Source organism: Lathyrus oleraceus, chromosome 5 (genome assembly GCF_024323335.1).
Source record: "Lathyrus oleraceus cultivar Zhongwan6 chromosome 5, CAAS_Psat_ZW6_1.0, whole genome shotgun sequence".
In the NCBI taxonomy this organism is placed as follows: domain Eukaryota; kingdom Viridiplantae; phylum Streptophyta; class Magnoliopsida; order Fabales; family Fabaceae; genus Lathyrus; species Lathyrus oleraceus.
The window spans coordinates 505,834,305-505,906,393 of record NC_066583.1 but is presented as its reverse complement, the minus strand read 5'-3'; the positions used below and the strand labels follow the sequence as shown (position 1 = coordinate 505,906,393).

General features: G+C 33.6%; 3 protein-coding genes across 4 annotated transcripts; all 3 read right to left on the bottom strand.

Moving 5' to 3' along the window:
• Positions 1–16,918: 16,918 nt before the first annotated feature.
• Positions 16,919–24,448, bottom strand: LOC127081651 (GTP-binding protein At3g49725, chloroplastic). Its single transcript, XM_051021889.1, has 12 exons — positions 24,385–24,448; positions 22,273–22,416; positions 22,130–22,194; positions 21,968–22,030; positions 21,226–21,315; positions 20,979–21,091; positions 20,486–20,554; positions 19,790–19,934; positions 19,642–19,697; positions 19,497–19,547; positions 19,342–19,396; positions 16,919–16,993 (listed from the first exon to the last, which is right to left on the bottom strand). Exons 1-12 carry the CDS (start codon positions 24,446–24,448, stop codon positions 16,919–16,921), a joined length of 990 nt encoding a protein of 329 aa, XP_050877846.1.
• Positions 24,449–36,385: 11,937 nt separating this feature from the next.
• On the bottom strand, positions 36,386–40,442 carry LOC127085828 (putative disease resistance protein RGA4). 2 transcript variants are annotated; one of them, XM_051026373.1, is made up of 2 exons: positions 40,199–40,442; positions 36,386–39,467 (listed from the first exon to the last, which is right to left on the bottom strand). In XM_051026373.1, exon 2 carries the CDS (start codon positions 39,464–39,466, stop codon positions 36,932–36,934), a length of 2,535 nt encoding a protein of 844 aa, XP_050882330.1. In that variant the 5' UTR covers position 39,467; positions 40,199–40,442; the 3' UTR covers positions 36,386–36,931. The 2 variants fall into 2 exon arrangements, with proteins under 2 accessions (XP_050882330.1, XP_050882329.1); XM_051026372.1 differs by lacking the exon at positions 40,199–40,442 and adding an exon at positions 39,733–40,185.
• An 18,682-nt stretch (positions 40,443–59,124) lies between these two features.
• On the bottom strand, positions 59,125–61,008 carry LOC127082893 (two-component response regulator ORR9). Its single transcript, XM_051023119.1, has 5 exons — positions 60,748–61,008; positions 60,353–60,456; positions 60,151–60,228; positions 59,607–59,677; positions 59,125–59,502 (listed from the first exon to the last, which is right to left on the bottom strand). Exons 1-5 carry the CDS (start codon positions 60,833–60,835, stop codon positions 59,337–59,339), a joined length of 507 nt encoding a protein of 168 aa, XP_050879076.1. The 5' UTR covers positions 60,836–61,008; the 3' UTR covers positions 59,125–59,336.
• Between the last annotated feature and the right edge of the window lie 11,081 nt (positions 61,009–72,089).

Sequence of the window (72,089 nt, the reverse complement as noted above, 5' to 3'; positions counted from 1 at the left end):
AGGACCTTGGAGGGAGTGTTTGAATGTGTGATATGCAAAAGGATGGGTCCTGGATTGGTCATTTGGTTAGGTTTTGAATCTTGTCTTTGTACTAGGGTTTTGACCCAATTTTAGGGTTTGCTCTTGGTCCATTCTTTGACTTGGTTTGGGGTCTTCTTTGTAGTGTGAGCCTTTGCCTCTTTTGCATTGGTTTGATCCCTTATTTGTGAGTCTTGAGTCATTTGATTGGCGCATTCATTCAAGTCATACATTATTTGGTACTTATTTGAAGGTTGGGAACACAAGTGAATTCTCAAGGAGACTTATAAGGTATTGAGGGAGTGGAGGTTCTTATTGGTATGAGATGAATTGATGGGCTTATAAGTTGGATTTGTGACTCATTAGAGATGATTTTAGAAGCATGATCCTACTGACTTGTGAACTTTGGTATGGTTTGAGGCTTGTGGTGACTTGTTGAAGTGATTTAGGCCTATTGGGGAGCTCTTGAGGTAATGGAATGGTATTTGAAGTATGGTGGATCTTTGGCCTTGGTGATTGATGTTTAGAGGTTCATATGGTTCTGTTTGGGGCTTGTGATCATTGGTTGGAGTTTATTTGGGGTTCTCACATCTTTTGGAGGCTTTAAGAAGTGTTTAAAGAGGTATGAAGCCATTGTGAGAAGTTTTGATGCATGGTGTTCATGGATGAGGTTTGATGACTGTAAGAGGTTGAAAAAGGGATTTACAGGTCACATATGATGCTTTTTGGAGGATGGGATATTCGGATCAAATCCACTTAGGAGAGGATCATCATTTAGGAGTTTATGAGGCCATTTGAGGAGGTGTGAGCAAGTTTTGAGTGCAAACTTGTTCTACTTGAGTTTTTAAGGGGTTTATGGTTGATTTTGGATCATTGGAGTATGGATTATTGGGTGGTCATTTGAAGGACCCTACTTCTGACTTGGAGTGATCTTGATTCAATTCATCTCATGCCATTGTTTGTTTATGCTTTGTTGTGTTGATTGGATGTACATAAACTAACTTTGTCTCTTGTTTCAGGTTTGGATACTCATCATTGATGATTGGGTTTGCTCTCACCTTGTGAGATACAAAATGCATTGAGTTCTGACCTGTTTTTGTTTTGTAGGGTTTTAATTGATGTGGTGAGCTCATGAGCTCATTTGAGTGCTAGGGCACTTATGCATTAAATTGTGTAACTGTTAGAGGGTTTCACTGCTTGTCTTCTGGTTTTATGACTGAAGTACTAACTATTTAGTCTTTGTACAGGTACCTTAGTTGCTTACTTGCTTTAGCTCTTGCTTGAGCATTGGATTGTGGTTGACACACCACTCAGGTAGTTAGCTTCTTACTTCATGTAGTCTGGAGTCCTGTCACCTTTTTGGCAGGCATTTTGCTGGCAAGTCCTCCTTCAGAGGCTCTGTTTGTGTTTGTTTAAAATTGTGCTCAAAGACCTCCAAGAAGAGGCATGTGTTATATTTGATAAGACCTCCAAGAGAAGAGGCAATTGACGGAAGGTAGGGATCTGTAACCGATTCCCCGTTATTCAGTGTGTCGTTCTTTATGCTCGCACTACGTGCTGATGCTTCTGAACATGTGCCCCAGATCTTTTGTCCAGAGTCTGTCAAGTGGAAAAGGATCCCACTTTCTGGATCCCCACGCTTTTTGTGTCATGAGCTCACCCTGGCTAGGGTTAAGAGCATGAGGTCTCATCCTCATTTAAACTTTGATCAACTTCACCCTGACGTTCAATGTTAGTGGTTAAGAGCTACAAATTACCCCTTACAGTTTGGCTTGTTTGTCGAGGTTGAGCACTCCCTCTTGACTAAATCCCACCCATTGTTTGAGCCTCTTGTATGGATATAGTGTGTGATGTTTGTTTACTTGTGTTGGTGTGTTTATTTGCTTTCCTCTTCTCATCTCCATTTCTGTAAGAGTCGTACGATTAACTTCTGAGGAAGTTGAACGTACGTAGAGTTTAGACTTGAGTTGACTCACTTCCAGGATGAGTTAAGTTCTTGTTAGAGACCTCAACTTAGGGATATTGATTGCATGACAACTATTAGGCTCGAGTCTTAGTCTCCCTATTAGTTTGTTGTTTCCCCGGTCTCTGGTTAGGAGAGTGTTTTACCCCTGGTAAGGGGAACTACGTCGCCCTGATTCTCATACCAGATGAGATACGTAGGCAGGAGGTTGAGAGCAATCTCTCTAGGCACCCTTTTCTTTGTTTTCGCGTGTGTTCACCCTTTAGTTGTTTTCTTTTATATTTGTGTTGTTTCCTCTTTCCCTCTTCCATTGTTGAGTCTCTGTTTGTTCACCCTTATTCCCAACTTGTGTTTACCGTTTCGTGTCTTTGTTTCTGGCATTTGTTTTCTTTGGTGTGAGTACCCGCTTGTTCAGCGTGTGTGTGTGTTGTATGTTCATACCTTGGGGGATTTCTTCTGTTATTATTCGGGGTTCACTAGTTGGGGTTCACTTTGGTTACCTGTTATCCGTTCGGGGTTCACCTATATTGACTTGGGGGATTTCTTCTGTTATTACTTGGGGTTCATATTGGGGTTCATATTGGGGTTCATCTTCGGGGTTCATTTGTGATGATTGTTATTCACTTGGGGTTCATCTCGGGGCTCATTTATGACGATTGTTATTCACTTAGGGTTCATCTTTGGGGTTCATTTGTGGTGACTGGTTGTACATATCGGGAGTTTATTCTGGATATTTGGTTACTTTGTTAGGGTTCATTCTGATAACCTTTTTCTTTGGTGTTCGCTGGTTAGCGTTTGTTATTGTTGGGAGTCGGGTGTAAGTTCATGTATTGGCATTCTGTTTCCTTTTGGGTGTTTCTTTTGACGTCTCAGCGTCCCATTTTGGTGTCTTGTTTCAGCGTGCGTTAGCCGAGCTACGAGTGCTCTGATTCTCCTTTGTATAGAGAAGATACGTAGGCATAGGATGTGATGTCTTAGCGAGCATGTCTCCTTTTCCCGAACTACATTGACTCTGATGTTTGTTTCTGACAAACTACGTAGGCTCAGGATGCAACATCCTGCCGAGTCCACTTCCTCCGTCTTCTTTCTCTCCCCCACCTGTTTATCGTTCCAGTTTGTGCAGTTTCTTTGAGCAGTTTATTAGCAACCCTTTCCTTTTCTTTGAGCTATCTTTTGAGCGTGGATCCCGTCGAGTACGGCGGACGTGAGGGGGTGCTAATCCTTCTCCTTGCGTAACCGACTCCCGTACCTTGTAATCTCTGGTCGTAAGACCGTTCCTTTCCCTTTCTTAGGTTAGTCCTGCGCTCCCTTTCCGTCATAGGATGAATAACGTCGGTGGCGGCTCTGTATTTTCCCCGCCGGTTGTTTTTCGCGTTGTAACAATGATGAACTATTTTTTATCATCATAAGATTTCGACAACTAGCCAGAAGGAAGATCCGATTCTCTGGTAAGAAAGTTAGCTTCAAAGGACCAGGATCTAGGAGTAAAGATCAAGATGGTATTTCAACTGCAACAAGCTTGGTCACTTCATTATTGAATTCCCTTATCTCCACATAGACAAAAACAAGAAGGAAAACCTTCAGAAGAAAGTTTAAGAAGAGTCCCATGGCAACATGGGAATAACTTGACAATGAAGGAGAAGATGAAGAAACCAACCTCGCCCTGATGGATTCAATCCTTTTAGATTCAAAATCTGAAGCAGGTTCTGATTCTGAGTCAGAAAATACAAATCAGGTACTTTATAAACTCTCTATATCCGATTTGGGTGCTCTTTGTCATGATTTCATGGAAAGATGTCAGCAAAAAGCCTGACATGTGAAAATGATAACAAAGCAATGTGATCTTTTGAAAAGTAAGTTAAATTTTTTTAAAGAAAAATTAGAAAAACTTGAGAAAGATCAAATTTCTTTAGCACAACATATGTCTAACAAAACTCAAGATAAGAATGAATTAGCTCTTAAAAATTTCATTATATATGGGTTTGAAAGAACCGAAATTGCTTCCATGATCTATGGAGTAAGTAAGAGAAAAGGAGAAGGCCTTGGGTATTATCAAAAGCCTTATAATCCAAGGACTGGTGTGTTGGTAAAACTAATCCTTCTTCTTAAATCACTGCTAAAAATCGGCTATATGCTCACTTTATATCTATTGTTGAAAATGCTAAAATTTTGAATCAATCAGAACCCAAGGCAGGCGATTCTTTAGCTCTAAAGGAAACAAGATATCAAACTCAAGAATCAAAGGATCTAAGTAAATTAGAATCTAATACTCCCAAGTTTGAAGTCTCTAAGAACTTAGAACTGAAGGCTGACACATCTAAGGTTTTGAGAGATTCGAAAGTTAAGGTTAAAACATATCATAGACAAGGTGTCAGAAATGAGTCTAAACCTTACTATAAGACTAAGGCATGAAGCAAGAAGAAACCTTAAAAAAATAGTCTTAGTGGACCCATAAGAGTATGGGTACCAAATAGTGAAATTGTTTTTGATACATATGGGGTTAAAGGAAAGAACAAGACAACAACTGCTCCAAGACAGTGGTTGCTAATAAACTTCAAAAAGAAGAATGCATACATTCCTAATCCTAACTCTGAAAGAGGAAGGAGATGTGGAATCCTGAAGAAACCAGAAATACAAACTCACTGGTACTGGGAAGTCTGATGTCCTCCTATGTTGAACTAGTACTTCAGACTTGTGGCTCTATCTTTGAAGTTTATTCAGTTATCTTTAGAAGTCTGAAATGACTTCTAGTAGTGTCAAAATAGCATTGTTGGAACAAGAAAGTTCCTCTTCCACAATCTCAAAAGCTGATACTACTAATTATGAGGTAAGTTTATCTTTGTTTTTTCTAGATAGTTTCTAATCCTAACATTTGCTAAATGTTTGTATGAAGATGTTCATATTTATGAAAGAAGAATTACACTTTACAATGATAATTTTACTTCTATAAGTTGGGCATAAAATCCTACTCTATATCAGAATTTGATGTTGTTCAGAAGCTACCTTGATCAGAATGCTCTTAGTCAGCTTCTAATGTACAAATAGTCTTTGAAGCATCTAAGTCCCTAATACCATGAATAAGGTCGTCTGCCTCTGATGTACATACAAGTGGATATTCTTTAGCTCTAGCGTTTGTCCACTTACGTGTCATATATTTGAAACGTCCTCTAACATGTGGATTGCAACTATTGGGTAAAAACTCCTTTGTTCTATGAAATTCCCTTTTTACTCAAAAACACCTTTATATCAGAAACACACACTTCATTATTTTTTTAACCACCTCAGAAAAACCCTAGAAACCCTAAAAACTCCCTTCAGTAATGGCATCCTCATCCAATGCTCAACATGCACACATGAATGTCGCCTTTGACAAAAGTATGACCATCAAACCTAAGGCCACAAACTTGAATCAAGATGAATAGAACCTCTTAGTGGAACAAATTATTGATTTTGATTCATTCAATCAGAATGGGTATGATCTATGGAGTTTCTTCAAAATTCATGAGTGGGAGCATATCTTTAATATGTTGAATAGACCAACCTATCCTCAATTGGTGAAGGATTTCTGGGTCAGGGAAGAAGTGTTTGATGCATCTAAGGAACTTAGACTGTTGGTAATGAAGAACTTTTCCTTGAAAGGGAATAATAGAGAAGAAGTTGGCTTAAGGAAGTTTGAAGAAGTTGAAATCAGGTCTGTTGTGATGGGTGTTGATGTGGTCATCACTCAAAGGACTATTTCCAACCTTTTGAGAGCTCCCAACTCTGGTAGATTTGTTATGGATACCAAAGAAAATAATCCTGAAGCCAATGCAATCAAATGGTATTTTTTTTGAAGAGTATAGTAATTTTTGTTCCTCTAACTTTAGAAAAGTAGGAAAGATGAAGGATGAATTCAAGCTTTTGTTTAAAATTCTAATTAATTTCCCGATTCTAAGGGAAGGAAGCACTGATCAAATTTCATGGGATCATAAACACTTCATTTTCTACCAAGAATGAGGATAAGATTAATCTATCAGTTTACATTTTCAATCATCTCTTTGAAGCTAAAAAGGATAGCACAAAACTTTGTAAGAAGAATATTCCTTATGCTAGATTTTTATCAGAATTGTTCCTTCATGGTTGTCTAATTGATGCCCTTAAAAGCTTGTCTAATAATGAAGATCTAGAGGAGATTTATGGAAATATACTTTCAACTTCTGTTTTGGTTAACATGAATATAAATAAGAAATGTGAGGTTATTGCTTCAAAGATTCCTTTCTCTATCAAATGTACTAATTTTGTTTATATTGAGGATTACCCTATCATCGCTAAGATGGATAATCCTGAAGTGATCAAGAACTTCATTACTTAATTTTTCTAGGAAGGAAATGAAATCAGACTTAAGGATATTCTTGCCAAGACTATTGAAGTGTCTAAGACTTCTAACAAGATAAAGCCGATAGCTTCTATTGTTCGAATCCATTCAAGAAGAAATTTGTTCATCAGAAGGAGATTGAGAAGGAAGATGAGGACGTAGTTGTTGCTACTGAAATGATGCCTTCTAAGACTAGAAGTGGACGATTTTCTCAGAAACTTGCTTTTGTATCCATTGTATCAGAAAGGAATAAGAAACTGAGGAAATTGATAGAGTTGGAAGAGAAAGAAGAAGAGGATGCATGTGCATCCTTAACTAGAAAGAAGATGATTGTCGATGTCCCCATTCATAAATATTCATTTGGTCTTAGATTGAAGTGTGCTCAAATTTTGACATCTGAGACGTTGGATCAATCTTTAAAGCCTGAAGAACTCACTGTTGTTGAAAACCAAGAGGTTTCTACTGCTGGTGTTTTGGAATCTGCTGAAGTTCAAGCTACAAAGGTTATGGCTGGTTTGAAGTCTGGTCTGTCTGAAGCCCTTAGTGCTCCTGAAGAAACTATTTCAGAATCTCTAAATGCTAGTGGAACGGGTATAAATTTGAATTTATTGTCAGAAGATGTTTTTGATTGCTCCACCCTTAACATAGAATCACCAAGACCTTCACCAATAACCTCACCAGTTCAATCTCATATACAACCTTCACCACCCATTGAAAACCCATAGGAGATCAGAACCTGTTAGCTCTTCAAACTATGTCTGATCAACCTATTCCTACCATCCCCATCAGAACTCTTTGTCCCAATAAATAACCTTCTATCCAAACATGTTCTAATTTTGAAGTTGAACGTGTAACTTATGTCCCACCAGAAATTACCTCTCATACCATAACACCTCAACTGTCATCTATACACTCACCTCAGCCCTCATCACCTCAAAGAGAACCTAACCCAATTCATAGTCAATATGATAATGAAGTTATATCTGAAATTCAAAGTGGAACTGATTAAATTAATCAAGATCTATCTTTAGTTCATATTACTTCAAACTCTAATGTTGAGTCTGAATAGATTCCCTTTGATTATCATCATCCTGAAATAGCCACTAACCTACTTGTCCAGTTAAATCAGTCCTCTGAGCCCGAGCTCTCCCAAGTAACTCATCCATCAACCTCAAAGACTATCTAAACCAATCTTGTTGCAATCAAAAAGTCTTAGTGGATGTATTCAGAATTTGGTCCTTGAGAAGTCATTTATGTCTGATCCTATAACATACTCTACTAAATGGGATTCTATTCAAACTTCTCTTGCATCAGCCATTCCAAATCTGAAGGAAGTAACTTATGAGTCATCATGTTCTAGACAAAGTACTTTCGTAAAGAACTTGGTTTCAGCTGCTTCATATCAAAAAATCTTGACTGATAAGTAGAAGGAAATGGATGACATAATGAGGTCTATGGATGTCAGCCAAGATTCTATGTGTGCTGATCTTAGAGTCATCTTGGACTTATTGAACAAACCTTAGTTTTAGATCTGTAGAACCTTTGTTTCTTTTTATCATGTCCTCTAAACTTTTTTTGCTTATATATATATATATATATATATATATAATATATATATATATATATATATATATATATATATATATATATATATATATATATATATATATATATATATATATATATATATGTGTGTGTGTGTGTGTGTGTGTGTGTGTGTGTGTGTGTTATTTTATGTTCTTGTTAATTCATTTTATTCTTGGCTTATATTTCTTGTGGCTGATCGTGATTGCTTATGATTCTATCTTAAGAAATAATTACCTGGGAATTTTTTCTTTTTCTGATAAAAGTATGCTATACTCTTTGCATGACTATTCTTTGGATAAATTTATTTTTCTAGATACTTGTGATGATCAAATACATTCAGTGAAATATCAATGTCATAGTCAAAATCATTGAAAACTAAAAAGAAACTTTTTCATTAATTCATGAGGAAGATTACATTGTTCTAAAGATGACATGATCTTGTCAAGATCTTAAGTGTAACCCCTTGCGGCTACAAAATCTTCATAGTTAGGAACCCGGTCCTCACTTCCATCATCAGAATCATAATAATACATCCTATATGTCACTTTTATTTTCTTCTTCTTCTTCTGTTTCTTCTTGTTCTTCTTGCGTCTCTTCACTCATAATACTTCCCGTGTGATAACTGACTCAGTTGACTGGTTTTCTCTAACCGGTTGATGCGGTTGAGGTGCTGGAACTTTAGTAGGCATGGTGATTTTTGTTGTCTTGCTTGGAGAACCCATTATACTTGAAGAAGAGTATAGGTGGATGAAAAGATGAGAAATGTGGTTCTGATGGAATACTTTTATAAGAAATATGTGTGCCTCGAACATTGCAAATGGGAAAGTAAAACTTTCAAGCCTTTAATGCTTGCAATGATGACTTTTGATGGTTGATATTCTTGAATGTCGTGTGCATCTTGAGAAACGCAGAAAACAATTTAATCATTTTTAGTCGTTTCTCAATATTGGGAAGAATAAAGGTTGTTCATGCTATGTTTTACCAAATTTAATCCTTCCCATATATTATTTTGTATTGGTAAACGTCTTTTGTCATCCTCTTCACTAACATGTTTAATTTTTGTTGATGGCAAAAGGGGGAGAAAATTATGGGAATATTTAAGAAGGTTTAAAGTTTTTTTAATGCTTTTAATTAATTATGAACCTTATTCACTCAATATTATTCACTGGTCTTAAAAGATAAATTTAATTTACTAAGAAAGGACTTAAGAAGAGCTTACAAACCTCACCGTAATTGACTGTCTAACTAAGAGGGAGCTTACAAACCTCAGACTCTGATGTCATACTACAGTAATTAAATTTAAGATTAAATTAACATGGATAAGGAATTTAAAGGGAGCTTACAAACCTAACCTTAAAAATAATTATCAAACTTAGTGGGAGCATACAAACCTCACCTTAAGAACTTAGGGGGAGCTTACAAACCTCACATTTAGGTACTGTTTAACTCAAAGGGAGCTTACAAACTTCATACTCTATGTTAGACCGTGATAATTAAATCTTCAACTGTTGTTCTTAAATATATTTGGTTGTCATCCTAAAAAAGGGGAGATTTTTAGAACAAGATTTTTTCATCCCCTTAAAAGGTTTTGATGATAACAAAGTATTTGAAGAACAAAAGGGTTTGCTAACATTTTGTTTAAGTGTGCAGGATCACAAACATAAGAACTAATCCTGATTGTTAGCATATGTGGAGAAGTAATGTAAAGTCTGATTCTGGTTGATCAGAATCTGAACTAGTTTATCACCTCTGGAGGCATCACACTTTGGCCTCATGATCCAACTTTTGATGACAACTTAGACTCTGAGAGCAACGCTATTATTCAGTGGATAAATCTTTAGACCAGAAGAAACACTCAAATGTCTCTCTTGGCATACTTCTTCACTAAGGTTGTTATTGTTCAAACCTCTAACGACTCTTTTTATGATCTCTATAAAAGGAAGTTGAAGATTCAAAAGAAGGTTACAACATCACAACATATAGAAATATCTAAGCATAACTCTGAGCTGTTATTTGTAACTATTATAACATAAGGTCTTAAGATTTCTTATCTTAGATATATCTTAGAAATCTTAGAAATGTTGAAAACCTTTGTGGTTGTTGCACGACTGTTAACGTTTGATTGTGTGTCAAAGTATAATTGTTATCTTTTCTACTAAATAATTTGTTTAAAGTAGAAAAAGTATTTTTCCTGCGTGCTTGAGCAAGGAAGTCTTGAACCGAGGGTTTAAGTAGGAATTCTCACTCTAGGTAGATTGAGCAAGGAAGTCTTGAACTAGATGGTTTAAGTAGGAAGTCTTGAGTAGGGGCTTAAGAAAGGAAGTCTCACTCGGGGGTGTTTGAGCAGGAAGTTTTGAGAAGTGACTTGAGAATTTGCAATTAGTTTGGTTATAGTTGAAAACTCTTGTTGAGGCAAGGGAACTGGACTACTCTAAATTGAGGAGAGGAACCATGATATTTTTGTGTATGGTTTGCATTTACTTCTGAACTTTATTTTCTGCTGCTATTATATATATTATGTTAACAAACTCTGAACATAGTTCAGACTCTAAATCCTTGAGTTCAGAAGCGAAACAAATTTTTAGCATACACAATTCAATCCCCCATTTCTTGTGTATTTTTCCCGCATTCAAATTCTTCTAGATGTGGCTCAAGAGGATTATCTCCATCACCCTAATGGTTATTATTCTTCTCCAAACGCAAAACATCATAGGAATCTCTCACCGAATTCTTACCACTATTTTCCAAAAACACAATTATCACAATAAAAAGGCAAATCATCATATTCCAATTCATCATAACATTCTCATTCCAACATTATACGATCATGAAGAGTATTGGGCATGTTTTGGTATATGTGCACACACTCAAAATGCCACAAAGTTCTTTCTCTTGTAAGTTCATCAGTTGATAAAGGAGTGTCAATATTAGAAGCAATTGCAAATAAAGTAGTTGATTCTCAATACTCTAATAAAAAACCATGCATCATCAACCACACTTGAGCATGTGTAATCTTGAAATTTTTAGGTATAAACTCTGGTGTCTATGCTGACAAATGCAATATGGAGAACTTAATATTCCATGTTTCTACACTCCAAATTTCATTGAGACCCTCCCTTGATTTGAATGAAAATTCAAACTAGTCCTGCCTTAGAGGAGTTCAATTCGATTTTGGACACCATAATTTTAGGAGTGTCATGTATTTATGATGCCTTCAATGACATGTTACTTTTACTAGTAATCAATATCCCATGTAAATTATTCTTGTATCATTCGACTCCAGCTTTGTAAGCTTCTTCAGAAATTTTTATCTAAAAAAAGTTACATTTGAGGAAAAGCTTGACAAAATTAAAAATTGGTATGTCACACATATTTTAAAGACTTTGTACAATAGATTTCTTTTGTGCTAGGAATTGGTATGGAGATATAGGAGTCATTCGAGGAATAAGAGAAAACTGTGGAAGGTCTTCACGTTGATGGCTTGTTCTGGAGGAGTGAGTCCATGTCAATTAGGTTGTCTTTCAAACCCTAACAGAACATTCCAAAAATATGGTGTCGTGCAAATACAATATCTCCTTTTCTAGACTTTATTTCAACGACCCCGAAAAGTAAAGTTTAGTTATGTGTTTTAGGAGCATTGTCTTAAATTTATTATATATATTTATTTTATTTTATTTTAAATAAACCTCTAATGAATACACTAATGTATCTGAATAAAGAAAATCAAAATTAATTCTAATTATACAACAAATGATATTTTAGATACGGTTATACATAAAATAAACACATAAAAATAAAGTATACAATAGATGTTTATATATAGAAGAAAAAAAATGAAGCAATGGATTCCAATCAACCATGATTCTTAGGATCATGATAATTGTGGTTCCCCCCTGGTACATCATCAGTCACATAAAGGTAACGTCCATCTAAGTTCAAAACAAAAAAGGACATTGAAGTGGATTAGTAATACATAACTTTTGAAAGAAAATTAAAATGATAAAATACAAGACTAAAAATCCAATATAATAACTACTTCTTGGGAACCAAGATCACTTACATGCTTTGTGATGAAGGTTAGATATCCATAGGGGTACTCTTGCTGTTGCCGATTTGAATGAGAAGAGAAACATAACCAGCAATATCAGATTTATCAAGATAATTAACTTATTAAAATAAGCCATTATATACTAAAATTGTAAAAGCTAGCAAGATCACATATGTGTGTGTGTGAGGACTAAATGAAAATATATACCAGATGAACTTCCACCAAAGATACATTTAGTAAACTTAATAAGAAAATTAAAATATAGATAAAATCAATTCTGTTGTTTATTTAAACTATCAAAGACATCATGACACAACATATAGGACGCGTCTTTCAATGGAAATATTCTACGGCAATACTTTATATAGTGATAGTCATGGTCATTGTGATTTTGTCATTGAATATCTGTTTTAAAAATTAGAATGTGATTGTGAAGGACATTGTTTAACAAAGTCTTTAATATTCAATGGTTACCGACGATTTTGCTTCATCAATATAAGCTTCCACATTTCATTTTAAACTATGTTTCTTCGGTAAGCAGTTGATCAAGTCATGTAACACTATATATATAAAGAGATTAAATTTTTTTATTGATATATATATATATATATATATATATATATATATATATATATATATATATATATATATATATATATATATATATATATATATATATATATATATATATATATATATATATATATATATATATATATATATATATATATATAATATATATATATATATATATATATATATATATATATATATATATATATATATATATATTATATATATATATATATATATATATTATATATATATAATATATATATATATATATATATATATATATATATATATATATATATATGGGATCAACTTTTAATAGTAAATTTTTTTAACCTACTCTAAATTTTCTTTTTATTGATTTAAGTAACATAACACCATTTAGAAAAAAAAATCAACTTATTTATTTTTATTCCACAATATTCCTTTGCTCGTTTGTTTGAAGGACAAACTTTAGATCATTGTATTTAATTATATTTTATAATGATCATAACAAAACTACTAATATTTATATTTTCTGGTAAATAATTAAATATGGGAAGTTGTAGTACCGCAATTTACACGAACAAATAAAAATATTTTTCAAAAAAATTGATGTTGTTATGAATTTTATAATTTATCAAATTTTAAAATTTCACTAAGCAAATATACAAAATTAAATCCAATTAGTCTAACTCTCATTGATGCAGACTATTGATTTCCATTTATTTAACCAATTTACTTTTAATCTAAATTTACATAAGAATCTAATTTACACATAGCTAAAAAAATAAGTGTAACACAAAAAATAAATCAAACAATCACCAAGATATTGGCCAGGATACAAACCAGAACAATAGCCATTTGATACAACATAAATAATAAATAAATAAAAATTGATGAAGCAAAACCTAAATGAGATTTTTTAATACATAATATGGAGATTTTTTTGCTTTTAATTAATAAAAGTATTAGGTTGAAAATTTGTGTTAGAGTATTACTTTTCTTGTAATAATTTAGAACCAAAACATGCCACGTTTATGGTGAGCAACCATAGTATATGGTCATTAATTTTATGTTCCATCAGAATTTAGTATATGTACTATCATTTCCAAATATTTTGCAATTCAACTCTTCCTATCGTTACCTGCATATGCCACTATGAAATCTATTTTATTTTTTACTGTAAAATAATATTGATAAAAAAAAAAAGAAAATTATCAAAAATATAAATAATCCTAAAGTACAAAATGTACTTAAAAGAAAACAAATAGAAATCCAACATGAAATAATCATCACAACTAATATAACAATAAACCAAACAAATAGAAGAAAAAAAAGTTCAAACAGCTAAAGACCAAAGTTATAACCCGCTAAAACCACCATCAACCTATCACATTCCACGAAGAGAATGACAAAATCACATACCAGAAATACCTCAAAATTAAGGTAAACACTCAATCCACCATTAATTAGATAGACGATAGATTTCTAAAATCAGTCAGAGTACATACATGAATTTACTCATAATATATCTAAAAACCATTTTTATGTTAAAAAAAACTCTTCTCCTCCACCTCTTTTAGAGTTTTATAACCCATTAATGATGACATCAATATAAGTTATCCAAATTATATCATGCCGGATCATAACAAAACCACCCCTAGATCGGTCTTATCACCTATGAAAATGAAAGACTAAAAAAAGAAGCATATGGTCATTAGGGAAAATCACATGTCAACCTAACAACTGAAATATCATATACCACATAGACAAAATAACTCACAAGTGACAACCGAATCCCCACAGAAAAAAACAACAGACCCACTAAGATTTGTAAGACTGCAAGGAGTCATCAAACTAAACATCATAAGCAGAGGCAAAAGAGAAAAAAAATCCTCTCTTATATGCCTCCAAATTCACTTATCTCTCTGCTAAAAGAGAATAACATCTCGGAGCATATTGAAATCATTTTCAAACACTTGTAACTCTCTAAGAAAGAAGGACCTTCTCCACTCGAGATTCCAAACCAAGTCTTTGATATCCACTCGACCAATCTCTCCCACCAGCCTATCTAATTAAATAGAGTTAGAAAACTGACCAAGCAACTCGAATTTTGGAGAATGGGTTTTAACCCTTCTTTTTTGAAGACACCTTAAGCAAACTAATCAGAAAGGTCATCCTCTTTTGACCCAAGAAGAGACACATATATCCACCAAGCTAAAATAGATCAAAACTCTAATCTCCTCCCCCATCGAAAAGAGAAAACTACTGAAGCAACATTCTTATCTACTATAATATTATACCAAAGGCCCGAAGGACCTCTAATCAACATCCATCTCAACTTAGAAAAAGGGCTAGATTAAGCATAGATTTAAAAAGAACCACCATACATCTCAAACTAACATATTTTTGCTTCCAATAATGGAGCCTCCTAATTAGTAAATTGTCTAAAAGGCCCCAATTAAATTCCATCTTAGGATTAGCCCTTACCAATAAATCAAGATACTTAAAGAAAGACTTTCAATCTCACAATTAAGAAAATCGCATGCATAGGTTAGAAAGACAGAGTCCGTATTAACCCTTATAAGATAGCTCATAAAGAAATTAACCGAAATCCATTTCAAACACTCTAAGGACTGCCTTAATACTCCACAAATTTTCAATAGTATGATCCGCACAAAGGAGTGTATCATTTGCATACTAAAGACGAGATACCAAAGAATTTGATGTGTGAGATAAATAACAATGACAATCAAAATAAATGGTGTTCAACAATAATAACTTTTAATGCAATAAGATAGTGAATTAATTTGGCAGAAGAAGATAAAAGAATGCAAGAAACACATGAAGGTTTGTATACCCAGTTCGATCAAATGATCTACGCCAGGGGGGAGAGCATCCCTTCAATTCACTATACTTCAAAAGTTGTTACAAGTGATTACAAATGAGTGACAAGAAAATAATCTTCCAAGTTCCCAAGAACAAACAATATTTTTTACCCAAGTGTTTTCCAATCTCTCAAACTCTCAATGTATGAATCACACAACCCCAAGGTGCTTAGTTTGCAAGATTGTCACACTATAATAATAGAAGAGATACATATTTATAATTGTTAAACTCAACAGATCCATAACAAAGCCCAAAACACAATCCATTAATAAATGGATCCAGGAACCGAACTAAAAAGTCCCAAAACATGTGAACCGAGAAAACTGTCTAAATGATCGAAAAAACCAAACATTGTATATACTGACTCTAGCTAGCCGCCATCACACGAACCACCGTGTCGCGCAACCTCCACCAACCCAAGGCCATTCGCCACCGTGCACCTCCGTCGATCGTCGACACTCTGCCAGTCGTCGCCTCCCCCGCGGCTCTGGTTCAAGCATCTATGATTTTTCGTTGATTTTCAGCACCTCTGAATTTCTGGAAGACTCTCCAGAATTTTCGACAATCTAATATATTCAATCATTAAATATACTTTATTTCTCTTCGAAACTTAAGATTATATATTAATGCATCATTTGGTTTCTTATCTTAATTTCAGATTCCACGTTCGTTCCTTATTTAATAAATATTTGTTTTAAGTCCCCGATATCAAATTTTATTACCCACATTGGTCTTTTCCGTTATATTTTGTCAAAATACATTAAGTTGGGCAAACGTGACACTCCAACCGTTATTGATTTGGCTGCACTGGAGTTATTTTATTAATATTTTATTATTTATAATTTATGAAACATTTTATCCACCATATCAACTTCTCTTTCTCACTTCTCCTAACCCTAGTCGTCACCTCTCTTACTTTCTTCTTTCTATCCCTTTCTTCTTCTTCTTCTGGGACCATTATAAAAGAAAAAAGAACACAACACAGCACTAGTTGCAGTGTGTTGCAATATAGAAAGTACAGGTGAAAAAATGGACCTGAATCCTCTTTAGCTTGTGTCTCTTCTTCACCATTCTGCTCCAATCCAAACCCTTAAATTGATCGGATGATATGAGAGAGAAAATGATAAAAAAAAGAGCAATCATTAAATTTAAATCCAAGGGTCTGATATCACACAAGAGAGATGGCAGTAGAAAAAAAGAAGGAGAATATCTTTTTCCGAAAAAAAATGGTGTGTTAAATGGGCGAAGATTCTCATGCTTTGCCATAAATGTAACGAGCTTGTTTGATTTTGTCATGATTCTTTCGACAATGGGGTTTGTAATCTAAAACTTAATTACAATGTTGTTGTTATGCTTTTATGCATCATCCTAAGTTCAAGTTGGGTCTGATTGGTCCTGGACTCAATTTCATCTTCAAGTTTTATCAGAAATTTCATCTTCAAGTTCATATTAGATCATATATGGTTGTTCATGAACAAATCTGCCAAATATGTGGTGAAATCTGTCAATTTCCCGGTTTGCCGTCCTTGTTATGAATATGAGCGAAAAGATGTGAACCAATCTTGTCCTCAGTGCAAAACTAGATACAAAAGACACAAAAGTTAGTTAGTTTGTATGTCCAGTTGTGATGTTGGTTTTGTTTTTGGTATGATCTTTTATGTATCTTGATTTTGATTTGAAATGATGAATCTGGATATGTTTGACTATAGGACATGTTCATCTAGAGAAATCATTGCCTTATGATATTTCAGTTTACGATTATGTTGATTTCTTCAGTTTTTCATTAGCTTCCTTAATATTTAATCTTTGTACCCGTCAAATATCTTTCTAATCATCGATAGTAATTGTCTTGTGTTGCTGCTGCAAATATGTCAAGTTGAAGATGTTATTGTTTAAGGTACCATAATTGGCTATGTTTTGAACTTTCACTAGGTTCGAAGTGTAGAGGTAGAATATTCTGGAGTAATCAGTGCATCTGGGCTAGGTATATTGTAATCACATAATTATAGAGTTATGTGCAATTTTTCTTAAAATTATGTTTCTTAGAATACAAAATATGTTCATGTAAATATGGTTGGCATACAAACGTGTTAGGACTAATATGTTGATGTATTGCATCAGTTGCTGGAACAATCATGGTATGTTTCATTCAGCAACATGTGACTAATTTCAAGATATCAACCTATAACCTTTCAGAATTTGTCATCATGGACAACTTCAAGTGCTAAAGAAGTGGCTTCAACAGGACCTGACATTCACTTTTTCCATCTACATGTGCGCTACAAAAAAAAACATTCTCTTAGTTCCATTTGTTGTTCATTTTTTATTTTGATGCAAGTAGTTAGTTTTTCTTACATGATAATATTCTCTCAATACTATGAAAAACACATATGATGAAGGTTGTGAAACACATACAATAATGATTTCATGTCGTATGATTGTATGTATACAAAGGGCGTGTGATTGTGGTTATAAGTTGGGTAACACACTATCTATCACAACGGTTATATTAAAGAACTATTGTGATATGTGTAAGAGTTTATTATAAAATATGAGATTGATTGTTTTTCCTGCATCTTGTAATTGTGATTTCCTCTTTGCCGCATAGAATTTGATTCAATACCACAAATCCTTCAAAATCACTAGTACAAATTGAGGATTCAATACCTATTATTTTATAGATTTAACACTTGTTTTTTCTCAATGTGATTGCTACCAATATTGTAACTATGCTATTTGACAACTATTTTAAAACAGGTATAAAAAATTCAATTCACACTAATTTTGAACTGGGATTAAATATTAATCAATAGGTATCGAATATGTTATTTTTGCAAAATGGACCAACCACTTACACTTATTAATATTAAAATCTGGTGTAGATTATAGTAATTTAACACCTTCTTTAAACAAAAATAGATGTAAATCTCTATTTTTTTTCCATATATATATATATATATATATATATATATATATATATATATATATATATATATATATATATATATATATATATATATATATATATATATATATATATATATATATATATATATATATATATATATATATATATATATATATATATATATATATATATATCACTACAACAAACAAGACCTTAGATAGCGCTTTAAAGCGCTGTCTAAACCTCCGCTGCTAAAGGTTTAGACAGCGCTTTTTTAAATCTTAAAAGCGCTGTCTAAGCCCCCCCCCCCCCCCCCCCCCCCCCCCCCCCCCCCCCCTCTTAGATAGCGCTTTGGCCAAAAGCGCTTTATAAGACCCTCTTATTTTAAATTTTTTAGGTATACCTTAGACAGTGCTTTTGAAAAGCGCTGTCTAAGCCCCACCCCCTTAGACAGCGCTTTGGCCAAAAGCGCTTTCTAAGACCCTCCTATTTTAATTTTTTTAGGTATACCTTAGACAGCGCTTTTCAAAAAGCGCTGTCTAAGCCCCCCCTTAGACAGCGCTTTTGCCTAAAGCGCTTTCTAATCCCCCCCTTAGACAGCGCTTTTTACAAAAGCGCTGTCTAAGGTATACGAATTTTTTTGAAGCTTTTGTTTTAAACCACATTTTTTCCAGGTTTATAAACCAGAATTTCTACCTGTTTTCAACCAGATTTTGACAGACAATTATCACATTTTATATATGCCATTTTGGCCTTTTTTCTACCAATTTTTGGCTAACCCCACTCTCGTACTCTTTGGTCATTCGATCGGCACAGATCCATGTTTTATCCATGGTTTTCCTACTTATTAAAGTAAACAATTAATCCAGACGAAAATACATAACTAAGGTAGTATCTTTGAATATCCTAACAATTATAAAGTTCAATTCATTTTAAACTTCAAAAACCTATACATAACCAATGTTAATATAAACTTCAATAACGTATCCGATACGCCAATATACCAACTTTGTCATTACCTGAACAGGCAAATCAGATATAAATCCTACAGTGTCGCTAAAAAGCACTTTCCTCCTATAAATAAAATTAGAACAGTGACGTAACGCATGTATAACCAATGTTACCAACCAGTGTATGAAAAAAATAGAATATTTGGATTTACTGGTCACATTACCCTGAAGGAAGAGCTGCACTTCTTAACCTAGGATCCACGGTAGCAAATAGTCTGCAATACATGTAACACCACAAAAAGTTGAAATTTATAAAGTCAAATTATAACTTTTGAGGATGCAAACAAATACAAGTAAAGGTGGTTTTACCGACAATCACTATACAGATCACTGTCCGTTAGATTACTAACTAATGTAGATTTTCCCTAATAAAAGCAAAGAAAGGCATATATCAGTGATGCTGTTTAATTACAATATATAGCAAACATATATGTACTTATACAGGTAGACGACTTACAGCATTTGTATACCCAACGACAGCAACGGTGGCTAAGCGATGACCAGACGAACCCCCATGCCTCTTCCGACCAGCACGTTGCACAGCACGGGTACGACGAACCTCATCAATTTGCGTTAGTAAATAATTCCTCCTTTCTAAGACTCTAAGAGAGTTTCACAATTCAGTGACCAAATTATGTAATAAGAGGTGATCACAAAAAAATGTTGTAATATTATGCAATTAGTAATAGTAATTGCATATTAACTAGTGGTTCATACATCATGGACAGGAGAAATATCCGGCGAAACTACATATAAGTGCAAAGAACAGGTTAATCTCAAATAAACCTGCATGCATGGAAGTTTGAAACACCACAAAACTCCTAACAATGCTGTTCATTAAATCTAACGAGAATCAATTAGGACCAGAGTTTGGTGTGATCAAATCTTAATTTAGAGCGAATATAGGTTTCATAGCCTATAACATACACTTTCTCTTAACATCTCTGCCATCCAATCCAAATACTATTGTGGCCACAAACACAATTACAGTGAATGTTTGCAATGACTTGATGCAATGAGAATGTCAAAAACAGCTTTAAAAATAATATGAATTTATGAGGAAACCATAAGCTATGCCAAGAAAAAGCAGGAATAGATTACTTGAGGATAAATGTATGTATCTTGCAAATTTAGTATTACAGTTATATATTACCTTCGCCGCTGAAGCTGGAGTTCAGTTTCTCCAGCACCGCTCATAAAACCTTGGCCCCCACCTCCTCTCCTGATATTGACAAGTATCAAGGTAAGATGTTATTCTTCTAATCAACAATTTACTAATTATTGATACTATAGATTAGGCAAGACATGCATAGATTCACAGAATTACACATTCTTCCAGAAATATATGCATAAGAGAAAGGGAACGTGAAGAAAAGGGATATAAATTATAATCTGTTTTCAATCACAGTTGTACTTCATAACAAACAACAATGTAAACAGAAAACTAAACCGTTATGACAAGTAATACTTGGCAACCAAACAATCTTCCCAAGAAAAAAAGTAATAGATTCCCATAAGAGTTCAAATTTCCTATATTGCAATTTAACCCGCTCACCAATAAAAGTTTTCAATATAATGTTATTTCCACTTCAAAAATGGCATCAAAATCATAAAAACAGGGGAATGAAGTAATAATAAAAGACAACCCTCGAGCACTAACAACTTCAGCTTCTCCAGAAGCACCAAATGTGTAGCGACCACCAGGGCCAAGAACACGAACGAGTCTCGACTTCTTGTACGACAGAGCTGCAAGTTCAGCCTACAAAGATGACAAAGTATAACTCTAAGTTAAAAAGCAACAAGAGCTTCAACTCAATTAAATCCAATTTGGTTCAAGAGACAATACCCTCAGGCATAAACCATTGAACAGCCCAATGAAACCACATTACTAACCTTGAGCCTAGCTTCCTTAGTGTATGCATGAGCATTGAAAATCTCAATTATAAGACCAACACGGTCCACCACAGGTTTACTCCAAGCCCTCTAGCAGTAACAGAAACAACCCCAAGTGTGTCTTGTTAGTAGTAATTTTATGGACCAAACAACATACTAACAGAAAACACGATGGAGGACCAAACTAGCAAACAAACAGAAGACACGGTTGAACACCAAATTGACCATCAAAATGCATTTGGGTATGTTTTTATAGTTTTGATAGGTTCAATGACTAATGTTTTTTCTTTTGAAACTTGGTATCCGGCCGTGAGACTGACTAATCCAACGAGGACAATCCCACCGTCCACTAGCGAGAGGCCCATTTTTTTTAAAACCAAATTGCATTAAAAGAAATAAAGAGCAGAAGGTGTGCTAACAGTTACAATATATTACAGACTGCAAGTTGACTCAAGCACCACCATAGCTACAACACCTAAATAAATTACAGAAACTCAAACTAATATAATAACATTAATAACCATATTTACTACCATATCTACTAGCTCTAAACATCAAATGAGTTGCCACAACAGACCCAACGCAAAGATTAGTATCGAACAAGATTCAAATCTGAGACCTTGAAAAGAGCACACTCTCAGGACCCAAGTCTTCAGCAACATGCCAACCCTTGGAGGTTATTCAATGACTAACGCGACAGCGCCTCACACATTCAATTACAAATTACACAAACAAAATTTACCTCCATATTTCGAAGTTGAATACCAGACAGTGTTGCATTAACAAAAACAACATCCACTTCACCCTGTTACACACAAATCAAAATCAAAATCAAAATCAAAATGCAAATCAATACCCTAAATAACCAATCACATGAAAAAACAACAAAAGCACAATTTTTCACCTTCGTTTCAGCAGCATTTAGATGGCATTTGATAGTATCAACCGTTCCAGGTCCAAAATAAGTATCTAAAAACCATAAAACAAAATCAAAAACCAGAAAATAGCGTTTCAAAAAAGAGAGAAACTCCAAGTTAGAAACCGAACCTGCACGAGGCTTATGACCTTTAAGCGAAGGATTCTGAACAAGTACATGAGGGGGTAAAGGCTTATCGAAGAAATCGGTATGGAAATAACCATCGCGTTGGTCTTCAAGTGAATTGGCGAGACACAGTGCTTCGTTGAGCTTCGCTTCGTTCAAATAAAAATTAACTTTTATATATATATATATATATATATATATATATATATATATATATATATATATATATATATATATATATATATATATATATATATATATATATATATATCAACATTTTTCTGTTATGGTTTTCGCTGTTAGGGTTTCAACGTTCGCAGGAGGGAAAACAAAAGAACAGAGAACGAAAATTGAAATGGAGTCTGAAATTTTATTTTAATTAGACCTTAGACAGCGCTTTTGTGGAAAGCGCTTTCTAAGGTATGCCTTAGACAGCGCTTTCCAAAAGCGCTTTCTAAACCCCCCCTTAGACAGCGCTTTTGGTTTTAATTTTTTTTTTAATTTAAAGACTTTAGACAGCGCTTTATCAAAAGCGCTGACTAAGGTCTATATTTAAAAGCGCTTTCTAAAAGCGCTGTCTAAGGGGGGGGTCTTAGACAGCGCTTTTAGAAAGCGCTGTCTAAGACCCCCCCTTAGACAGCGCTTTCATTATTTTTTTGGAACATTTTCCGTGTTTTATTTTAATTTTAACCTTAGACAGCGCTTTCTTTTAAAAGCGCTGTCTAAGATGCGCTGTTAAAAGTCATTTTTGGCGTAGTGTATATATATATATATATATATATATATGCTGCTTTTTTCTCAAAATCCAAAGTTTGATAAAAATTAAGATATATATATTCAGTATTTCATATTTTAAATAACTAATTATCCAAGCACAATGCCAAACATTTTATATATATCTATAAACCTAAAAGAACATGTTGGTTAAAATGTCTCATCTTAGCACAATGCCAAACATTTTATCAATGTTAGCCAATAAATGATATATTTTTCCTATTTACTGGTTCTAAGTAGGGGTAGCAAAATAGATGGATTGGATGGATATGGATTGGATCGTTAATGGATGGATCAAAACAATCCATTATCCATTAACAATCCACTAATTATTTTTTAAAAATATTCAATCCAATCCATCCATTAAGAATAAAAATCCATCTAATCCATCCATTATCATATTTTTAGTGGATGGATATCCATCCATCCATTTTTTTTTCCTTTAAAATTTTTCTTTGAAATTTATTTTTTTTAAAAAGTTTTTTACTTTTTTTTAATAAAACAATATCAGTTTTTTTTTGAGAATTTTCTTTTTTCAAAAAAAATATATTTTTGTATTTTCGAAAAAAATAATTTAAATTTTTTTATTTTTTATATTCGTAAAAAAAAAATTAAATTTTTTTTTTATATCCGTAAAAAAACAATATCAGTTTTCTAATTTAAAAATAAGGACTTTTTTTATTTTTAAATTTTTGGAAAAAATCGGTTTTTTATATTTTAAAATAAATGATTTTTTCGAAGAAAAAAAATATTTTTTATTTTTTATAAAAAAAAATTAATATTTAAATTTTTCTTTTTTTTAAAATTAGATAAAAAAATTTATTGGATCATTAAAATGTGTTGGATGGATTGGATCAATCCATGTTTATAAATGGATGGATTGGATCAATCCATTAACTTAATTTTTTATGTAGTGGATGGATTGGATGAATTTTTTGATAGATGGATTGGATTGATTTTCTCTTAATGGATCCAATTACCACCCCTGGTTCTAAGAATAGACGTTATCATAATAATTTCAAAATATTTATCGGATAAAAACATAACTGGATATGTAAAAAGCACACATAGCTTCAACAAATAAAATAAATCAATCTTCATGAAGCTTAAAATATTCAAAGCACTATTTTCTTTTTGCATAACTGACTGTTTTATGTCATACATATAATTAGGCTTACTTTGGTTAGTTAGGGAGCTATTTAAGGGTCAATTTGTATGTAAACTATTGTTAGTTTTAGATCTTAAGCTTTTTATTTAATCTTAGTTAAAAATCCTTGAAATCAACAATGGTACTTGTATTATGCAGATAACTGTAAAGATTATTATTGGAAATTAGAGCTAACCATTACTTGTCAGTGGAAACAAATCCCCATACACAAACAATATAATTTGACCAAGTAGATGCATAATCGCATCATCATGAGAGAGGGAGAGAAATAAAAACTTAAAATTAAAATTATAATCCCATACCTATTTTTCCAAAGACTGGGTATAGTTTTATATTTACAATTTTGCCACCACCACTTTATTTAGACTTGTTTTGTCTTATATTAGGTGTTACTATATTAAAATACTTTATTTGTTTTAAAAATATGTAAATGAGACAAATTATTTTATGAAAAACAGGTATTGAACGTTATATTTATTTACAAAATAAATGGGTACAATATTATTTATTCTATGTCTTTTGTATACTAGTGAATAACGATGATGAATGGATATTTCATAATCTTGTATGTCCGCTATGCTTTGGCCATGAGGAGTCTCGCCTTCATCTCTTTATTAATTGATTGTCTGGTTGCTGTTGAGATTTGGTCCATGATTTTGGATTGGGGAGGAGTGAATAAGTTTTGCTCACCTTTAGAGATTTAATCATTTACTGTTTTTTTATTTTGTAACGGGGAAAATGCAAAGAAAAATTATAGGGTTCTCATTTGGTTATCATTTGTAAGGACTATTTGGTTTATCAGAAATGGGACATGGTTTAATGAAGGGATGAAAGGGAGTCGTAAGACAAAGTTCTTAGTTTGGGATTGGCTCAATACTAGATTATTTGGTTTACTAAGGGATTCTAAATTTGTTTGGATGTCAAATCTTGTCGGGACTTTGATGTAGTTTTCTTGTTGTTTTCCTATTTCCTATTATATTCGGATTGAGTATCTCTTATATCCACTTAAAGATAATATAACATTTGTGCTTATTAAAAAAAGTTATGAAAACATTAATGCTTTTACACTATATTTTTAAAAAGATATTAAAAAATTAATATCTTTATATTAAGCTTTCATACCTTAAAAAGCATTATATTAAACTCGATTATAAGGCTGAAGACAAAATATATAATTATATATCAATGATGGTTCATTCAATGGTGAAAGAAGTTGATTTTTTTTTTTAAAAAAATTGTGAGTTCAACCATTGTCACGAGAGAATCCAAATCATATAAACTCTTTTTAATAAAAAATAAACAATAATTATAGATAGAATGTGTAATTTTGTAAAATAGAGTGAAACTTGTATAGTCAGAACTCCAAAATATTCACCTAAAATCTCCAAATAATCAATTTTGAATCCTTATAATAAAAAAAAATACAAAATGGTAGTTTGAAACCATTATTTTATAAGCAACAATTTCACCAGTTTTGGTGCTTTGGTTCATCAACTGTTTGCTCCAGGAGGAGGAGGTATACCATAGTTGTGGTTTCGTGGACGATCTTGAACATTTAGATTAAGTTGGCGTCCATCTTTGAGATTCCAAAACAACATGGAAGCAACATGATTAAGAATGAATTAGTAAACTATGTATAAAATATATATTAATGGAAAACAATTAAATGCTAAAACCTTATTTTATTTATATGTCAAATTACTTACGAGTTTGATGATGAGGCTCAATTATCCATGGTGGTATCCTTGTCGTTGCAGCCACTTTCATTGACAAGAGAATCACAAACAGAAAAGCTAGGTTCAATATAACTTTCTTAAAATTAGTCATCTTAGAAAAAAGATAATTGAAGCTATAAGATATATTTATGTGTGAAGTGATTGTGGATTGAATTGAAATATATATACAAGTCTTGAGAGAGAGAGAGAGATGTCTCCTCTTGAGAAATATTCTCGTAATAATAAAGCTAAAATATTCGAAGCCATTTTGGACTGAATAATTAGTCATTGCCAATATGACTATTTTGAAGCATTATGTTTGACTCACAATTTCTCTTGATCAATTCAAACTATATATCCTCCAAAATCATTGACATTTCATATAAACACAAATAGAGCAAAACAAGAAGGTAAAGAGACAAAATACAATGACACTCTTAAAATGTTGGTGAGTTAACTAAAGAGTACGGAAACTTATCAATAAATAAGCAATAGCTATACTCTTTTCAATCTAAAATATTTAGTTTAATTTGTATGGAAAAAGAAATTATAAGAAAATTTATAAAACTATGTTTTATTAATACCATCGAACTTTTTTTTTTTAGTACATATGAAGAAAAACAATTTTATATATATATATATATATATATATATATATATATATATATATATATATATATATATATATATATATATATAATTATCAAGTCTCTTAATATAATTTAATGTTATGCTTTAATCCCTTAACTAAACGAAGTTACAAGTTAATCTATTAACTTCACTTCTGTTATCATATTTGATCTCTTCCGTTAAGTTTTGGTAAAAAAAATGTTAAATTAAGATGATGTGCCGTGACGGTAAGATCATTGGTACAAATCTGAATCAATATATGTAGTTAAAAATTAATATCCTATATAAACTGCGGCGATTTTGTTTTTGGAGGTTGAAAATAAAATATCGTATGTATTAGTTTTTAACTACATATGTTGATTCAGATTTTTATCAATGGTCTTGCTGTCACTCCACATCACCGAAACTTAACATTTTTTATCAGAAATTGATGGAAGGGACCAAATAGGATAACATAAGTGAACTTAAGAGATTAACTTGTAACATTTTTTTAATTAAGGGAGTAAAGTGGAACATTAAATTAAATTAAGAGACTAAAATATGTATTAAGCCTATTCTTTTTCATCTCTTATCTTTGACTCAAATTTCATTTTGATTGTATAACTTTTAGAACGTCCATTTTAGTCCGTTAGTTTTTTAAATTGAGTCACCTTTATCCTTTTTGTCAAAGTTGTTAATCAAAGTCAAAAAAGAAATCTAATTAACGCTAATATAATTAATATTATTTGTCAAGTCTACATAATTTCATTCATTAAATTAAAAATCAAAGTTTTGAATACAATTAGCTAAATGAAGACAATGATGAATACAAAGACAGAGAGACAATGAAGAACAATGTATTAACCAACGAAGAAAACAACCTTGTATATTAATGAAACTTTTTGGAAACGAGGAAGATAAGTATTTATATCCCTTTCTAATTTATGTTTGTTGGGTTTTCTCGCCCCTTTCTAATTTAGAGTTTGTTGGGTGTTTTCACTCCTTTTTGTTAATGTATGATTTTTGAGAAATATTATTCTTTAGGGTTTTATTTGAATGTGGAGTTTTAGGAATTTTGCCCCTTTATGTTAGTGTAAGATTTTTGAATGCTTCTTAATATAATTATGTATTGAGTAGTTATTTTTTGAATTAGGTAAAAAAAATGAATGTATCTCTTCATGTATTTATTCATCACAAAGGTTTCTTGGTGGATGATGGAATGTCTAAGTATGAAGGTATTGTTCCATAGCTGAAATGCGATGTTGATAAATGAAGTTATTTAGATATGGTATATATAGTTGAAGAATTGGAATATAGAGAAGTAGATACTCTATGGTACATGCACCTGATATTTTGTATGCATTTATTGGCTGATGAAAAAGGTGTCTAAGATATTATATTATCGACCGTAAATCTTGATGTAGAAGATTTAATTTCCAAAATGTATGAAGAAGTTGTCAAAGGTGATGCAACTGAGATGATTGAAGGTGGAGTGCATGATAATGAACTGAATGATGGTGGAGTGAATTAGGAAGAGGTAAATGAATGTGGAGTGTGTGATATCAAAGTGAATGTAGGTGTGATGAATGAGGGAGATATTTTTGATATTGAAAGTGATGATGATAGTGATGATGTGAGTTTTAATTATTATAATATTAAATATAGCACTTGAAGACACATATGATAGTGATGATTTTATGGAAGATGATATGAAAAATATGTTAGAATATGATCATGATGCAAAGGGTGCCAACAAAAAAACATAAGCACAAAATAAATTTTAATAAGAGTGAAAATGATACTGAGGAATTGGAAAGTATGTGTGAAACCGATCAGCAAAATTGAACATATAGGAAGAAATATCTAATTTTCAAATTGCATAAAAACGTGAAAAATTATAAATGGGATATATGAACTTTTTTTCTACCATGTCTTATTTTAAGGAAACAATCACAACTTATGAAATCCAATCTAACAGGAATCTTAAGCTCATGAAAAATGACAAACAAAGCGTTAGGGTTAAATGTAAAGAAAGATGTGAGTGAAATGTCTATTGTGCTAAATTAACAAATAAACAGACTTGTACTAGAGCTTATAATGTTAAGATGATGGTTATAAATTAGCTAAGTAAGAGGATTCATAATTATTTAAAATATTATTCTAAGATGAAGATCAAGGACATCAAGGAAAAGGCTTAAAAGGAAGTGTAATATATGGATTAACAAGACAAAGGCAATTAGGAGAAAATGTGCAATTAAAGACATGGTAGAACATTCATTCTAAGAATAGTACAACATTATATATGACTATTCTCATAAAATTCTAAGAACAAATCATTGATCAACAATTAAATTAAATGTTCAACTAGTGCAAGATGAAGTAGTTGATCAAATGCCTCATTTTAAGAGATTATACATATATTATACAATATTTACGTTTTAAGATATGCACATATGTGATTGGAATTGATGGGAGTTTTTTAAGAGGTCTTTGTGGAGGACAAATACTCGCACCCATATGAAGAGATCTAAATTACCAAATGTTGACAATAGCTTTTGTTGTTGTCGAAGGAGAAACAAAGGAACTTTAAATTGATGATCTTGGAGACATGACCTAGTGTCACAACTACACATTCATATATGATCAACACATGGTACTTATAATTTATGATTTTTTAATTATTTAGAATTTCATATAAAATTATCTTGTAATTCATGTTAATTTAATGTTTATTGTAAGGTTTTTTACCTGCTGTGATGAGCTTCTACTAGATGCCGAGCAAAGATTTTGTGTGCGGCACATGTATAACAAAACAACATTAGCAAGAAGTATCCAAGAAATAAATTGAAGAAAAATATTTGGAAGACAACTAAACTTACCTATAGACTTGGAAAAGGGAAATGAGAGAAACGAGAGTTGTCAATGCGAAAGATTTTAAGTATATTATGAAGACACCTCCTAGTATCTGAATTAAATTGTACTTTAGGACATAATCAAAATGTGATACATTGTTTAACAACATGTCGAAAACATTTAACTCTGATTATTGAAGAAAAAAGCTAATTACTATGTTAGAAGAAATCAGAACATACATTATGGAAAGGTTGGTGACTAATAGGATGAGATTTCGAAACTTTGGTGATGAGGTTTTTTTACCTAACATTAAATAAGAGATAATGTAATTTTCATAATGTTACTTTAGTATGTTTAGTTATATATTGACTAACATGTTCATTAATCGATGGTTATTTAGGATTGAGAGGATCGACACCTAAGCCAACATGTGCATTATAAGATATTTGAACGGTAAACTAAGATATTTTTTATTCATGTTATAGCAGTGTAGCTTTACTTTTTATAGTAAACTGAGATACTTTTGATTCATGTTGTCAACCGATCATATATTTTTGATGTTAGATACATTGAAAACTCAAGAAATAATTTAGTCAACTTGTAAGAACATTTATGCTCATGCATGAAATGACATCTCACAGCCTAGCCATGTGTTCATGTTGTTGCTTTCATGAAGAGCATAAACTACAAGTTTGATTAGTACATTTCTAACATTTACAAAAAGTTCAAGTATCATGCAGTCTACAATCATGTAATTTATCTTATCAATTGATTTAATTTATGGATCAACATTTAGTTTAATGTCCCTAATACATTCAGGGGATGTACCTTAATTCGGGGATTTTGTTGCTTTTCTCATTGCTTTCATTCTCATTTATTTTTGTTTATTGAGTCTTCATCATGATTGTACATCATCTCTGAATCAAGATTGAAACAATTTGTCTTTAGCATACATAAACAATAGTTATGTTTGAACTTTATCATGATGATTTTAATCATTTGCATGAGTCAGTGGAATAAGAACCACATGTGTTATTGATTCAAGTCAGATGGAAAGAAAAATCTCAAAGTCTTTTGAAAATTATAAAAAAAATTGAGATTTTGTGTGTTTGATTCAAATTAAACATGTATCCTCATTCAAATCACTTTGGACAGAGGAAAACTAGATATTTTCAAACACTTTGATTCAAAATAGAATTTGTACCTGATTCGAATTAGGAAATTCTGGGTCACCTCAGCTTGAATTGATTTGAATCAGACTTTACACCTGATTCGAATCAGACAATTTTTCCATATTTTTCTGTTGGCTCAGCTTGAATTGATTTGAATCAGAATTAACACTTGATTTGAATCACGAGGTCTTTGTTTCGAATCATACTTTTCTCTTGATTCAAATCAGAGGAGAAATGAGTCAAAGCTTTGTTTTCTTCTTATTCCACTTCACTTGTTCATTTGATTCAAATTATGAAATGCTCTTGATTCGAATCTAACTAACTTTTTCCATTCATTTGTGTGCTTAATCTCAAGCACATATAAATTCTTTTTGTCATCATTTTCACACAACAACACACATAATATTTTCAAAATCTTCATTGTGTTTATGTGAAAATCAACACCCTCTATTTTTGAAAGTTCAAAACTCTTGTAACAAATTTATTTCATCTTCAACTCACTTTGATTTGAGATCTTAATAATGAGATATGTGTAATTTATTAAGGGAGACACTGTCTTGAAACTAATTGTTCTTGAATATTTGGTTGAGATTTTCAGGTAGCTTGCAAGATTGAGGTTGTTGTCATTGGTGTTGATCAATTCTAGTGAAAAGACGGAGATTCTTCTCTCCAAATTATCTTGGTAGTGATTGTGTAGAAAGCTACAGACAAGGAGGAGTTCTTCTCAAATCTTCGGACAATTCATCGCACAAGGAATAAGTAGGATCAAGGGTTGATTGCTACACATGAAGGCTTTGAGCAGATTTGTGATATTGGAATATTCAAGAAGCGTTAATCAAATAAAGATTATAAGAGTTTGACATTACGTTGTATACAAGTCAAGATCTAGATAGGAGATTTTATTTTTCTAAGCATTATTGTGGATTGGTGATTGTATGAACTCTGACAATATTTGTAAAAATAAAAATGAACAATGAAGATTTCAATGGGAAATCATTGAATAGTACACGTAGGCAAAGTGAGGACGGAAGTGTTGGAAATCCCCTAAAACCTATGGAGAATTTCAATCAATCTTGAAGAACAAGATTGTTATCACCCATACAATGCCAATGAAAAGAAAGAACAATGGAGAAAGAGAGAATGTATAGAACGATGAAAGAGAAGAGTAATATAATTCTGCAGAGTTTCTCTCTGCCCACAAACTGTGGAAAACTTCATATTCACTCTACAACTGTAAAATATTATGAATACAATGTTATGAATGCTCTATTCACTTCTATTTCAAAATAAGGGTTACTCCCTCTATTTATAGATTTAGGTTAACTTGGACCTTAGGTCAAAGCCCAACACTATAAAAGCCCAAAATAACTAACACTACTAAAATAGGCATAGGTGGTTTGACACTTCCTTACTCTGTCGAGCAACTTGCTTCGACACAAGGAATTACAATTCAACACACCACTTAATTCACTGTGTCTAAGCTATCTATATTCATCATAACTCTTAGTCTTCTGAACACTTCAACCTGCACTCCCTTCGTCATGATGTTTGCAATCTGATTCTCAGTTCTGTAGTGTTCCACATTCATCTTCCCCTTTGCTACATGCTCTCGAAGATAATGGAACCTCATCTCGATGTGCTTACTTCTACCATGTTTCATAAATCCAGCTGGTTGTGCAACATAAACTTCTTCTTCTAAGGGGCCATTAAGGAATGCATATTTCATGTCCATTTGACACATCTGCCAGTTGTTCATGTTTGCTAGACCAACAACCAACATGATTGTTTCGATCCTAGCAACAGGTGCAAAAACTTCATCGAAGTCGATCCTTTCTTTCTGAAGAAATCCTTTCGCCACAAGTCTCGCCTTGTGTCGAGTCACTTCTCCTTTGGGATTCAACTTCACCTTATATACCCACTTCACATTGATTGCCTTATTGTCTTAGGAAAATTCGATAAGTGACTAAGTGTTGTTGACTTCGATTGACTTCAGCTCTTTGTCCATTGCTTTCATCCACTTCAAATCTTTCAATGCCTCAGTTGCATTGACAGGTTCGACATCTGCGTAAAAAGCATAATGTACCAACTCACCTTCTTCATCGACCACATCATCTGATGTAATCACACATTCTTGCAATCTTGCAGGAAAGTGTCTTCTTCTTTGAGGTCTTCTTGTACTTGCTTCACCTCTGACTTCTTCCTGTCGAACTTCTCTTTCGACTTCACTAGCTGGCTCATCATAAAAGATTCTCACTAAATCTTTCTTAACATTCTCAGTCCAATCCCACTCCTTAAGCTCATCTATGATCATGTCCCTGCTGATCACTACTTTCTTATTCACTGGGTCGAACAACTTGTATCCTCCAGTCGAATGATATCATATCAGGATCATCTGAATGGACTTGTCATCAAGTTTTCTTCTCAACTGATCTGGCACATGTCTATGTGCTATAGATCCAAACACCATCAGATGACTCAAGCTAGGCTTGACATCAGACCAACATTCTTCTGGCGTGATTCCTTCTAGCTTCTTCGTCGGACATCTGTTTAGGATATATGTCGCAGTCGACACAGCTTCTCCCCATAATTCTTTGGGTAGATGCTTTCCTTTCAACATACTTCTAATCATATTCATAATGGTTCTATTCTTCCTTTCTGCGACTCCATTCTGCTGTGGAGTGTAGGGCGGCACCATCTCATGCACAATCCCTTCTTTCACACATAATGCATCGAAATCTTTCGACACATATTCTCCACCACCATCAGTTCTCAAAATCTTGATCTTTCGACCGCTCTGTCTTTCGATCATAGATTTAAACTTGGCAAATACTTCGATCACTTCACTTTTCTTCTGGATCTGGTAAGACCACATTTTTCGACTGAAATCATCTATGAATGTAACAGAGTATTTGTTACCTCCAATCGAATCCACCTGGAGAGGACCACATACATCAGAGTATATGACTTCAAGAATTGCCTTCGACCTTCTTCCTGCATCCTTACTGAAGTTGTTCTTATGCTGATTTGCCTGCACACATTCTTCACACACTTCGTTTCGAATGTCGATTTCTGGTAATCCTGAAACCATATTTCTTATCTTCAAGTCTCTTATATCTTTGAAATTGAGATGGCCAAGTCTATAATGTCATATCCATTCATCTCTGTTGGCTGCTATTGCAAGGCATTTATGCTCCATCACATTTAGTTCAATCTTGAAGGTTATATTCTGAGACATTGGAGCCTTCAAGATCAACCTTCCATTTGAGTTGAGAACACTCATCATCTTGTCTTTGATCAACACCTTGTAGTTCTTTTCGACCAACTACCCTATGCTGAGCAAATTACTCTTCATGCCTGGTATGTACAACACATTTGAAATTACTAACCTCTTGTTATCTTTCCTCATAATCAGAACATCACCAACACCTTCAGCTGCTAGAGTGTTGTCATTTGCAACTTTCACCATGTTCTTCATTGAGGGCTTTATGTTGACAAACCAATATTTTCTTACAGACATGTGTGATGAGCATCCTGAGTCCAAGTACCACTGGTCCTTGAATCTCTCTTCTTCTCTTGTTGTAACCATCAACAACATCTATTCTTCTTCTTGTTTTGTCAACTTTGCATAAGTTTCTTGATTCTTCTGCTTTTCTGGACAATCACTAGAATAGTGACCATACTTTTGACAATTGTAACACTGAATGTGACTTTTGTCTGACTTTTGACCACCACCTCTTCCTCTACCTGCAACACCACCTCTTTGGTTGCCTTGGTTCTAGGGTTTTCTCTGATTCAACCAGTTTCCTTCTTGCTGATTTCGACCAGTCGAATTCTTGTAACCTCCTTTACCTTTATTTCCATTCCATCTTCCTTTGTCTTTTCTTTCTTTTGTTGATTGAGCCTGCAAAGGCATATCACTCTTCGACTTTCTTGCAGCTCTTTCAGCCATTCTTTGTTCATGAGATTCAAGCGTCCCTTGAAGCTCTTCCTTTGTGAGTTTTGACAAATCTTTCGACTCTTCTATGGCTACTACCACGTGGTCAAATTTTGGAGCTAACGACCTCAAGATCTTTCCAACAACATATTTTGATGTCAACACTTCTCCACGTAACTTGATTTGATTCACCAGTTTCGTAACCTTGGTGAAGAAATCAGTTATGCTTTCATTGTCTTACATCTGAAGCAATTCATACGTTCTTTTGTGAGTTTGTAACCTCACCTCTTTCACCTTCTCCGCGCCTCCAAACGATTTCTCCAGAATTTCCCATGCTTCTTTTGCTGACTCTGCATCACTTACCTTTTCAAAGTTATTTGTATCAACACATTGATAGATTATAAAGAGAGCTTTATAATCTTTCTTCTTCAATTCTTTATGTGCAACCTTTTCTTAATTCGTCGCGGCTTCTGCAAGCATTGCTACTCCTTCCTTCACAAGATCCCAAAGATCTTGATAACAGAGTACAACCTTTATCTACTTGCACCGATTATCATAATTGTTATTCTTGAGAATCGGAAGATTTGCTGGAAAATGCCCGTTTGGATGATTCGTTGTCAGGGTGATTTTCTTCTCACGAATCGATTAAACTGGAGCTTTTGATACCAGATGTTGGAAATCCCCCAAAACCTATAGAGAATTTCAATCAATCTTGAAGAACAAGATTGTTATCACCCACACAATGGCAATGAAAAGAAAGAACAATGGAGAAAGAGAGAGTGTATAGAACGATGAAGGAGAAGAGTAATATAATTTTGTAGAGTTTCTCTCTGCCCACAAACTGTGGAAAACTTCTTATTCACTTTGCAACTGCAAAATACTGTGAATACAATGTTATGAATGCTCTATTCACTTCTATTTCAAAATAAGGGTTACTCCATCTATTTATAGATTTAGGTTAACTTGGACCTCAAGCCAAATCGCAAAACTATAAAAGCCCAAAATACCTAACACTACTAAAATAGGCATAGGTGGTTTGACACTTCCTTACTCTGTCGAGCAACCTGCTTCGACACAAGGAATTGCAATTCAACAGGATGTCTAAGCACTATAAATTTCAGTGTCATCTCACTACCTTACTCTTGCATTTAATTTTCATAGGATTTGCACGCTTAGGTATTCCAATTCTAGCGTATTTTATCGTTTATTCAAATGGTAGCGATTGATTACGTAAGATTAGTTTTTGTTAGAATTGATATGTAATTAAGCTAAATTGATGATTAAATTCTGAGAAACAGTTGAGGTTAAAATTCATTGATTTTGAATCGTTGTATAAACACACCTCGTAGAATATACAACTCAATCAATTGAATACCTTTGTGTATCATCATAAAACCATCTTTGATGTTTGTGAATCGATTTAGTGTTAACGTGTTTAAGTTTCGAAAAGTATAATTTTCATATTTTCTCTTCAAACCTTCCGCAAGCACTTTTGAAAAATCTGAATATTATTTTTATAAAAAGCGGTTGAGTTTTTTAAGAATGGTATATTCACCCCACTAAACTGTTTGTCTACTTTCATATTCTCACCCAACACAACACATTGACAATCCGTAAGTACATCCACCATTCTACTATATCAAGAAAAATATTACCATTTAAGTTTAACAACATTTTAGCAATTGGATGAAAAAAAAGGTAACATTTTAAAATGTTAGACTAAAAAATGAGTTCTTTGGATAATTTAGATAAAATCAATATTACTAAAAGATTTTTGTAACACTTCTAAGTTTCATTACTAACAATTAGAAAAGTGTTAAGATTGAAAACTCTACATTGTTCTCATGGTCCTCAATACCAACTAAGAACCTATTACAAACACGGGCATAGAAATATATTATCAACTCTCTTCAACTACCACAAACCCAAAAGTTATGAAAATCCCAACAGGTTAGTACATCATGATCACATATATCAACTCATTATCTAAAATGTTACTTATTTTACAGTATAATCTATCCTTCAAAGTTTAGTTTCCAAGCAAAAAACAAAACAGAAAAGATCAGAAATAAGCACAATAAAAGAAGCACAACACATATAATGAAATTATTAGCAAGCATTTGCAAGAAGCCTAACACTTGCGATTTTCATATTCAACAATTTACTTTCATGATAAAGCAAACAAGAACTTGGATAATCAATACAGTGATGAATAATTTGAGCACCCGAGATATTGTTTGTCATCGACGTCATTCGAAATAGAGTTTGCAGCAAGATCAATACTAAATAGAGTATGTAAGTATAAGATCGAAAAGAAGACAAAGGCGAAGAGAAAGTTACCTTAACCATTTGAATTTGCATCATTATCTCAATGTCAAAATGATGATTGAAATAAGAGAGCAGATTCAGAAACACCTCCATGATTGAGGAAAATTTTACTCAAGTAAAATACTTGAGTAATGATGGTCTCATAGGAAGGATCTCAACTTCTCGAATGTGAGAAATTTTTGGCCATTCTTGACCATATGGTTTTGCATAAATTTTCTCCAATGGTATGCAATTATACATGCAAAGCTTTTGCAAAGAGACAAGGTTACACATTGCTTCAGGTAGTGATGTCAAAAACGTGCAATTGTGGATCTCAACAGTCAAGAGCGACGAGAGAGTCCCTATCCAGTCCGGTAACCTTTTGCCACAAAATCCATCTATAACTAGCTTTTGAAGTGAGTGGTGTGGCTGCAGAGCTTCTAAAACCATCTCATCTTCCAACCGTAACTCGGCCCTTTTGGGCTGTGATGGCCATGGATTGAAATCATCATCGTAAGTCCACCGCAATTCCAATTGTTGAAGGTGTTTCTTCTCAATAAGTACTTTTGCATATTCAATCTCTGCAGCACTATTTCGAAGTGAATCCAACCCTTTGATTTCTAGTCTCCCTCTAAGGTTGTTTAGGTCAATCAGCTCATTAACACCTGTACTTCCTTTGTCACATACAAAATTTGTTAGTGTTTGAAGATTGGTCAACTGTCCCAACCCTTGTGGCATACATGTCAATCTCTCACAACCATTCAATTCAAGATGCCTGAGACTTTTATTAATATTTTCTGGTAATATTTCGAGATTATAACATTCAGAAAGTTTTAGAGTTTGCAAGTTCTGCAGGCTAGTAATGCCCGGCGGAAGATCTTTAAGTGCAATATTCAGTGATAGATCAATATATCTTAAATGCTTCATCTCTTCAATACTATTTGGGATCGCAACAATATTCAGCCCAGAAAGTGTCAACACACGTAACATCTTTAGTCGTGAAAAGGAAAGAACATACGATTGATCCATATAATTGCCTGCATTCATTTGTGGATGCAAATGAAATGTCCTTAACTTGTAGGAAGATGGTGATTGTGATCCGAACTGTAATGCAGAACGAGACGACAAATAACGCGTTCGGTTTACATTGATTGCTTCTTCTCCTTCAACCACTGCATATTCATGCCCGGCTATTAGCTGTGCTAGGTCATGCATAAGGTCATGCATTTTACAAGTACTTACGCCGCCACAATCGTCCATAGTGACATCTTGATAGAAGGACATTGACAGCAAACTCATGAAGTACTCATGACCAACATCTTCTACGCATCTAATATCATTTGATTGTTGAATGAACCCCTCAGCTACCCATAACTGAATGAGTGTTTTTTTGTCAAACACGAAACCTTTTGGAAACAATGAACAATAAGCAAAGCATTTTTTTAGAAATGAGGGAAGATGGTCATAACTCAGTTTAAGGATTGAAAATATTTTGTCCTTGTGTTGATCTATCTTCGAAAACTCAACATCCTTGAAATATTGCCAATCAGTCCTCCCCAAATTTCGAGAAAACAAAAGGCTTCCAATAGTCCTTATAGCAAGGGGAATGCCAGCACATTTTTTAACAATGTCCCTTCCTATAGCTAACAATTCCAAATCATTTTGTTCTTTTAACTCGCCGAAAGCGACTCGGGAGAACAGCTTCATAGATTTTTGATAATCCAGACCCTCTAACAAAAGAGGTGGATGTGTGCCCGCTATTCTTGCCACAGTCTGACTACGCGTTGTAACAATTATCATGCTTCCCCTTCCTCCTTCCACGAACAAGCTCTTCAACTTAAGCCAAATTTCACGATCCTCGTTCCACATGTCATCTAACACAAGCAAAAACTTTTTCCCTTGAATTTTGTTTCTAAGTTGTTGTTGCACTTGCTCCATCAGACTATTCTTTTCATTCCCAATGATCTCCTGAGCTATTTTCTTCATATCAAATTCATCAGAAACATACACCCACATTTTTAGCTCAAAATGCTTCTGAACATCATTATCATTGTAGACCAGCTGAGCAAGTGCGGTCTTACCTAATCCTCCAATCCCAACTATGGGAATTACAGAAACATTATATGTTGCATTGGTATCTAATAGATAATGCTTAATACATTTCTTTTCATCATCTCTTCCAATAACTTCATTTTTACTCACAAAAGAGTAAGTTTGTCTTTGCTCCCTATATACAATTGGATTCTCCATAGGGCGATCGGTTAGTTGCAGTGCATGCTTATTCTTAGCAATGCCATCTAGTCTCTTCTGGATAGCTTTCATTCGATGGCCTAATTTATGACTATAGGCAATTTTGTTTGATTTTGAGAAGAAATGTAGTACCTGTTTTACTTTTGTGTTTCTATCCATCACTTTTCCTTTCAAATCTTCAATGGAAAAATCATCTAGTAAATCATCTGCATCATAAAGTACATCTTTCAGCTCCTCCAACCAATTACTAACTTGATGATTATTGGTTTTGGTCTCTGCATCAAGGAGCACGGATTTTATCAAAGATATTGTGTTCTTCATTTTTTCGATATCCTCTTTGAGATTCCAAATGATTCCCAGCTCTTTGTAAACTGAAGAGCTCAACTTTTCCAAGACTGTAACAGCAAGGGCTTCCATCCTGGTACAAATTGAGTTAATACAAACATGAGTAAAACTAAAATTGGGGTCACTATTTAGTTGTCACCATGGTTTTAAATTGCGGTCCGCAACCGCATCAGACCGCAATTGAGGTGTGATTTTAAAATTACATCTTCAACTGTATTAGAAACCATATCAAACTTTCAATCATACAAAATATTAAAATCCTAAAACTCAATTTATTTCGTATGTAATTAAAAAACTTAACATTAAGTGTTTTTCAACATTGTATTTCAAACACCTACCTATAAAAATTCACACCGCAACGGCCGCAATGTCGCAACAAGCACAATGACCGCATTCGCAACACCCGCAACCGTAACCGCAATTTAAAACCATGGTTGTCACAACTCGAATTCTAAAATCGCAAGGATTAAGGATTCTAAAATCGCAATTATCATGAAGTTCAATGGCTCTTTCTTCAAAGGAAATATACTCAAGAAAATCAAGTCTATGTTTGGTTTCTCCTTTAGAGTGGCAAAAATAGATTCTGGAAATAGATTTTGAGTAAAAATGATATTTTTAGAATTGATACTAACTTGAAGTTAGGGTTTATAGTTTTAGAGTCTAAATTAAATTCTAACACTGAAATTTAGGATTTAACTCATCTAGTAAATGCATCTAAACATAAATCATTTAATGTTCAACTCACATTTTAGTAAAATTAAACATAAAAACAAAATACAAAACATCAAAATTCTGAGAGAATACCTGGTTTGGAAAGATGAATGAAGAATTGTATTGCAGAAATGAAAAGTTGAGTAGCGTGACCAGAGAGATAAAGTGAAGTCAACTCAGGTTGAACATGGAGAAAACAGTAAGCAAGAAATTTCCACAACTAACTAATGCGTTATTTTAATGACTTCTACAAAACTTTTCAAATAACTATATGTTATAAGGGAAGAAGCTAATTGATTTAGATACTAGTTTAGTGTAAAGGTCTATATTTTGCAATGTAAAGAATTGAACACATGATCATTGCTATAAAAAATCTTACTTTATCATTCAAATGTTAAATTGCTCAATAATTGTTTATTAATGAGAAATTAATTTTTAAAAAATTCTATTATTTATTTAAGACCTTATTTTCAAAATAAAAACATGGCCACTAAAATGTTTGGGTCGGTTCTGACCTCACCTTATATTATTGTATATATATTCTTTGGATATTTTATGAATGATAAAATCCAAATATTTTTACCCTTTGTTGGTTCTAAGTATTGACAGCAATTTTGGTAAAACCTAAGGTGTTTACAAGTTGTCACATGTGTTGTCTTAACATAAAATAACTTGTACCTGCTGGATGTTTAAAATGTGATTATGTAGGATTTTACTGAGATATCAGACCCGATGTCATGACATCTGTATACAGAACATTCAGTATGAATGTTATGTATTATGTGATTGCGTTTTTAATGTCAATCTGTGTATGATTGATGAGATGATTGAACACGCTATCAATCAGTAATTACAACGAGATTAACTTATTTTCCAAAGAGATCTAATCAACTGTCATGAGAAGATATGAATGGAAAATAGTTTTAGGGTTTTATGATGTCCAAGCCCAGTCAAATGCTTCTATAAAAAGGACATAGAAAACCTGATTTGATACACAAGAAATAACGAACGAAATATTGAGAGAGAATAAGGGTTTTAGTCTTGTGTGGTCGTGTGAATTGTAAGCCATTCAATTCATCCATAGATGATTAAATTGGTCTGATTTTTTAGTTGTAATTTGTCACTCTAAGCTTTGAAGCATGAGTGTGTGTCTACTTGATTGAAGCTTTTAAGTAAGATCAAGTGTGTGTCTTTGAAGAGTGTCTTCTTTTCATTGTAATTCTTATTTTATATCACTATTATGATTGAGTGGGAGTGAGTAGGGTCTCATATCTAAGAGTTCTTAGGTAGAAGTCACACGGGTAGAGATTAGGTGAAAAGACTATAACTTGAAGTTGTTTACTGAGAGTCTTTGAACTGATTCTATTTTAGTGGATTTTCTTCCTGGCTTGGTAGCCCCCAGACGTAGGTGAGTTTGCACCGAACTGGGTTAACAATTGCTTGTGTCTCTTGCATTACTGTTTTCTATCTTTTATCATGTTTGTATTGTTCAGATATTAGTGTCGTGACATTACCTTCGACATCTCATATTTGATACCAGAATTCCACCCTTAATTGTCACTCTCTTTTATTCTCTCCACATTCAATTATTCACCAATCTTATGGTTTCAAGTTTCAACATTTGGCATCAAGAATCTGATTTGATCCATCAAATACTAAGTGTGCAAACATGTCTTCTGTCTCCAATGAAAGAATACATGCAAATCTACTTATCCTTGATCCGAAGAACTACGGCAAGTGGTGCAAAAAGATAAAGGTGTTGTTTGGCTATCAAGATGTTCTTAAAATGATCATGGACGGAGTAACTGCACTTGTAGAAGATGCAACAGATGCACAACGATCTAAGCATAAAGAGGATAACAGGAAAGATTATAAGGCGTATGCAGGGGGCAGACAAAGAGAAGGTTATGAGGTTACAAACTCACAAAATACAACTTGAGTTGATTCAAATGGAGGAGAAGGAGACCATCAACGATTTTACGATGATAATTACCCGGTTGGTGAACCAAGTAACAGTGTGTGGAGAAATAATCATAGAGCAGTATGTTGTGGTAAAAATCTTGCGTTCTTTGATGCCAAGATTTGACAATGTGGTGGTTGTGATTAAGGAATCGAAGGATCATGCGTCGATGAGGAAAAAGGAGTTGCAAAGCTCTCTTGAGGCACATGAGCATAGAATTGAGGAAAGGAATGGTGATAAAACAAGGACAAAGATCGATTTACAAGTTTGTTTCAAGGAGAGAGACAATAAAACGAAGGAAAAGTGACCCGTGAACAAAGATAGAGGGAACTTTTTGAATTTTGGTGGAAGGACAGTCCTAAAACTCCAAGAATTCAACATTTCAGAAGGGTGAAATTAGAGGAAATAGGGTTGCTGGATCAAACAACAATAGAGGAGGCAATCTAAGAGGTAGAGGGGGAAGAATGATGGTTCACAAGAGCAGTGTGTAGTGATATTATTGTCAAAAGCTTGGTCATTTTGCAAGAGAATGCAATGCCAATAAGAAGGGACCTCAAGAAGGTGAATCTATAGTTGAAAGAAAAGAGTTTGATGATGAAAAAACACTCTTGTTCATGATCACAAAAGGAGAATGCAGTAGAAACAGGTTGCAAGACAGCAATAACAACAGTTTGAAAAATACTGCATAACTAAAGTGTAACCGGTTGCTGTTTTATGCTAACCGGTTACATGCTGAAGAAAATGCAATGGCGAGTTTAAAAGAAGTAGTGCATTGCACCGATCAATGGTATTTTGACTCTAGATATTCAATGCATATGACGGGGGGGGGGGGGGAGATTGGTTTGTTACATTCGATCATGCCATGAAGAACAATGTTAAGTTCGCGAATGATACCACTCTAGTGGCAGAAGGGATTGGTGAGGTATCAATTGAGAGAAGGGATGGTAGACATTCTTTGATAAAGAGTGTGTCGTATATTCCTGAAATCAAGTGTATTCTTCTAAGTCTTTTCCAATTACTTGAGAATGGTAACAAGATTCATATGGAGAACAAAGTGCTACATCTTATGGTATAAAATAAGGTTTTGGTCCTAAAGGCTCTTATGACTCTTAATAGAACTTTCAAAGTTGAGTTGAAGGTTATGGTGCATGGGTGTCTTTCTATAGCGGCTAGTCGAGAGGAGTGGATATGGCACTATAGGCTTAGGCATATTAATTTCCAAGATCCCAATGCCTTGCAAAATAATGAAATGGTGATGGGGCTTCCATTGATCAATATATCAGATGAAGTTTGTGAAGAATGTGCACAAGCAAATAAAAATAAGGGAAAATTCAGCAAGGATGAAGGTTATAGAACTATGTGTCACCTTGAGGTGGTGTATTCAAATGTGTGTGGACCGACACAAGTTGATTTCGTTGGTGGCAATATATATTTTGTCATATTCATTGATGATCATAGTAGAAAATTATGGATGTACCTAATCAAGATAAGTGATGAGGAACATGAGGTGTTAAAGAACATCAAGTCCATGGTTAAAACGCAAAGAGGTCGCAAAATCAAAGTTCTTAAAATGGATGGTGGAGGATAATATCTCTCGAATGATTTTGGGAAGTTTTATGATTATGAGGGCATTGTACATGAGGTAGTGCCACCTTATACACTGCAGTAAAATGGTGTTTTCGAAATGATGAATAGATCGATCATGAACATGGTGAGAAGCATGTTAAAAGGGAAGAACTTTCTGAAAGAGTTATGGGGATAAGCGGTGTCCACAGTTGTATATATGTTGAATAGGTGTCCAACAAAGAAGTTTGAGAATATAACACCGGAATAATCTTGTCCGAATTCAAGCCAAATTTGAGTCACTTGAAGGTATTTGCCTCGGTTGCATATAAACATGTTTTGAATCATCTTATAAAGAAGCTAGATGATACTTGTATGGTATCACTCTATCGGGGGGGGGGGGGGGGGGGGGGGGGGGGGTTACAAGTCGTATGATGCAGAAAATAGAAGAATTATGATCAATAGAGACGTCATTTTATACGAAATTAAACAATTGCAGTAGAGTGTAACCGGTTGTCATAATATGCCAATCAGTTACACTAGTGAAAAGTTGTTTCCTGCAATGCTGAAAGGTACAGAATCATCCCTCATTAAAGCTCGAATGGAAGATGATGTGAGAAGATCAACAAGACAAATAGGTTTGTCTGCAAAACTCCAAGTTTGGGAGATGTTCTAAGATAATGAAATCAATGATGATGGTGATTTCATCCACTTTGCACCTATGGACGAATCCAAACCCGTTAAAACAAAGAAGGCTTTGATTGATCCAAAATAGATTTATGCTACGAAGGAGTAGCTGGAATCGATTGAGAAGAACAAGACTTGAGAGTTAGTTGATCTACCAGAAGGAAAAAATCCAATTTGTGTAAGATGGGTGTACAAAGTGAAGGAAAATCCCAAATAATCAAGAACAATGGTCTATTAGTTGCAAAGGATTTTTGAAAAGAGAAGACATAGACTGTGAAGAGGTATTTACACCGGTGACTAGAATTGACACCCTCATATTAGTTATTGGGATTACAAACAACAACAATTGGTCCATTTATCAAATGGATGTCAAATCTGCATTTTTGAACAGACCTCTTGAAGAAGAGGTGTGTGTAGAACAACCCCCTAGTTTAGTATCTTGTGATATTTGGTTTCTTTAATGTATTATCTAAATATTTAGTTCACGTATTATGTTAAGCATTTTCTAAAAAGAAAAAGACTATTTTGTCTTGACTTATTTACGAAGTAATGATGTCAAGACATTTTAGGAAACATCTGATTTGATTGAGATCAAATATGCAGAAGATTGTGAAGAGATCTTGGATCTACTGTAAATCAATCTTGAAGCTCGTGTCTTTCCACAGCTATTTATAGCGTGGTTCTAAACCTAAGAAGGCAACGAAGTAGTGCAGAATATTGTCCAAATTAGGGTTTAATGTCTATTCTTCGTGTGAGCCATTCGAGTATCTTCTCGATACTTGAATTGGACCTGGTTTATTGAGTGTAACTAATAATCCTTCATAGGCTTTTAAGCAAGAGTGGATTATGTTTCTCAGTTGTAAGTTGTTGTAAGGTTGAAGGGTAGTAAGATGGGTCTCATATTTATGAGTGTCTTAGATAGAAACATCCACGGGTAGAGATTAGGTGAGAAGTCTTTAAAACATGAGGTTGTTCAGGACTTCAAACTAATTATGTGATAGTGGATTTCCTTCCTGACTTGGTAGCCCTCATATGTAGGTGACGTTGTATCGAACTAGGTTAATAACTGATTGTGTTATTTCTTATCATACATTTATTTAAATATTAATATTTTTATGGTATGATAATATGTTGACCTTGGTGTCATGACATCGTGTACGAAACCCGGGATCTACTTACCAGAATTTCAATTTCCTCATGATTAGCAATGTTTTGCAGGTATGTCTCAACATGCAATGACATACTAGTTTAACATGGACAACTTTCTATCCATAACTCAGAAAGCGATGAGAGATAAATTTCTAGTGAGGTTAGATCAATATATGTTGGACACCGTTTATTCCTTCATTGGTGAAGGTGACTTAGAGCACACCTTTACTGAAGTGAGTCTCCCTTTAGATTGGGGAATGCTTCATCAGGAGAGGATAAGAGGATTTACAGCAAGTATAATGGGTGTGCCATCCTTCTTCAGGAATGTCTATTTTCTTTGGTTTATAGATAAGATAAGGTGATATAAAATGATGCTCTAGATGAAGAGGATGCCTAGAGCTTGAAGGAGAATGGCGATCCAAAACGCAGCAGAATTTAAAATTTCTCCTTTAATGATCCTTACGAATGGGCATGATCAGTGATAGAATCGTCAGCTCTTGTGGCGATTATAACCTTTGATGCAGATCTACGGAGCGATCACGAACGTTGAACAATGACAACGCCTCTACTCAGTCCACACGAACGAATTCCTTCAATCTCAGTGCTAGCTGCTACGAATGAAGGCTTTGAGTGAGAGAGAGAGAAACGAAATTGCAACTACAACAATGCTTCTACACAAGGGTTCTATTTATAGAACCACTTGTATGGGCTGCAAGCTAAAAAGCCCACTCAAGTGTATATGGCCCATATCTTATAATATGCCAAAATCACTTAAGCGCGTGGTACCTTACCATATTTCGTATTCTACTTAAGTACACCGTACCTTACGATGTTCTATAATTCACTTAAGGGCACCGTACATTACGGTTTTCCTTAATTACTCCATCTCTCATCAATTCGTCCTTTGTGTGTGACCCTATAGGTTTTCGCGGCATTGTCAATTATATTAAATCACGTATTTAACATAATAAACAGTGAGCGGTATCTAGCAACACATCACTGCTATCCAAGACACGAAAATGTCATGTGATCTGACAAATCCTTCTGTGATAATAATTATGTGTATAATTACCCTTTTGCCCTTATGTTTATATTGAACACGAGGCATAGACCGTGTCATCCTTGTCCAGTTCAATATTGGGCCCATAGACATTTATTTGTTACGCAGGATGGGAAAATTCCATCTAGGTCACTCATGTCCCTTAGCATGCTTCGTGGAGTACCCATCAACTGTCTTTATGGTCATCCAATTACGGACAACGTTTGATCAACAATAAGGCACTCGACTCTACATCTAGGGTCCATAGTGATTTCAGGTCGAAGGGTGGTATACACCATTATCACCATGAGAATAACTTATGACACTTTGCATAACATTCTATATAGTATTCTCGTAGCGGGTCAATCCAGTATAAATGTTACTCTTAATATTCATACCTGTGTTTAAGACTTGATAACTCTTTATCCATGATCCATGAGATGTGATCATCAGTCTATAAACATAATAGTCTTCATTCTTTAATGTTATCCCACTTCACAATAAAGCTTGACTACTGATACTTTAAGAATAGTGTCCTTATGTTTAATGTGATCTCATGATTAAGTCATACTTGATACATTAAACGGACTAGCTATTCTAGGGACTTTATTAAACAAACATAATAAAGAAAAAGCCTTTTATTATTAATAAATAATTCGATACAAGTACCAAAAGTATTGGCCTCTAGGGCCTACACCAACAGAGCTATCCCCTTGCCTACGGTTCCTAATGTCGAACAGGCTTCTGGGCGTATATGGTCCTCTGCCAGTCCAATTGTGGTTACCCTTTCTGTCCTAGTTCAAATGGAAGTTTGGGATTCTCTTGATCGAGTTATAGTAGAAGTGACATATGTTCTTCGTTGGTCGCTAGGGTGACTCAAGGAGAAGGGCCTTATACTCGATATTGGTCACTCGATCAAGACCTAGGAAATCCTGGTCTAAGTGGTCTTGGTATTTGTACAACATTAAACATGATTGTGTTGTATCCTTTACTATTGGCTCATCCTGGTTTTTTTACGGCTGGGGAGTTTCGATCCTCTTTTTCAGAGGAGGATTAAACATAATTTTCAAGCAAGGATGGGGTCGTTCATCAAGAAGAGTTGGTTGAATTAGGGTACCATACTCGTCAGGCATCTACTGTTTTGGCCTTTGTTGTTGCTGAAAGTGGAGATGTCTTTTTGCTCATATGTCGTTGGGAGAGAGAGGAAGACTTGTCTTTGTTTCTAACTAAGCCTTGAGAAGGTTGGAACAGAGCAGATGATGGTCTTCGGGGGATATGTCATGAGAACCTTGAGCTATCCAAAGAGTATATGAAGTACGTGAAAGATAAATTCTCGGTTCTGCAGTTTTTTTTAGAATGTTCTTCAACGAGTGCAAAACCAGGGAATGCTTTAGCTGCTTCGTCGATGTTACATTTAAGCCATAAATGAATTGGAGGTTGCCTAAGAACCTATGTAATAATAGGAGCTTTTGGAGGATGAATTTTGACACAAAAGCCTTGAAGATTGCAAATTATAGCATGGAAGCAGAAACAGTTTTTCTAGAATTATTCCCAGCTAGTGCAATTTTTTATATGACTAAGTTGATTATAGATTTCCAATGAATTGGCTTATTGGTAAATCCCTGTTAATTTATAGCATACCAGATGCTATATATAAGATTGATAAAAGAGGTAAGAACTACAGTTTGAGAATGATCATACCAACCTTTAAAACAAATGTTCTAGATATTTGATGCTGGCAATTATAAATTCATCTAAAGAATGGAGCTAAGCCAGGACAAAATGTTTAAAGAGTAAGGGAAATCAAAAAATAAGTGTTGAGCAGTTTCTTGATGTTTGCCACATATAGTACACATAGAGCAAGAGTGAATACCTTTGTCGGACATCTTATTGTCTGTTGGGAGACTATCATGAATCAACCTCCAGGATAACAGGGATTTTGAAGAAGGAATGTCCATACACCAGATCATCTTTGCCCAAGAAATTTTTTGACCTACTTCACCTCGAAACATGTAAGCCTCTTTGAAAGTGAGGATCCCATATACATAATCTTTCCATACTAAATTTTCAGCCTTAGAGTCAATATAATAGATATTTTGGAAACAATGGTGCTTAAGTAAGGAAATCTAGCTAAGACATTTTCCGAAAGATGCCAGTTATTATTCACTATAAAGTCTTAAACCTTTGCTAGAAGATGCTTGATACAGATGAGAGGGAATTTGGAGAATGTGAATCAAAGGCTTGCCACACCAATCATCTATCCAAAAGTAAATGTTGTCACCTTTACCAAGAAGCCAATAAGTATTTTCCATAAGTTATGAATGGGAATCTTTAATGTTACTCCAGATAGAAGATGAAATGTGATGAACTATTATACCTCTCTTCCTTAAGACACTACTTTTCAAAAGTAAAGCCCAATCTTATGAAGAATTCATAATATATTTTTGATCCAAGAGCAGAAAGTTGAATTAAAACCGAAAGCTTGAAGGACTTTTGGCAGAAAACTCAAATCCAGAGTGCCAAACGCTTTTTCTATGTCAATATTTAAAGTCATGTTTCCACCATGATATTTCTTATACATAAAGTTAATGGTTTCAGAAGTAGTACAAATACAATCCCGCATCTATTGCCATGGATAAAACCTCTTTTCTATTTAGAAACTAGATTAGGCATAATAATTCCTAGCTTGTTAGCTAAATTTTTTGATATTATCTTGAATTTGAAGTTTTCTATAGCTACTGATCTAAACTGGTCGACCGTGTCTGCATTTGAACCTTTGGAATGAGCGCAATTGAATTAGAATTATAATTAGGAAATAGAAATCATGTGCTAAAAAACTCCAAGACTGCATTACAGACATCTATGTGGATTATATCCCAATAGCTTTGGTAGAAAAATCCACCAAAACCATCGGGCTCGGGTGCGCTGTCTTTGCTAAGAGAGTAAACAACATTCTTTATTTCTTTTGTAAAAGAAGCTGAGGTGATTGTACTATTAATATGGTCATCCACTAAGTGAGGAATGACATCCTTTATCAAGTTGTTACCTTGCAAGACATTATTAGTAGAGAAAAGATTTTGATAATGATTCAAAATATGTCTAGCAATCTCTGAGGAATCAGAGAGAATAGTGTCACCAACTCTTAAAGCATTGATCATTTATGTCGAGTTTTTTATTTTTGCCATTATGAAAATACCGAGTGTTACGGTCACCATCGGTGTGCCACTTGATTCTAGATTTCTCCAACCAAAAAAATTCTTTAATTTTGGAAAGGGATGAGCAGGAAATTGTAGAACAATTATCTAGCCAAGGTTGATTAACAATGGCTTTATCCAATCTTTTTTTAGTGTAAGAATTTCCACATCTACCATTGGCCCAAGAAAAAAAGGCACCTTTAGTGGATAGATGCATCAAGTTATTTGAAAGTATGCAATTTTGAAAGTCTTCGATCAGAGTTCTAGCTGGACTGAAAGACCCTTTATATTCGTGTGCTCCTATGATTGTGTTAAAATCTCTAAAAAAACACCAAGGCATAGGAAATTAAGACTGCAATTTCTGAAGCTTGGACCATTATTCCCTCCTCTTGATGTAGCAGGTCGAGGCATACACCGAAGCAATTGCATAATTAGACAATCCATCAGAAACAGTGAAGGATACAAACTGAACATCAATAGTTAAAACATAAGGATTTAATTGAGTAGAACAAAAGAACCAAATATTAGGTAGCTGGTTTGCTCTGGAGTTGACTACAAAAAGTTTAAGGTCCAACCAAGAAAAAAATTTAGCAGGGAAAGCACTAAAATCCATCCAAGCATTACTACAAATAACACATGTCTTGTTGGACGCGAAATAGATTTAGGTAACAAAGAGTGACAAGAAAAGTGGGAATATTACCCATCGGTTTAAAAATAACCAAGGGGTTAGTTTAAATGGTCATTAGTTCGAACCCCATCAATAGCTTTTCTATCTTTTTCAAACTAGCACCATATACCTCTCGGTTTAATAACAAAACCGAGGAGAAATATATATATATAAAATAAATATATTATTTACACAAAATATTAAAATAAATATGTTGTTCTTCATCGTCATTGTTTTCATTGAAGAATAAATGTTGGATATCTTGGAGATGAGCAAATGTTGGGGGATCCCCATTTCATTGATCTCGAGGAAGATCAAGTGTTGAATGGAATATATTCTCTGTGGTTTTTTCATTCATTTGTTTATGATATAAAAAAAGGTTAGATAAATAAAATAAATATTCAATTATATGATTATTTAAGAATACAAATCTTGAACCCAGATAATTTTCCGCATTTCCAATCCATCACGTAAATCTTTGGAAAAGTAAATACACTCTCCCCAACCACATATTAAAAAACTAAATTTTTTTTTGCTCTTACAATCTATCACATTGATACTTTTACTTTGTAAAATCTCATGGTGCTCTAATTAAACATAGAAGGTTTCACAGTAAAGTTCGGGTTTCTTGTAGACTCATTAATATTCATAATGCTTTTATAATGAGACTTTTAGGTTTCACGAGGATCACTAATGAGAGTGTCTTGAGCGTTGATACTCATTTAAATGAACGACAATGATTTGTTTAAGGACGGTGAATAAACTGAATAAACATGCTTATATTTTACCTCTGATATTACTCAAAATCGAGGTAAAATGTGTTTCTTTTTAAATAAAAAACAATAAAATATGTTTTAACCCAAGCGCCACATACGTCTCGGTTTCTGTTAAAAACCGAGGGGAAAAAATTCAATTTTTAATATATTTACATTGTTTACACAAAATATTAAAATAAATTGTTTAAACAAATCAAGAGTTTGACAATGGATTTTTAGAGAACAACATATCTTTTCAAATTTCTGATAAGTTATATGTTCCAACTAAGAGATATTTTTTCTGTACTTGCAATCCATCCCAGAGAGATTTCATTATCTTGAGAAAATGTTTTCATGACAAATGTTTTCATGACAAATGTTTTCACATGACATAAAACATGCAAGATAACGTGAAAGAGAAATGGATGATTGTTTTTAGGAATAAATTTCTCAATATTGTCAACCGAGGAAAGCAATGGATTTTTCAATGTTTTCTTTGATTGACAACATAGGAAGTTTATTACAAAAATACAACAAAAACATCAATATCAATATGTGAGATATATTGCAAGGGCAGAAAAAATATTTTGTTCAATATTGAAGAACATTGAATGCAATCCATCCTAGAGAATGACGCGTAAGACTTTGGAGCGGCTACATATAAGTTAGGTTTGGGGTAAAAACTGATTAACGAGTACTTATATAGTAAAATATGATAATCTAATCCCTCGGTTATTAAATATAACCGAAGGAATAAATCATTAAATTAAAAATTAAAAATAAAATAAAAAGAAAGACACCACTTTTAAAAAAATAAAAACATAAACTGCTGATGCTGGGATCAAAGCTTGTTCTGAAATATTTTTCCCCTCGGTTTTATTTAGAAACCGAGATAATATGTGGTATTTATTAAAAAATAGTATTAAACACGACGCACCTTAACCTTTTACCTCGTTTTTTGGTAGGGTGAGGTGAATGTTTTGTCATGAAATGTATTATTTATAGTAGTGACGGTTTTGTGTTCCGTAATGAGCATAATGTCAAGCTTATTAGCTAAGGTTAATCTTTTTAGGAACAATCTAGAAGGGGAGTTGGCAATACTTTTTACATTCCAATATAGACACTTCATTGAGAATGTTGTGAGGGAGCTACTATCATAACCTAATTTTTAACCCTAAGATCCCACATATCATTTGCATCATTACACACAAACAAGGTCACATCTTGGTTTTTCCTCTTATCCATCTTTGATTTTGCTTCTTGTAGGGATTACCAAACACCTCTTTGTTTTGTTTTACCTTTGTGTTTACATGATTAATTTCTTATCTAACCACTAATCAAAATATAAAAAAGAATATGTCTTGTTTCCCTTAAGTTTATTGTGCAAGGTAAATGCTTTTTAACCAAGGACATCTCAAAGTTGTGTGGCTTACTTCTAAAGGAAAGTCAAAGGTTCAGGTGTTTATTTCCATGCCTTCTTCAACAAGCAACTTCAATATTTGAGCAACTTAATCAAGAATAAATAAAGGACACCTTATTTTGAGTTCATATGATCACTCATGTGCTTTGAAATGCAAGGAAACTCCAAGTACACAAGCTTGTTCCAAAAGGTTTGACCAAAAAGTCAACCATTTGAAGTTAAAATTCCAAAGGTCACAAATCCTTCAATTCTCAAAATTTTTGAATGCTTATTTTTGCATATGACTATTATCAACATCCTCTACAACTTATATTTACATGATAATAGGCAATTATGCTTGGATGATCATCAAAACTTTGGAGACATTATAGGTCATTTGTGGACTTAATGAAGTTTAACCTATTTTCAGGTGACTTTTCCCCAACTTTCAAGATTCATACTTATCCAATTTTCAACATATGAGGCTTATTATTTTATCAGAATGTCATTTGTGATACCCTTTACAAGTTTGCTTTAAGGACCAATGTCAGAATATGCTTGGAAGGCCATGGAATTCATTGAGACATTACATGTCATTTTCAGCCATGAAGCACTCAATTTTTTCTAAGTTATAGGATCAGTTTTTCATGTCAACTTCAACATGACATAACTTTATGCTCAAGCATCAAAATCAACCTTTCTTGGAACATTGTAATCTTGGCCATGATGTTAACATATTGCAAAAAGAATGGGATCAAAAAGCCTCCTAAGAAGGATGCCCCATTGGGTTGAGCATGGTGACTTGTAACTGAAGAAATTACCATTGCCCGAGTTTGGAACTTCACTAATCTCAATTCCAAGCCAAATTAGCATGTGTTTTGGACCTAAACATGTTTAACCAAGACTCGAGAAGTTAATTAACCTTTGGAACGCGTCATTTGACTTAGTTTTGATGAGTTTCAAGTCACACTTTTCTCACATTCTGATCAAATTCATTTTGCACGAATTCTGCATCATTCCACACGTATTTGGATCCAAACACATTCCCTATAAATAGGGGAAGCTATTGCATTTATTCCCAAGCTTTGGGGATCCAAGAAATCCCCGCTGCAACTTGAAATTTTGCCATAAAAATCAATTATCGTGTTTTGAGTTTTAGCTTGTTTCAATTAAATTTCTTGATTCCATTAGCACATTCGGCATCCTCTGAAACTTTTGCAAAAATTCCCAAGCTATGAGACCTCCTAAAGTGCTCTAACCAGATCGAGCTTCATCAACTTCTGATCACCTCTGGACAAGGTAGTTCTGAGCATCATTTGAACTCAAACAAGTTAGCACAATATAGTCATTCACTCTCTGATGCTTTTCCCTAACTTATCTGGTATTTATTTATCGTGTTCATTATTTAATTTTATGTTTTGTGGCTTGCTTGTTTATGAAACTTCTATGAAATTCCCTTTGCTCAGTTCATATAAATGAATTTGGAGCAAAATGTTGAATTCAGGATGAGAAGAGGATCACAATGGTGGTGGTCTCGTGTCTTGAATTTATCAAACGATGAAACTCTGGTGAGAGCTCACCGGAGAAGACGACCGGAACTTTCTCAGGTTGTCTGAGTTTGATCAGACACGTTGGCAGAATGAAAAGTTTTGATTGGTTGGATTTAAACTGAATCATGTGTTTGGCTTGCAGCGCGTTCCATCGTGTTCTCTAACATTTTGAGTGTTGGATCTGCCACGTCAATTAATGAGGCGTGATCCAATGCTCCGTATTTTTTTCTGATTTTAATTGTTTTTCTTTTATTATTTTTAATTTCTTTTTCTTTAAAAATTCATAGTAATTCATTTTTCATCCAAAAAATCCCAATATAAATTCTAAAATTCTCTTTTATTTTTCTTCATACGATTTATATTTTTTCCATATTTTATTTCACTGATTTTCTATTTTTCATTAATTTTCTCTTTTCTCCTTTGTTTTGATTTGGACTTGTGATTCAAGACCTTGGGATTCATCTGATACCTTTGACTTTGGGCTTCCTTTGGAGAATTGGTTGAGTTAATTTGGTTTCATCTGATGCATGGATTATTATTTGCTTATTTTGCTTGCTTGAGGCTTAATCCAAAGGAAGGAATTCTTTCTTGACTTATGTCCTAAAGCTTGTTATATCTTGGTTAGATCTTTACTCCCTCACTTTTACTTTATGCTTTATGATAGTCTTTTCTTATACTCCCCCTTCTTTAATTTTCAAAATCTTCTCTCTTTTTTTCAAAACCTTCTTGTTTCTTTTAAACCTAAACGACTCATTGACTTTTGTCAAATGATTGTTAAAACCTTTTTTCTAATAAATTCCAATCTATATTAAGTATATTGAGACTAATTTCAAAAGACTAAAAAACACATATCTCATTCAAATCATTTTGTGCCCTTGTGCACTTTTCCTTTTAAAACTTTTCTCAAGGTATTAGATATGAGTCATTTCCATAGTTGAGATAGAATTTTCTTATCCCCATAGTATTGATGACAATTATTTTCCATTTGTGAGAGCTAGTGGCATACTTGTTGATCGTTATCCAAGTTGGAGCCCTTCTCATGATGATGCAAAGTACTCATACTTGTGGGTGACTAGTTGAGTATTCTCCTTAAAATGACAAAATATCTTTTCCCATAAAAATGAATGAAAACAAACTCCCTTTGTTATTTTTACCACGAACTACAAGGTTTTGATCCTTCATTGCACTTTGTTGGTACGTAGGCAAAAGGCTTCAAAAGTCTTGGCAAACAAAAAAAATAAGAAAAATATACCAATTTATTTACAAACAACACCCTTCTTTTTCAAACCAAAAGGAAAATTTTCAAAGAGGTTCCCATGGGGTACCATGGATGTTTAGGATGTTAATATCTTCCCTTTGCATAAATAACCCCCGGACCCTTATCTCTTTTAGTTAGTTTTGTTTTAAAACTTCTTCGGATTTTGTTCGTACTTTTTCCCTTTTCCTTTGGAAACAATAAAAGTGCGCTGGCGGCTCTTGCTTTGCTGGTTAAGTTAATTGATAGCTTAAGATCAAAAAATTTACCAATACAACTACCTTTGATCTGGTAGCATAAACTAGTCAACCACCTTATGAAAGAGGCTTATGTTTCTTTTTCTTTGTTCTAACCAACTGAAAACCTTTCTCCTCAACATTAGCAACCCTTGTGTCCTTTTGATGTGCCACCACCAATTTGGCTTCAGTTTCATTTTGTATTTGACAAGTGGTGACACTATTTTCTTCATCCTCTTTCTCAATCGGGTTTGCCCGGGATTCTTGCAAGAACTGCATATCTCTCTGCACTCAATCCGGTGTTGACTTCCCATGCTCAGACAAAACCTTTTCATGATCATTCTATTGTGTTCCATCTACAAATTCATACGCATTTGAGCTAACATCATCTGACTCTTTATTATTATTATCATCAAAGTTCTCAATAGATGTATCCAAAGCTTCGACTTGTACAATTAAATTAGGAACTACGACATTCTCATGAATGAAAAACTACATAGATGGGCCTGCAATATCAATAACCAAGTTTTAGTCAACTTGTTCTTTCATAGAACCATTTTGAAGTTCTTGAATTCTACTCGTGGAAGGAGAGTTATCTAGGTCTACCACCATTCTCTTTTTCTCCTTCCAAAACTCCTTGACCTGCACAATATTCTTAGCAACCTCTCTTTTACTTTCCTTTTTCTCAGCATCGACTATATTCTGATTTTCATTTTCATTTGGCTTATTTTTCTACATGTACCAACATGATGACCAATAATTTTGCAGTAATTACAAGAGTCCGACAAGTTTTCATAATCAAGTTCTACAAAGAAAACAAATCACTTCCTTTAAACCAACACTCTATCTCTCAATTCCTTTGAAAGGTCAATGTCAATTAAGACCTTGACGAAATAGCCGAAGGTTCTATCAAACCTCGATTTGTATGTCATGAAATCAATGCAAATGGGTAAACCAATGCTACTCGCGATAGAAAATAAATTTTCTAGATGCTAATATTCTTGAGATAAGTTGTAGAACTTAACCCAAGCCTGAGATGAGGTTTGTTGTTGCACGCAGGCATGACAATATTACCCGTACCCGCGGGTGCCCACCCGAATCCGCCCCGAAGTTGACGGGGAAAACCCGTTTTGACTGGGTTTGGGTTTTCCCCAATTTTAAAATATGGGGATGGGTCGGGTAATGGGGACACTAGTACCCACCCCGAACCCGTCCCCGAACCCGCCCCGTTTATTTCATTATGTACAATATTATTTATTTTTGATAATTTAGAATATTAAATATGTGGTCAATGTTTTGATATTTTAATTTTAATTTATTATTTAAAATATTTGAAATGTATGTATGGAATTTTTTTAGATTCTTTTATTTTATTATTTGTATTGTAACTTTATTTTGGAGAAAATAACTATTTCTACTAAAAAAATCATTTCACTAAATGAATAGTGGCGGGGGCGGGGATACTCGAACCCAACCCGAACCCGTTTGGGACGGGTTTGGGTTTTGATTCTCCATCCCCGTTTGGGTTTGGGGCGGGGAATGGGGATTGTTTGGGGATTCGGGTTTGGGTTTGGGGGAGGTAGAAATCGTCCCAGACCCGTCCTGTTGCCATGCATAGTTGCACGATTGGGTTGAAATCCTTAGACCAAGTAAAAAGTTTGAGCAACCCCAGATTGATATTTCATGAAGCGACCGAGCGAGCACTTCGGACATCCTTAATTGATGAAAACAAAAATTCATAGAACACTTTTCCAAGAGACATTACTCCCTAACGACCTAAACCCTTCCATAAGGTTTTTAACTTGTCACACAAGGCAATTACAGTGAGAGCAGACAAACCTTTAGGCCAGATGACTCTAGCATATAGATTGTGCTTGCATGCCTCTATCCCTGCTAGATACTGTTCTTCGAGGATTGAAAATGACAAACAATCGCCTTTAACACAAGGTTTAGGCAGTTAACTCAAGGGGATATCACAAACATTTTTTACGACATCGACAAAAGTTTTGTGTGGAATCGGGTGGTTTGGCTTGACTGTCGTTGGGGATTCTGACGAATGAAGACATGACCAAGGGATTACGAAAGATTTGGTGGATAACGAGGTTGTTTTGGCCATGGCGGTGGGGTAGAAAGGAGATCTATGGAAGAAGCAAGGTGACCCAACAAGATGATTGTAAAATAAGAATGTGTGAATGTGTGATGAAAATGGAGAATTTGTATGTCCAAAACAATCTTATTTTTATATTAAAATCTTCCCTCTCCCTCCACCTCCAATCACGGGGCTCTAATGGACCTACTATAATTAAATTATAAGTAAGTGGCAGATGGTATTGGTAAGGATCATTTTAATAATTTGACATTATTTTGTAGCGCCAAAAGCTTTATTTTTATAAAATCCCTCGGTCCATTAGCTAGAGGGTCATTTAAAGTCGTAGTAAAATTCAGTATGAAATGATTAGGGATGTTCATTGGTTCAGACAAATTCGAACCAAACCTGAATCCAAAGCAAACCATGGTGTTAGAGTCAGACATATTTTTAGTTTTGGCAAAAACTGAATCAAACCAATGAAATTCAATATTAATTGATTTGAGTAACAAATTTTTAAAATTATATCCAAACGAATCATAGTTAATTAGTATAATATATATTATCATTATAGTAGAAACTAATATAAGATATTCAATTTTAAAAATAAAAAAAATGAAACTTTATTTGTGATATTCAGAATCTATATGGAGAACTAAAAAAATTAAAGATTTTATATTATTTTAGAAAATTAATTAATGTAATTAGATAGTTTTTAAATAAATTATTGAAATAAAATAAAAGTTATAAGAAATTTAACTATATCTAAAAATTTTACTAATTCAAAAACTATAATACTTTCAAGAAATACATTTGAAAATCTAACTTAAACTACTCGATTAGAGTTTAAATTTGTCGAAAAAAATTCACAATTTCATCTAAATATTTAGGAACCTTACAAATTTTATAAAATAGTACACTAAAAATTACTAAAAATTTATATAATTTCATCACATAATAATTATACCACTTGCAATCTTCATTAGACATATTATTTTTACAAATGCCATAATGCCTTCAACAAGAATTATTCTTAATGCAATTGTCAACTTTACTGTCATAACTAGTTCGGAAGGGACAAAAATTTGGAGTGAATCTTTAAACATACTTTTAAAAGACAATATAATCATTCTCATATATAATCGAATTGACTCATGAACCTAACGATTCGAATTATATATAGTTCCTATTCAGCTCATTTAGTTAACGAATTTAATTATTCGCTCAAATTCAACTCATTTGTTTCATGAATTTAATTCAACGATTTAATCGTCAAACCGAATTCCAAACTTTATTTCCGAGTTGGTTCGATTCATTCTCACTCTTAAGAGAAATTACTTTTAAGTCAAAATTATATGATTAGTTTTATTATGAGACAACATAACCATGTTATTCATAATCTTACAAGAATATTAATAGTCGTTTTATCATTTATGTTAACTCTTATGTTTTCAATTTTATTCTAACATATTGCTGATGTTAATAATAAGAAAATTATTTCACAATTGAATGTCAATCATATGACACTAGATAAAAACAAACTACAATTTGTCATTACCAAAAATTCAATAAAAATTCTCTCTCCAGTTAAGCTACTATCAATCAATGACCTATTCATCAACATGCACTTCTCACATATTTGTGTTAGCGAGTAAGAGAAGATTTAAATGTCAAATACTATCTAACTATCATTAATTTTGAATGTAACATCTTTTATTGTTCTGCATCCTTCCTATGTTGTTGGTTTGTTCACCAACATTCTTAACTTTTGTCTTCAACAAATGTGGTTTCAGCTTGTTTACATCTGATTGTTGAACTGGTTTCAGAAAAAACTCTTCAGCTCCTTCTTCTAAACATCTTATTCAATCAAAAAATAAAAGAAAATTAGGACTTGTGAAATTCCAAGTTTGAAATTTTGCAAAAAGTTGTAAGTTCTGATATGTGGATTCTATTTCTCTTACCTGTTGATTCTTGATGGAACATTCTCCGATGACATAATCACAACTGGTATGTCTTTAAGAGAATTAGATTCCTGCAAATCATTATATACTTTTATGAATTTTGACTCATAAAACGCTTACAGAAACACTTACAAATCAACGACGGACATTGAATCATCTATTTGTAATTGATTTGAAATTTATTTCAATATAATTAATATTCAAAAAGAATATATAATTTTGATTTTGGCAGCTAACATAAAGATTTGAATATAATTAATCCGATTATATGTATTATTAAAGATTGCGAGGGAACTACAATTTAAAATCTTGGTCATAAATTATTATTATTATTATATAAGAAGTGTTTGAAAAATTGAAAATATATGACATTTAATTCTGAAATCAGATCCCACCATTTCAATTTCAAATTTTATTATGCATTCAAAATTTGAAAATTTGAAGACACTAATAGAAATTTTTTTATCAAATACAAAACGTAATCAATTTTACATAAAATCCAAGATAAGCACTTTTCAAATAACCTATGAACTTATTTAGTTACCTTGATTTTTCTCAGCAGATCATAACCTGTCATTCCTGGCATACAATAATCAGTTATAATCAGATTCACTTCCACAACCTGCAAGAACAATTAAGCCAAAAGATTAAGGATTAAGATCATAATCATTCAAAAACTTATCCATTAAAAATGATTAAACTATATATATTATAATTAATATAAACATTTAGCAACGGAATTATACCTGATCTGTTTCCGTAGCAATAGATGAAACCTTTTCATTCCTCACCTCATCTTCAACCAAACCAAGAAACTTCAAAGCCTTACTTCCAGAATCAACCACAGTAACTGTAATTAAAAAAAAAACATAACAAATCAAATTTAGACATCAAAATTAATAATAAAAACATATTTGAAACCGCATTATCAGATCCATCAACACACTACATGTCACAAATATCTGACACTGCGGTTTCAAACATATACAAATGAAAACATTTATATTAATGATAAAATATGTCTGAAACCGCAGTGTCAGATTCATCTTACACGACATATGTTCTAAACTATAACAACTTGAAACATTTGTCGCGAACATCTTACACTGTGGTTTCAATCAGATATATTGTAAGTAATTACCATGAAATGAAGAGGTTTTGAGGAGTCTTTCAATCAACATTCTATCAATAACACTATCATCAACAGCCAAAACATGGAACTGTGCCATTATTTGAATAGTGAAATATGAAAATACAAGACAAGAATGAAGTTAAGAATGTTTGAGGAAATAAAGGAAGAGAAACGTTTGTGTGATGATGAAAAAGATGTGAATGAGGATATGAGATTTAAAAAGGGTGGACATCATATTCGAGGAGATACAAAATCCTCTTAGGAAATCTGACAGTTTGGAAAGAAAGATCCTGACAGATTTTATTGCAGAATCTGACAGATTTTCTTTGTTGATTTTTGAATTGAAAAACAAGCAAAGATGGTCCTCTTATTCTACCAAACTTTTAATTTAATTCTTTGTTATATTATTATTATTATTTTACTTTTTTATGAATTTAATTGGTATTAACAAAAATGTTTTATAGTATCAATTAATTATAATAGTAAATTTTTTATTAATTTTCGACTTATATTTTAACAACGTCCTAAAAAGTAAACGCAAATACTTTGGTATTTTTTAATTTATCTAAAGTAATATCATGATTCACTAACTTAATGCATATTATAATAAAAAAATTTACCGTTTAAGTTATTAATGCTTAATAAATAATTTTTCGAACAAATAAATAGATTCTCTCATTGAACTAATTTTTTATAAGTACTTGAGTCTATGATTAATTGCAAATAGTTTAAAATGTTTAAATAAAGTGGATTCTTTCTCATTAAGTTGGATGAGATTTAGCACGGATGAAGTTAGTAAGAATGATTTGAAAGTTAAATGTGGTGGTTTGAAGATGTAATAACTGTGAGTGGTTCGGAGGCTTCGCAAGATATTTAGGTTCTTGTAATGCATATATTACTGAACTTTAGAGTGTGCTAGAAGGATTAAGATTAACAAATGAATTTGGATTTCGAATTATTGAACTTCATATAAATTTCAAAGTAGTTGTTAAAAATATTTTGGATTCTGCATAGGATAGTATAATTGGAATTTTATTAGTACGATAAATTCAACAATTGTTAAAACCAGAACGAGAGATGCATATTTGTCATATTTATCGTTGTTAGAAGGTGTCATTAATGGTTTCAGGATAGTCAATGTTCGACAATGTTGTGTGACCTAGTCGTAGTAGCTGTAGAGTGAGTTGTATTCAATAGAGTCGAGTACAACATATAATTGTTGTCTATGTGTAAGCTTGTTTTCGACATAGTCGAATACAACATATTGTAACTTATATGATTTTGTTTTGTGTTTCGGTTGCCAATACAAAGGCATTGTATGATGTAAATAAAAAAACTTCACTCAATAAAATTCTCCTTTTTTAAAAAAATCTCTCTCTCTCTCTCCTCTCTTTTCTTCTTCTTCTTCCCCATCTTTCTTGAAAACCCTAATTGTTCCAACAAATTAGTATCAACAAGTCTGAGTTCTGATTCAGTGAGATTCTGAAATGGCAATCAGAAACACAACATCAACGCAATTCTTAGGGAATCTATCGTTTTTCAAATGTGAGAACTATGAGAGGTTGGTTGCGCAAATGAATGTCATCTTTAGATTTAAAGATGTGGCTGAAATCGTGAATGATGGAGTACCAACATTGGAAGCAAATGCATATGATGTTCAAAAAGTTACACGCAAGGATGAAAGGAGGAAATATGGCAAAGCTCTCTTATTGATTAACCAATGTCTGGATCCTAATGTGTTCGAGAAGATAGTTGAAGAGGTTGTAATTTTGTGGTTTGGAGACTTCGCAAGATATTTAGGTTCTTGTAATGTATATATTACTGAACTTTGGAGTGTGCTAAAAGGATTAAGATTAACAAATGAATTTGGGTTTCGAATTATTGAACTTCATATAAATTCCAAAGTAGTTGTTAAAAACCGTTTGGATTTTGGACAGGGTAGTATAATTGGAATGTTATTAGTACAACAAATTTAACCATTGTTCAAACTAGAATGATAGGTGAAAATTTGTCATATTCATCGTTATTAGAAGGTGTAATTCGTGGTTTCAGTAAGTAATCAGTGTTCGACAAGGCTCTGTAACCTAGTCGAAGTAGTTGTAAAGTGAGTTGTATTCAATAGAGTCAAATACAACATATAATTTTTGTGTATGCGTGAGCTTGTATTCGACAGAGTCGAATACAACAAGTTGTAACTTGTGTGATTTTGTTGTGTTTCGGTTGCCTATACAAAGGTATTGTATGATGTAAATAAAAAAAACTTCACTCAATAAAATTCTCCTTTTTTTTCAAAACTCTCTCTCTCTCTCTCCTCTTTTCTTCTTCTTCTTCTTATTTCCCATCTTTGTTGAAAATCTCAATTGTTCCAACAAATTGATATAAATAAGTCTGAGTTCTAATTTAGCAAGATTTTAAAATGGCAGAGGGAAACATAACATCAACGCAATTCCTAGGGAACCTACTGGTCTTCAAATATGAGAACTACGAGAGGTGGGTTGCGCAAATGAAGGTCATCTTCAGATTTAAAGATGTGATTGAAATCGTGAATGATGGAGTACTAACATTGACAGTAAATGCATATGATGTTCAAAAAGTTACGCGCAAGGGTGAAAGGAAGAAATTTGGTAAAACTTTGTTCTTGATTAACCAATGTGTGGATCCTAATGTCTTGAAGAAAGACATGTTTGATGAGTTGAAGATAAGCATCAGGATGAGAGGTCTTGAAAACATGCATTAGGGGTGTGTTAGAAGGTGTAATTCGTGGTTTTAGTAAACAGTCAGTGTTCGGCAGGGCTGTATGACCCAGTCGAAGTAGCTGCAGAGCGAGCTGTATTTGGAAAAGTTGAATACAACATATAGTTGTTGTCTATCTGTAAGCATGTATTCGACAAATTCGAATATAGCAGGTTGTAACTTGTATGGGTTTGTTTTATGTTTTGGTTGCCTATATAAAGGCATCTCTCTCTCTCTCTCTCTCTCTCTCTCTCTCTCTCCTCTTCTTCTTCTTCTTCGTTTCAACAATCGTAAGTCGAATACTTTTGCAAATACACTTGTCAACACAAGGAGTGATCTACGTTTGATGTTTTGTGAACGAGTTTCTGCTCAAATATCTCTTTTGTTAGGCGATTGTATTAAAGCCTAATACTTTTACAAATAAACTTGTCAACACTTATATTATAACCTATACTTCTATGTTGTGAGGCAATTATATTATTACCTATACTTCTATGTTGATTGCTTAGTAATTTTTTATCTTTGAACTTTGACCTTTTCATTTAAAAAAAAACTCAATTGTTGATTTATTATTATAATAATAATAATACAGTATTATTATTAACTTTATAATTATTTTTAAGTTTTTCTTCAAAAATTTGAAGTTTTATTGTCTCCAATCAAACATTCTATTTTCTTTTTCTCTTGATTCATGTTTCCTATGAAATGTCTCCTCTCATATCATTTTAACGTCATTTTTATTAATGTTCTGGTCTCCATTATCTTAATATATCTAAACTAAAAATTATGAAGAATTTCTCCTCCCATCTTCTAATTTCTAATTTGCTCAAATCTAAAAATTATACTATCCAAATAATTCTTAAAAATATATTTCAACATAAAAAAAAAAACTATCAAAAAAACCATGTCGATAAATTCTTCACATTTTCAAGGGCCAGATTAAGAAACTTTCGAAACAATTCTATTTGACACTTTTACTTTTTATTTCTTGAAGCAAGTTGACACCTTTACTTGGGGTGTGCTATATACTACTATTCACTTCACACCCCAATATCTTCTTTTAAGTGTGTGATCTCAATTACATTTCATCCACGTGCATGACCTGTTTAGCATTATGGCCCACCTATTGACACAAATTATTACTATGAGTATGTCCATAAATAGAAACTTTGCCGACTTGAATTTCTACGGCACTTTATGAAATAACTCATCTAAAGGTGTCATGGCCCTCATACCCGTTATTTTGTTACAATTAATTCATATTTTCAGAAATTTATAGTCAAAATTGATTTAGAGGATATTTTTATATTTTTTTAAAGAATCATTTGCATTTAAGTAAGTGAATAATGTGAATAAATTGTATCTTTATTTCTTTTATAGTGTGTGTATTTATCTGTGTAATCGTTTTAAGTAGTGAAAGTTTGTTATTATTCATTTTTCTCTCTTTTGTCATTGTTCATCTTTATCACTTTGTGCACCAACAATTGACATTTAAAGTTCCGGTTCAGATCCACATGGAAACACCACGGGAACACTAGTGGAATAGTGAGACGTTGTGTGATTGATTTTTGTTCGAAGAATTCATGTTGAATTTCTGATGAGAATCGTAATAGAATCACATATCTTGATTCTGTGGGATCGGGAAACACTGTGTTAAGGTGAGATATGAGTGTATGGCACAAGGTTGAAGATGAACGAAAACTGTAATCTGAGTACCAAGTTTTTAGTGTTCGATGACAAGAACTGGAATCGTTGGATGATTCAGATGCGTGTGTTGTTTGGAGTTCAAGATATTCTTGATCTCATAAACGATGGTTACGTTCAGGTTGCACTACCAGAAAATGCAACAGATATGCAGAGAAATGTTCAGCGTGATCTGAGGAAGAAGGATCAGAAGGCTCTGTTCTACATCCATCAGTGTGTGGATGTGAACGTCTTTGAGAAAATCGTTGATTCGACAATGGCAAAAGCTGTGTGGGACACACTAGTACGGTGCTACAACAATGATGCATCAATGAAGAAGGTGAAACTTCAGTCTCTACGTAAGAAGTATGAGAATCTCAGGATGAAGAACAATGAGAAGGTACCTGACTACATCTCCAGAGTAATTCTGATCACAAATTAGATGAATTCGTATGGAGAAACTCTCACAGAAGAAAGCATCTTTGAGAAGGTACTTAGATCTCTTACTCCTCAGTTTGATTACATCGTTATAGAAATTGAACATTCTAAAGATCTGAGCATCATGAGAATAGAAGAGCTGTAAAGTAGTCTAGAGGTGCAAGAGTTGCGTCTGACTGAAAGAACCTCCGAGAGAGAGGTAGAGCAGGCTCTGAAAGTTTCTTTTGTCAAGAAAGACCAGAAGCAGTCTTGGTCAGAAGTCAAGAAAAGACATGGTAGGTCTCAGAAGTCATAAACCTCAACTTTTGGGAGTCAGAAGGGAGAGGATAAGTATGACAAGAAAAAAGTTCAATGCTACTATTTTAAGAAGTTTGGCCACTTTGTTGCAGATTGTTGGTCAAACAAGGAGAGGAAATCAGAAGAAGTGGATATCGCCAGAAGTTATGATGATGAACATATGCTATTATTGGCTTCTAATTTTGATAGCGTGTCTCTAGAAGACTGGTGGTATATGTACACTGGTTGTTCAGACCATCTTACTGGAAATAAAAAATGGCTGGTTGATTTTGACTTTGGGAAGAAGACCAAGATCAGATGTGCTCATGATAGGTATCTGAATGTTGAAGGAATGGGAAATGTTAGAGTGATTCTGAATAATGGCAAATTTGCATTAATTCAGAATGTCTGGTATGTTCCTGGCATGAAGAGCAATCTGATGAGTGTAGGTCAATTAATTGAAAAAGGATTCTCAATTACCGTGAAGGAAAATCTTTTGAAGTTGTATGACTATAATCAGAAGCTGATTATGGAGTCAGAACAGGGAAAGAATAGAACTTTCAAGGTGAATGTTAAAACTGCAGACTCTGAATGTCTTAGCACAAGAAGTGTTATGAAGGAAAGTAAGTTGTGGCACAAAAGATTTGGTAATTTGAACTTCAGAAGCTTACGTAATCTGAATTCAAAGAAACTGGTACATGGATTTCCTACAATTAAGAAACCAGAAAAGTCATGCAATGTGTGCATGAGAGGGAAGAAACCAATATTGTCATTTGAATAAGAAGTAGCTCCAAGAGCAAAGCATGCTTTGGGAGTAGTGCATTATGATGTGTGTGGACCATTTCCAAAACCTTCACTAGGAGGGAATAAATACTTTGCTTCATTTGTGGATGAGTTCACCCGGATGACATGGGTATCCCATATAAAGTTCAAACACGAGGTGTTTGCTGAATTTAAGAAATTCAGAACCAAGGCTGAGAAACAGAGTGGTCAGATTCTGAAGATTCTCAGAACTGATGGTGGAGGTGAGTATAAATCTACATAGTTCAAGAAGTTATGTGAGGAGAATAGAATTGAGTATGAAGTGACTGCTCTATATACTCCTCAATACAATGGTCTTGTTGAAAGGAGAAACCGAACTTTGCTTGATATGGTAAGGAGCATGCTGAAGGAGAAGAAGCTTCCTAACACTTTGTGGGGAGAAGTTGTTACCACTGCAACATATGTGCTCAACAGGTGTCCAACCAAGAATAATAAGGAAATTGTTCCTTTTGAAAGGTGGACTTGAGATAGGCAAAGTGTGAGTCATTTCAGAGTATTTGGTTCTGTCTGTTATAAACACGTTCCAGATGCTACTATAAAGAAGTTGGATGATAGAAGCAAGGTGATATTAATGGTGGGGTATCATAGTACAGGTGCTTATAAGCTTTATTGTCCATTCACTAATAAGGTTGAAGTCAGTAGAGATATTGTTGTGAAAGAGTCAGAAGTATGGGATTGGAGTAAGTCTCAATCCAACTCCAATGCAGAGTTAAATTATGAAGATATTGATTCTGATTCTGAAGATGAGCCAGAGCCTGAAGAGAGTGAGTCAGAATCAGAAGGAGAGATTGATTCTGAGGAAGAATGTGATTTTGATCCAGATTCTGATGGTGATTCAAATTATGGTGATCCAGATTCGGATGGTGATTCAGATTCTAGTGGTAGTCCAGATTCTAGGAATATTCCAAATTCTGAAGGTGGTCATACTTATGAAGTCGGTACTTCAGGAGTTCTAGAATCTGATATTGTTCCATAATCAGAAGGTTCTGAACAAGTTCAGAGGCCACAAAGAATCAGAAACATCCAAAGAAGATTTGTAGAGTTTAACATGCTGCAAGATACTGAAGTAGACTATGAAGGGGAAGTTATTCAATGTTCCATGTTACTAGACTTTAAACTTGTTAGTACGGAAGAAGCTCTCTAGTAGAAAGTCTGGCTGAAGGCCATGGAAGAAGAACTTGATGCCATGGAGAGAAACAAGACTTGGAAGCTGGCAGAACTTCCAAAGAACAAGAAAGACATCAGCGTGAGATGGATTTATAAGGTGAAGCTAAATCCAGATGGATCAATTGGCAAACACAAAGCAAGGTTAGTTGTGAGAGGTATTCTGCAGAAACCTGGGTTAGGTTACTTTGAAGTGTTTGTGCATGTAGCAAAACATGAAACAATCAGACTGGTGATTGTGATAATTGCTAACAAGAATTGGCCTCTTATGCATTTAGACGTGAAATCTGCATTTCTGAATGGTTCATTAGAAGAAGAGGCTTATGTGTCACAACCTCCTGTATTTGAGAAAAATAATCGGAAAGGGAATGGTGCAAAGATTACACAAAGCTTTGTATAGACTGAAGCAAGCCCCTAGAGCTTGGAATCTGAAAATGAATTCATTTTTCAAGAAGCGGGGATTTCATAAATGTGAGATGGAGTATGGTGTCTATGTTCAACATACTTCTGAATGCAATGTGATTCTGGTGTGTCTGTGTGTTGATGACATATTGCTAACAGGAAGTTGTGAACATGAGATAGTTAAGTTCAAGAAGGAGCTGATGAATAAGTTTGAGATGACTGATCTATGAAATATGGTTTATTTTCTAGGGATGAAGATTATGTATTCTGAGAAAGGCATAATTTTACATCAGCTGAAATATGAACTTGAGCTTCTAAAGAGGTTTGAGCTGCTGAATTGTAAATTTGTTGTCACACCTGCTGATACAAATCATAAATTAGATTCTGATTCTGATGGTGATGATGTAGATACAATAACGTTTAAGAAGTTGGTACGGTCTCTGAGGTATTTGTGTAATACCGAACCTGATATTTGCTATGCAGTTGGAATGACGAGTAGGTTTATGAGTAAACCGAAGTGGCCTCATTACCAAGTTGCTGCCCTAATTCTGAGGTATATAAAAGGAACTCTGAAGCATGGAGTTTTGTTCCCTTCTGGTGCTGAAACTGACTCATAACTCCTAAGTTACTTAGATTCTGAATGGTGTGGAGACATAGTTGACAAAAGAAGTACTTTTGGATACTTGTTTAAGTTTTTGGGAAGTCCTATTTCTCGGTGTTCCAAGAAGAAACCAATTGTTGCTTTGTCAACCTGTGAAGCAGAATATATTGCAGGTGTTGTGACTGCATTCCAAGCTTTGTGGTTTCTGAATTTACTGCAGAATCTGAAGATCAAGGTAAACAAGCCTCTGAAGTTGATCATTGATAACAAGTTTTCAACCAATCTTTTTAAGAACCCAGTGTTGCATGGGAGAAGTAAGCATATTGAGACTAAGTATCACTTTATGAGAAACCAGGTTCGTAATGGAGTGATAGAAGTTGTTCACTATAGCATCCAGAAGCAGCTGACAGATGTTCTGACGAAGGCGATCAAGGCTGATTAATTTCTCCGTTTGAGGGATGGATTGGTGTTGTTAGTTTTGGTTAAGCTGAATATGAATTAAGTGATGGTGTTAGAATTAATTCATATTTTCATAAACTTGTAGACAAAGTTTGTTAGAGGATATTTTAGTATTTCTCCTAAAGTTCCACTTGCATTTAAGCAAGTGTGTGATGTGAACAAATTGTACCTTTATTCCTTTTGTAGTGTGCGTACATTTTTCTGTGTAACCGTTTTGAGTAGTGGAAGTTTTTTTATTAATCTCTCTTATCTCTCTTCTTCATTTTTCATCTTTATAACCTTGTGCAACAACACTTATCTTGTAGTATAAATCCAGAGCGTGCCATGTTTTTCAATTACAATATATTTCTTTATTTACTAGATACAATTGAAGGATAAACTAACTAAAAGAAACTTCAAATTTCAACAATCACAGATACTTTTAGAGTAATGATAACTTGTGTCCTTCAGACACAAGTTAAGAATTAAATATAAAAATGTAAAATGTTTTTTTAAAAATTGTGTATTGATTTTATCAAAAATTTAAAATTAATTATTTTATTACTTTTTCTAGTACTAATTTTCTAGTCGTATATTTCTTAACAAGTTCCTCTAGGTAATAAGTTAGCATTACCCATATTTTTATAATGGTGTTATTTTTTAAATTTAAATATTAAGTCATTTATTCCTTCGATTAACCTACTAATCAAGGGGAAAGATTACTCATTTTTTCCTATAAAAGTATATGTTCATTAAGTTTTGTCCTAACCTAACTCATATGCTGCCTCTCCAAACTCGTAAATATTATTCTCTAAGATTGATTCCAAGACAGAAAAGTCTTTTAAGGTTTATTAGTTGGTTAGAAAATCTTTCAAGGTTGTGTGTTGTTGTTCTTAGTTCGTTGAAGAAACTAATTTTAAATCAGTCTTAGCAAAACTAATCTTCTCTTGCAATCTATCTCACGAAATGGTGTTGTTGTTGTTGATTTGACCTTTTGCAATTCACTTTTATATTTAAGAATAATTTCTCAATGTTTTTATCCAAAGAAAAAAAATTCAATGATTTAATTCTTGTTGTGATATAACCAAGTTGTGCAGCTCAAGCCTAAAGTTAATTAGGTTTTAGGGTTTGTTACTTAGTATACAAGTTAGTTGTATATAAATAGACATATTTTATAATTTAGTTTGTACAATCATAATTCAATAATATCAATATTTATTTTCATTCTCTCACATTATTTCTCTCCTCACTAAAAGTGTTTCACGCACTAACAAATTGGTATCTAGAGCTCTAGTTAGATTCTTGATCATGTTTTCAAGAATCACACCTCGGTGATCGTGTTTTCAGGATCGTGGGTTGTTAATGAATCGATGCAAATATGAATGTTTCTAATGGCATTCTGAATTCTCTTCCAATTCTTGACGACAAAAATTGGAACCAATGGAGCAAGCATATGAAGTCATTGTTCAACTTTTATGAAACCCTAGAAGTGGTTACTAATGACGTCTCTGAGCTTTCTGAGAATGCAATTGATGCTCAGAGAGTCGCAAACAAGAAGGTGAAGAAGATAGACTATAAGGTCGTGTATTGCATTCAATCGGCGGTAGATTTAGAGAATTTTTACAAGATTTGTCATGTTGAATCGGCGAAGGAGGCATGTGATATTCTTGTCAAGTACTATGAAGGGGGTGAGAAATTCAAAGTTGTCAAATTGCAGACTTTGCGAAGGAAGTATGATTTGATGCAGATGGGAGAAGATGAAACAATTGCAGGCTATGTGTCGAAGGTGCAAAATTTCGTCCACCTCATGAAGGGTTATGGTGAAACCCTAACTGATAAGATGATAGTTGAGAAGGTAATGCGTATGTTGACCTTTCACTTTGATCATGTTATCGTAGATATTCAAGAATCCAACAATCTTGAAACCTTGAAACTGAGAGATTTGGTTGGTTCATTGGAGGCGAATGAGTTTAGGAATTCTAAAGGAAAATGGTTCAAGATTCGGTATAAGCTTTGCAAGCTCATGCTTGGAAGAAGCATGATGGTTTTGCGAAGTTCAAAGGGAAATGAGACAAGACTCAGAGCAAGAAGTCTTGGTCAAATCCTCAAAAGCATAAGGTCGATGATAGGGCTTCTGAATCCTCGAAAAGAGGAGAAGGAAAATTTTATATGAAAGATAAAGAGAAAAAATATGTGTAGTGTTATAACTGTGAAAAGTGGGGTCACTTGGCTAAGAATTGTTGGTACAATAAAGACATGGGGGCGATAGAAGACAATGAGGAAGGATAAAACCTTGCACACAAAGATCAAATGATTATGAAGATATGGTGGTTATGTCTATAATTACAAATTACCTTGTCGACTCCAAGATCTGGTTCCTCGACTCGGGTTTCTAGAATCACATGATTGGTCAAAAAGTGTTATTTGCAGATTTCAACTCGTCAAAGACGAGCAAGATCAAACTTACTGATAATAGCTCGTTGTAACATAAGGTACTAGTGTCATAGTTATTCAAAAGAGCAATGGAGGAAAAGCTATGATCAAAGATGTACTCTATGTACTTGGAATAAAGTACAATCTACTAAGCATTGACAACTAGTCAGAAATTTTTTTCTCAGTGATTATGAAAGATGGAGCCTTGGAATTGTTCGACACTCAAAATAATTTGGTATTCAAATCTCCTTTGTCAAAGAATAGGACATTCAAGACCATGATCAGTTCGATTGAAGTACAATGTCTAAAAATTGTTGTCGGCCACAAGCATAATTGGTTGTGGCATTTGAGGTTTAGACAC

Bases quoted from the DNA above. Each gene is read 5' to 3' on its own strand.
- LOC127085828 (XM_051026372.1), bottom strand. From the start codon at position 39,788: ATGCGGTCATTGTGCTTGTTGCGACATTGCGGCCGTTGCGGTGTGAAT. The intron at 39,468-39,732 runs GTAGGTGTTTGA...AATTTGTACCAG, and splicing joins TGCGGTGTGAATTTTTATAG to GATGGAAGCCCTTGCTGTTA.
- LOC127081651 (XM_051021889.1), bottom strand. From the start codon at position 24,448: ATGCATCTACTTGGTCAAATTATATTGTTTGTGTATGGGGATTTGTTT. The intron at 19,935-20,485 runs GTAATATATAAC...AAACTCTCTTAG, and splicing joins CTCCAGCTTCAGCGGCGAAG to AGTCTTAGAAAGGAGGAATT. The intron at 16,994-19,341 runs GTAATGACAAAG...TTTTGTATCTAG, and splicing joins TATCTGATTTGCCTGTTCAG to TTTTGCACTGAGGACAAGAT.
- LOC127082893 (XM_051023119.1), bottom strand. From the start codon at position 60,835: ATGGCACAGTTCCATGTTTTGGCTGTTGATGATAGTGTTATTGATAGA. The intron at 60,457-60,747 runs GTAATTACTTAC...TTTTAATTACAG, and splicing joins CAAAACCTCTTCATTTCATG to TTACTGTGGTTGATTCTGGA. The intron at 59,503-59,606 runs GTAAGAGAAATA...TGATTGAATAAG, and splicing joins GTTCCATCAAGAATCAACAG to ATGTTTAGAAGAAGGAGCTG.